A 72089-nucleotide genomic window follows, 5' to 3' on the forward strand; every position below is an offset into this window, starting at 1 on the left:
AGAAGGGATTTCTGCCGATGTCACATGACGTAAGTCTTTCGAAGACTCAGGGTCCCTCTTCTAGAGAGGAGAGAGACCGCATGGATAAGATCCCTTATGCTTCAGCCATAGGATCGATCATGTACGCCATGCTATATACTCGACCTGATGTCTCGTATGCTTTAAGCATGACGAGCAGATACCAGTCAGATCCAGGTGAAAGTCACTAGATAGCGGTCAAGAATATTCTTAAGTACTTAAGAAGGACTAAAGAATATTTCTTGATATATGGAGGCGATGATGAGCTAGCTGTAAAGGGTTACAGTGATGCTAGCTTCTGCACCCACCGTGATGATTATCGATCGCAATGTGGTTCGTGTTTAGCATAAATGGTGGTGCCGTGAGTCGGAAGAGTTCAAGCACGAGCTGATTCTGACAGAGGTCGAGTATATTCGCATCGAGGCAGCAAAGGATGCAGTTTGGATTCGCAAGTTCATCACTGAACTTGGGGTGGTTCCTAGCATTGCTGACCCTATTGAGCTCTATTGTGACAACAATGGAGCTATAGCACAGGCGAAGGAACCTCGCTCACACCAGCGGACCAAACATATACTACGACGCTTCCATCTCATTCGAGGGATCATCGAGAGAGGAGATGTGAAGATTTGCAGAGTACCTACAGAGGCTAACATCGCAGATCCCTTAACCAAGGCTTTGGCACAGAGTAAGCATGATGGTCACACTAGATCATTGGGGCTTAGAGCCTACACTGATTGGCACTAGTGCTAGTGGGAGATTATTAGCTAGAGCCCTACAACTAATCATTTGATGATTGTATTTTGGACTTGTTGTATCATATTCTATATAAATAAAAGGCATTTGTTTTGGTTATTATACTTACTTGTATTGGTGCCAAATAAACTAAGTATAATAGCATCCTTGAGTAGAAGGTTCTCACCTATATCAATCGGTTAGTTGAACCGATAGTGAGATGATATAGGGAACACTACTCTTAATCATTCCTAGTCGAGTATTAACATTCAGGGACAATGTTAATGCAATAAGACTAGCATGTAGGTCAACTCGATGACTTGATATCACAAGTCATGGATATAGAGATATCAAGTTGACACATGGGTATGCATTAGAGAATGTATACTGAATGACCCGCCATGAGAAAGTATCATGGATCGTTATATGAGTGTCATATACTTTCTCATGTGGCTATTAGTATGACTACTAGTCCTTAGACCTGAAGTCACCATGGATCCCTACATAAGGAGTTATGTACTTTGGTTTCGTCAAACGTCACCCGTAACTGGGTGGACTATAAAGGCGATTATTGGGTATGTAACGAATTATGTAGAGGGATGTGAGTGATGTAGATGGGATATATCCCTCCTATATGACGGGAGTGACATCGATATTCTTGATAGAGTGAGACCACGAAGTGTATGACCATACCCAAATGAGTCATTATGAGATATTGAGCTCATTTGATTGAGTGAGTCTACTTGGAGTTCAAGATTTAGATTGGTTAGAGGATGACACGGTCTATGCCTCACATTGATCAATCTAGATGTCTAGGATAGGAAGGACACTTGTTATATATTGTGAGGAGTCACAATTAGTAGTCACAAGGTGATGTTGGATCTCAACATTCTTGTAACTTGGGTAGCAATGATGTATTGCTAGATGCCGCTCATTGTTTATGTTTTTAAAGGAGTTTAGAAACATTGCCAACGTTACAAGAACCTATTGGGTCACACACAAAGAACAAGTGGATGGAGATTAGGTTCATATGATGAACAAATTGGATTAGGTTCATATGATGCACCAAAGATTGGATTCAAATTAGACTTATTGAGTTAGACTCAATTAGATTCAATTGTTGAATGAGTCTAATTTAAATTTGATTCATTAAGTCAATTTATATTAATGAATTGAGATTCATTAAATTGAAATTGACTTGAATCAAAGGTTGGATTTGACTCAACAAGGAAGAGAATTGGTCAATTTGACTTGACCAAATGGAAGTTGAAACATCAAGTTTGACTTAATGCATTGCCACATCATGAAGGTTGACTCATCCTACATGGCATGACTAACCTTGCCACATCATCTCCACCTCATGAGGTGTGCCACCTCATGGAGGTTACAACACCTCCCATTCCATTTAATGTGGCCGGCCACATTAAATGAGGGAGTTATGAGTGTGTGGTCGGCCACACTAAAGGGTGAGAATGTTTTCATTTAGTTGTATTGAAGTGTGGTAATTGTCTCATCTTCTTCCTTGCTTTTTCCTTCTCTTCTCTTGTGGTTGCCGAGAGCTTTTGATGAAAAGAGAAGGTGGTTGAGTGGGTTCCAACGCAAAGGAAGGGTGAAGGTCACAAAGGAGGATACTACTTCTTGAGTGTAAGAGATTCTTTTGCATCCTCTCTTTTTTTTTTCTTCCTTTCAAATCCTACCCGAGAGCCCTAGAAAGTGCTAGCACACTTGGGGTGCTCTCCTCTCCATCCTTGAGTGTTAGAGAACACATCTTGTTCGTGTGGATATCACTAGAGAGTTGTCTACATTGACAACTTCGAGATCCGGCGTACCTTGGACTTGCGGGATTGCGAGGGCACGCATCGAAGGTATATAACTCTTATCTACTGTAGATCTGGAGTGTGAAACTCGTATTTGTAGTTTTAGAAATTTTTCTTTGCATGGATCCGTTGGCTTTGGGGCTTTCGGGGTTTCCACGACGCGAAAACGCGGTTTTCACGGCCCGAAAAACCCAACAAACACATAGTTATGTGTTTTCCAATCATTGGAAAAGCTAATGTACAAGTCATGTGCATTGAGCCCAAAGAACATGGTTGGATATTAGTTTTGAAAATGATTTTAAATATATTTTGGAAAACCTTTATGAAAGCTATCTTTTGATAGTAATCATCATTGAATAGTTGAGCACAAACTTGAAAGAAAACACTAAAGTTTTTACAAGTTTGGAAGTTTTTGTCAATCTTGGAAAATAGGAAGTATTTTCATAGAAAACTATTTTTCCTTGACAATATATGCCCTAAGGAATGTCTACATAAATTTTCATGATTTTTCGATTTTTGTAGAATTTTAGGGGAGTTTCTGAAATTCACTGAAATAATTTTTCAGTTTTTCAGAGCTCCAATCGATCACCCGATCGATTGGAGTGCCTCAATCGATCGGGCAATCGATTGAGAGGAGTTTTCCTGCGAGCAGAAGCTCGCTGGATCGATCAGCCGATCGATCCACACAGTCTGAATCGATTAGTAGATCAATTCAGCAAGGTTCAATCGATTGGAACCCAACTCCAATCGATTGGGGATGCTGATTTTAGCTGGGAAAGCTTATTTTCATCATTTTGAACCATTTTTAGTCTATAAAACCATTCCTAATCCCTTGGAACACATTTTCACTCATTTAGGGGGAGTTTTATGATAAAAAATAGGATGGATTGGTTGAGGAAGACTAAGTAGAGGTTTAGGTTGAGGTTTGGTTTCAATATTGACTTTTTGAACCTCAAAACTTCTAAATTTGGGTTTCCTAAAGATTTAGGAGTTCCAAGTCATTGTTGGTGCAATGACAGAAGTTACATGCATGTCTTTAGGGGAAGTTACTCTTTAAGGGCATGAAAATCTATTTTTCATATACCTTGGAAGGTGGTTAACCTTCTTTAGCGAAAATACTAAAGGTTGGGCATTTGAATATAATAGAGAGTGGATATCTTCATTATTCAAGTAGTGTATGCTCACGGATGAGCATGTGATGACAATGAAGGGTATGAGACCTTCATTTGAATCATGTGTGAATATACCAAGTGGTATATGCTCAAGGATGTGCGTTAAGAATAATGAAGGGTATGGGACCTTCGTTATTATGTTGTGAACAATGAGTGAAGTTGTAAACAACGTTGGGTAACTCTTCAGGGGGAGAGTTTTTGATGTGTGCCAATAGGGAGAGAATGTGTGGTTTAAGTTAGGCCTTCATTACCTATAGAGGGAGTTTGCCCTCTAGGAAAGGGGGAGAATGAAGGAAACTCTCATTCATACATTGGCATGAAGGAAGTTTGAGGCTATGGGATTAGCCTAACTTAAAGGTATTGTCAAACATCAAAAAGGGGGAGATTGTTGGTGCAATATTCCCTAGGTCAAGGTTGACCTGGTTGACTAAGCTTGAATTGGGTCAAGCTTGAGTCTTGATGTTTGGATTTTGATGTTTGACAATACATAGAGACAAGACATGGAGATTGCAGGTGCAATTGTTCATGTGGGGAGATTATGAAGAAGAGTCAAGTAGGTCAAGGCTGACTGGATACTTGACTGGAAAGTCCTAGTGAGTGAAGCTAGGTGAAAGTCCTGGTGAGTGAAGCCATGCAGATGAGAAGTCCTAGTGAGTGAAGCTAGGCAGAAGGAAAGTCCTGGTGAGTGAAGCCAGGCAGATGAGAAGTCCTAATGAGTGAAGCTAGGCAGAAAGGAAGTCCTGGTGAGTGAAGCCAGGCACAGGAAATCCAGATGGATCAAGGTTGATCGGACATCTGGTGTTGGGAAGTCCAAGTAGGTCAAAGGGATTGACCGGATACTTGGCACGAGAAAATCCAAATGGGTCAAGGTTGACCAGACATTTGGTGGAAGTCCAAGTGGGTCAAAGGGATTGACCGGACACTTGATGAGGGAGTCCTAGCAGGTCAAAGGTGACCGGATGCTAGGCATGATGAACCAACAGGTCATGGTTGACCGGATGTTGATGTAGGGGATTTTGGATTTTTTTTGGGCAAAAACAGGAGCTGAATTGATCAGCCAATCGATTGGCTCATGCCCAATCAATCGGCTGATCGATTGAGTGAGTCCCCACGACAAGGCTCCTCCCAATCGATCAGTGGATCGATTGGGGAGAAGTGTCGCGCGAACAGAAAGCCCCCCAATCGATCGACCGATCGATTGGGAGCCTCCAATCGATCAGCCGATCGATTGGGAGCTATGATTTTGCGCGATGAGCCCTGGATCGATCCAGGTAATTCCCAGGAGCACAGAGGCGCTCTGGATCGTTCGACCGATTGATCCAAAGCATCCCCAATCGATTGGGAGCAATCCGATCGATTGGGATTTGACCGTTGGCACAAGATATAGCTATTGGCGAGTGTTTCCTACAGCATAGCTTCCTCGATTCTTCTCCACGCGACACTGCGATCCTCTCCAGCTCTCTTCGCCAGATCTTGAGGGTTCTTGGAGTTTAGTGATGGTGCACGCCCAAGTCAAGAGGCGAGCTTCAACAAGAAGAAGAAGCTAGGGTTAGGATTTTCTTGTGCATATTTTGTAAGATTTTGCTTGTATTGTATTTCTCTTCCCTTTCTTCTTGTACTGTGAGCTTGTAGGGATTCTCCGCCTTTGGTAGTTACCGTAAAGGAGTGTTTTATTAGTGGAGGGTGCGTGAGTGTGTGGATCCTTGGACTAGTCACCTCTTCTTGAGGTGGACACCAAGTAAATCTACGAGTTAGCGTTGCGTGGTTGTTTCTTTGTATTTTCCGCTGCACTTCATCAAAAGAAGCAAGCAATGACGAGCACGAGATCGCGCCGAGCTATTCACCCCCCTCTAGCTACTTTTCAGTCCCAACAATTTGTATCATGAGTATCTTTGTTTACATATATCAACCGGACGAATTTATATTTCTTGGCATGCTATTTTCATGAGTCCCTCTTCCCTTTTTCAGTAGCTTCCTCATCATCTCCTCCAGAGACGACGCATATTTAGTACTACTCACCCTTACAACAAGTATGCAACATTTATCTCCTTTACCGATAAATGATACTAATACACGATGTGATGGTATTTTGGGTCCAGCTCCATCTTTGCCAATCTTTGAGGCCTCCCCTTCTAGTTCTTCTAACACATTATCTAATGTTTCCGAGGTTATGGTACCACGGTAGGACATCCAGATTGTCACTTAGGCACTCGTTGTTCGATCTCCAGCTATGACATATTTATAGGAATTTTTCCTCCAAATGAGCCGCACAACCAAAGGATGTTAGGCTTTTGGGCTGGCCACTATGCGTACTTCTCGATTTACCTTAGTGGCTTATGGAAAATTTCTGGTGGGCCGACTGATCACCCTAAGGGATAGTTAATGAGGCTAATTGGGTTTATCATTTTTTTCTAACACATTATCTAATCACGAGAATAATATACTTCCTTGGATATGCCACATATTGCATCTTCACATTCATAACATAGACTCTTGCCTTTTTGACAAGTGATTCTAATGAAGATGCTCCTCGACGCACACTGTTGGGGAGCTTGATAGATGAGTGCATGGACACAATTCCTAAATGTACAGCAGAAGGAAAATAATAATTAAACTAATTATTACAACATATACATCACATACATATAGGATACAACCATGCTAGAGATAATCGTATAATAAAATTTTATGAAACATAGATATGTTGGTGCAATCGACCTCTAAAATTTTAATGTCTGACAAATATGTTTAAAAGCTTGATCATGGAAAGTCCTAGTTGTAGGCTAGGCAAGGAAAATATCGGTAGATGATTCGATAGGTCTGGAGGACCTGATCCTTGGGTAGCCAAATACTGAGTCTTGGTTATGCATGGAAAGTCCTAATTGTAGGCTAGGCAAGGGAAATCTCGGTAGATTATGGAAGCTAGGTGGATTCAATAGGTTTGGAGGACCTGATTCCTGGATAGCCGAATATTGAGTCCTGGTGAGTGAAGCCAGGTGGAAAAAACCCTAGGAGGTGGTAACTTTAGGTTATGGTGAGTGAAGTCAGATGATGAAAATCCTAGGGGGATAACCTTAGGTAACAAGAAGTCTTGGAGGAGTCAACTCTAAGCAACGTTGATAGGATGGTTTCTGGTTGACTGCACGTGGTCAACCGGACTAGCGAATATTGGTGATTCTAAGTTTAGTTTTACCATAGCATTCTGTATTACTATTATTGCTGCTGGCTAATTGCAGAAAAAGTCTTAATGGATTAGGTGATCAGAAACTAAGTAGAGAAAGTCTAAACAAGTCTGGAGGACCATGTTTGGTAGGTAGGTTGAGGTAAGCAACTGGAGAAGCGACAGTGAGGTTGTATTCCTAAAAGGAATAACCTAATATTGCTGATCCAACTAAAGAAATCGGGAAGGTTTCCAAATTGAGATCAAGATAATTTTACTATTTAATACTAATGCATCAACTATATTATTACTGTGCTAATATCTATTTTGCAATATTATATGTCTAACACTGTTTTACAGATTCAACCTGATCGGTCGAACGAATACAGGGATTGGTCGACCAAACCAGGTTGACTCAGACTAGATCAAAACTAAACAGGACACAACTTCCGATCCAAGCTTGATCGGTCGACCGAACCCTGATGACTCAACACAGATCAGATCGAACCGAAGCAAAGAAGGAAGGCTGCCTGATCTGTCGACTGAACTAGAGGATTGGTCAATAAAAAAATAAAGACATTAATGGCGCATTAATGAAGAATCTCGACGAACAAGGAAAGCTCACCGTTCGGTCGATCGAACAATGGAATCGGTCGACCGAACTATTAAACATCATTAATGCTCGAGGATCAGATCTCAGTAAAAAATGAAGGGAGCAGGTTCGGTCGATCGAATCCAAGGATCGGTCGACCGAACGTTGACCATTCTTATAAAAGTGAAGGTCGAGGTCCGAGGCTGAACAACAAATTTGTTTGAAGTTGATCTTTGTGCAAGCTGTTTGTTCATACTACAACTACTCGTCTTCATAAGCAAGTTACTGCTCCAAGAAGTGCAGGGAAGCTGCATATCTAATCTTCTGTCGGTATATTTTAATTAGCTTGCATTGTACTTATTTACTTGTAAGATAGTATGTTGTTACTATCTTACTCATCTATTTGTACGCACAGCTTCTTTTTGAGGATTTTGAAAAGAAGAGTTATAGTGAATTATCCAACGGTGCAATCAAGGATCGTGGGTCTTGGAGTAGGAGTTGACGTAGGCTCCGGATTAAATAACCACTCGAGTCTTTTGTATTACTTTCTACTACCACTTTGTTATTTGTTTTACAAGTCATTACGAAAAGAAAAGAGTTTTTAAAGAGCGATATTCACCCCCCCCCCCCCTATCGCACTCTATCGATCCTACAAGATATACCTACTGGATGACGTGGAGTGGAAATAACATAAACCAGTGATGATATGAAGCCTCGCCTCTATCTATATTCATGCCAAGCAATCATCAAGACGACTTCACAAAGCCACGAGTCTCGATTCTATTTTCAATTTTAGTCGATGAATGAAGACAACTTCGAGAGAGAGATTCCTCTGAAGGTTTGGTATCCGATAGTGTAAGCAACTTGACAATACCAAATTTAGAGGAAAATACAAAACGCTTAATGTTTGGCAGCGAATGCAACCCAACGACACTAAGTGAGGGAGGAGAATCAATGGAGGAGGGCTAGAGAAGGCGTCGTGTGGTCTGCTGCTTGCTGCTCATGGACTATGGTTAGCATGTGGTGGCTCACAGATGGAGGTGCCTTGAAGCTGCTCACGGATGGCGATGAGCGATGTGCAGTTGCTCACGAATGACTGGTGTTGTATGACTATTCACAGACGACAACAGGCGTCGTACAACTGCTCACGGCTGACGACGGCCCGACCCACGAGACAACAAATCATGTTGTTGTTTGGTGTTCAATCAATGGCTACCAAGGCGACGACCTTGGCTAGCTAACAACAAAGGAGGAGTGTCGACTCCTCTTTGATGGGCGATGACACCCTTTGGTTGGTGGCCAAGAGAAGGAGAGGGAGAGAGGGAGGAGTCTAGGGCTTTAGGAGAGAACAATTCTCTTCCAAATTATGGATTAATTAAAACCTAGCCCTTCCATCACTTTATATAGATCTCCATCTAGGTTTGGAAAACAAGTCCAAACTTGCATCCAATAACCCAATCCAATAGCTTCAAGTTTGGTTCAATTCCAAATCAAACAAACTTTGGTTTAAATTAAACCAAGCCGACTTTAGTTTACACTAAACCAAAATGAACTGAACAGGACCAAACCAATATCTCAATATTGTCCTTCTATTTAGTCCTACTAGACTTAATCTCTCTCTTGGTGTGAGAATCTAATTCTCAAACTCATTTTATATTTTTCTGATTTACTCATAGTACATATGACCCAATAAGTTTCTGATTATGTTGGTCATTCATAATTAACTATTAATTATGAATAGATCATAAATGGCATATAGTAGTACATCATGGCCCCTAATTGTCTGGAAAATCAACGATTGATCTCAGAACAACTTATGAATCCTTCAGTAGTTACAGTAAGTTGTGTCTCATTCCTTTTACTCATCTTATACCCACTTGGTTCAAGATATGTTCTATATATCAATCTCCTCTAGGTTGACTACGTCACAACTTGCCCAAGTTATACTTTCTTTTCCCGTGAATTCAAATTACTTAGACATATTGTTGGGACCGAAAAGTAGCTAGAGGGGGAAGGAGTGAATAGCTCGTCGCGTGCTAGGTGCTCGTCGTTGCTTGTTTCTTCAAAGATGCGCAGCGGAAATACAAGAAACAAACCACACAACGCTAACAAGGTTGGTTTACTTGGTATCCACCTCACAAGAGGTGACTAGTCCAAGGATCCACATCTACTCACTCACCCTCCACTAATAAAACCCTCCTTTTCGGTAACTACCGAAGGCGGAGAAGCCCTACAAATTCACACTACAAGAAGAAAGGGAAAGGATACACAAATACAAGCAAAAGCTTACAATGAGTATAGAAACCCTAACCCTAGCTTTCTTCTTCAGCTGTAGATCCGCCTCTTGACTTGGAAAACCTCCAAGAACCTTCAAGAACTGGTGATCTGATCTTTGTGGAGAAGCTGTGGAAGCGCTGAAGTGATATGAGATGAATCGGTGAAGTTGTGCCAAAGAAGACGTACGCCAACGGCCTTTATCTGCGCCAACGGTCGGATCCCAATCGATTGGATTGCTCCCAATCGATCGGGGAGGCTTTGGATCGATCCAGAGCGCCTCTGATCTCTGGAAATTCGCCTGGATCGATCGGCTGATCGATCCAGGGCTTATCGCGACATACAACACCTTCCCAATCGATCCACTGATCGATTGGGACCTCTGGATCGATCGGCTGTTCGATCTAGAGCATTCTGTGTGCTCGCGACTTCCTCCCAATCGATCCACTGATCGATTGAGACGAAGGCTTCTCGCAGGGACACCCCAATCGATCGACCGATCGATTGGGCTCCAGCCAATCGATCGACTGATCGATTCGGCTTCTGATTTTTGCCCAAAACCAAGTACCAAGCCTCCCAAACAAAACTCCGGTCAACCTTGACATGTTGGTTCATCATGCCTAGCATCCGGTCACCCTTGACCTGCTAGGACTCCCTCACCAAGTGTCCGGTCACTCCCTTTGACCCACTTGGACTTTTCTTCATCTTGCCAAGTATCCGGTCACTCCTTTGACCTACTTGGACTTTCACCATATGTCTGGTCAACCTTGACCCATCTGGATCTCTCCGTGCCAAGTATCCAGTCAATCCTTTGACCTACTTGGACTTTCACCAGATGTCTTGTCAACCTTGACCCATCTTGATTTCCCTGTCCCTGGTTTCACTCACCAGGACTTCCAATCTACCTAGCTTTACTCACTAGGACTTCTCTTCTGCCTGGCTTCACTCACCAGGACTTTCACCTAGCTTCACTCACTAGGTCTTTCCTTCTTCCTGGCTTCACTCACCAGGTCTTTCACCTGACTTTACTCACCAGGATTTCCTTACTGCCTAATATCCCAGTTAGGACTTCCCAGTCAAGTATCCGGTCAACCTTGACCTACCTGACTCTTTTTCATCCAACCTGATCAGACCCTGATTAGAGGGGAATTGCACAAGACAATCTCCCCAAATGCACAACTGCATTGTCAAACATCGAAACTCAAACCAAGACTCAAGCTTGGTCAACCAGGTCAGCCTTGACCTGAGGAATATTGCACCAACAATCTCCCCCTTTTTGATGTTTGACAATAACACATTTAAGTTAGGATAATCCCATAGCCTCAACCTCCTTCATGCCACTAGGTAATGAAGACATAAGTTAAACCCTTCATTCTCCTCCTAAGAGGGCAAACTCCCTCTAGGTAATGAAGTCCTAACTTAAACACTTCATTCTCCCCCTATTGACACACATCAACAAATGCCCCATCTTTGGGCGCACATCAACAAATTCACTTTTTAAAAAATCTCCCCTTTGAGACTCTCCCCCTGAAGAGTTGCTCATCGTTGTTCACAACTTCACTCGTTGTGAACAACACGATAATGAAAGTCCCATACCCTTCATTATCCTTAACCCTACATTCTCATTAATGTAGTCAAATGTCCATCCTTGAGCATTTTTAACTTAAACCACTTGAACAATGAGGATATACACTCCCCATTAAAGTTCAAACGCTCAACCTTGAGCATGTTCTGAAAAGAAGGTTAACCACCTTCCAAGGTTAATGAAAAATAATTTTCATGTTTTTAAAGAGTCCCTCCCCCTAAAGACATGGTAGTAACTTCTGTCATTACACCAACAATGACTTGGAATCCCTAAACCTTTAGGAAACCCAAATTACGAAGTTTTGAGGTTCAAATATTCAAAAATTTGAAGCAAACCTCAACCTAAACTTCAACTTAGTCTCCCTTAACCAATCCATCCTTGTTTTCAACATGAAAACACTCTTTTTATGTATACAAATATATTTTGAGGGGTTAGGAATGGTTACCTAGACTAAAATAAGTTCAAAATGCTGAAAATAAGCTTTCCCAGCCAAAATCAGCATCTTCGATCGATTGGAGTTGGGTTCCAATCGATTGAACCCTGCTGAATCGATCCATTGATCGATTCAGTCTTCTTGGATCGATCCACTAATCAATCCAGCGAGCTTCTGCTCGTGTGAAATGCCTTCTCAATTGATCGGCTGATCGATTGAGGTACTCCAATCGATCCACTGATCGATTGGAGTTATGATAGTTGCTGAAATTCCATTTCAGTCAACTTCAGAAACCCCTAGAAAGTTCTACAAAAATCCAAAAATCATGAAAATTTGTGTAGACATTATTTAGGGTATATACTATTAAGAAAAAAATAGTTTTCAATGAAAATACATCATATTTTCAAAGATTGACACAAACTTGAAAATTTGCATAAACTTTAGTGTTTTCTTCAAGTTTGTGTCTAACTATTCAATGGTGATTACTATCAAAAGATAGCCTTCACCAAGGTTTTTCAAAATCATTTTAAAAACCTTTTCAAAACCAATATCTCATCATGTTCCTTGGGCTTAATGCACATGACTTGTACATTAGCTTTCCCAATGATGGGAAAAACACATAACTATGTGTTTTGATGAACTTAAAACTCAAAAGAATGCACGAAATCAACATCTTGAGTTTTGTTCATCATCCTAACATCTCACTTGTATCTAATGTGCACTAAAACACATACAAGTCATCTTATTGGTCTTTGTGAGATGTAAAGTTTGGTTTTGCCTTAATCCAGGGATCATGCATATCTATCTAGGCATTTTGTGAATATTGAACATCCACTTAGGATGTTACTTGTTAATACCACTTGTTGACAACACTTGTTGATAAATGCCATTTGTCCTTGCTTTTAAGGAATTAAACATAATGCATGATAATGTTATGGCATACATCAAAATGAAATAGCTTTCAAAAGAAATATTCCTATAATTACATGATGTATGTATGACATGACATGGTATTTTTATATTTTTCATAATAAGTCATGAATGAAAAGTACAAAACTAAATATGGTGTCATGGCATGTGATGGGCAAACATAACATGGAAAGGTTTAGCATAAATAAAATTACCTAGATTACCTATCTAAGTATCCTTAATCTTAGCTAACTTAAAAATTAAACCTAGATTGCCTAAAAGTGCTTCAAGAAAATACCAAAACCTATATTGACATTTCTAATTCTCTTGATTAATTTTTGCCAATTGAAATTAAGTGTATTCCTCAAATATTGGCAAATTTCACTTTTCCACAAGAGTAGCACTTTAAATTAAGGCTTAGCTTACCTTTAATTTCCTAAGAACATACCAAAATCCCAACTTGGTAGTTCTTTTGTTTTCTCAAATTGTGCCAATTTAAAATAAAATCAATACTTCTCCAATTTGGCACATTTTACTCTTTCAAAGAGTAAATCATAAATCCATTTCATTTTCAAAGGTTAATAATAACCTTGAAAATGCTCCTTGAGTGTCAATTTCTTCAAAGTTGGGTTAACTACCCTTCTTCTTAAAGTTGACACTCTCTAGCCCATCTATGGGGTAGAGAAGATGCTCCTAGGAACCCAAAATCTATTGGTGCTCCTTGGATGCTCTAGGAATTCATTAGGGATAACTTCCCTAGATACCTTCCTAGTGACCTTGTTTGGCTTCTTAGAAGCCTTGGTCACTTTTTCTAGGTCAACTCTAGGGATTGCTTCCCTTGTGACCTTGTTTGTGACTTTCTTAGACTTCTTAGAAGCCTTAGTCACATTTATTGCAAAAATACTCTTAGGGATGACCTCCCTAGTGTTTTTGGCTTGACCACTAGACCTAGGGTTGGTTCCATAGCTATATGGAACCCTATGGTACGAAATTTCATCCTTCTTAGCCTTAGGTTTGTATCCCAAACCTCTATGGCCATTGGATGACTTTGATACTCCTAGACCTAGATTTTTTCTCTTGGACCCTTGTGTCATATTTGTGATTTTTCTAAGGGTCTTATCTAAATTATCAAGTCTTGACCTCAAGACTTGATTTTCCTTCCATAATTCTTCAACCTTAGGTTTTTCACTAAAACGTTGATTTTTCTTCTTCTTAGGCAAATACCTAGAATCCATAGGGTTCTTGCCTAAATTTCTATCTACCTTTCTAAACCTAGGTTGAGAGGTTTTAGCATGATAAGCTATATGTTTTTCCTTAATGCTATCATGCTTCCTATTTTCATGGTAAATAGCATTGAAGTGAAATAAATTTGACCTAGCATGTTTTTTACCATTATGCAAGGGAATAGGCTCAATAAAAGATACCTTCTTTTTTACCTTGGAGGCTCCCCCTTGAGTTGAGCTTCCTCCTTGAGCCTTGACCGTCTTCTTCCCCTTAGAGCATTGACTTCGGTAATGCCCCTTTTGATTGCAAGAGAAACATATAATATGCTCCTTGCTCTTCTTTGTTCCGGGGATGGTCTCCTTGAGCTTCTCCTTGCCCTTTTGTGCCACTTGGCCCTTTTTCTTGGCCAATTTAGGGCACTTGCTCTTGTAGTGCCCTTTTTCCCTACACTCAAAGCAAATAATATGATCTTTATTATTTATTGAAATGTTTATACCTTTTTGTGTAGGGTTGGCACTTTTTCCTTTGCATCCGGAGGTAGACGCTTCCTCTTGATCCAATAATGATTTTCCTCCCATTGATTTAGCTTGACTTGTGGAGGTGGAAGCTTCTTCCTCCACTTCTTCTCTTGACCCGGATGTAGAACCTTCTCCTTCTTCTTGATCCGGTGTCACCAAAGATTGCTCCCCCTCAATCCTAGAGGTGGAGGCTTCTTCATCTTCATCTTATATATGGAACAAGGAGTATGCTCCCTCCTTGCCCTCTTCATTGCATTCCTCTGAAGATGAAGCTTTTTCTTGGACTTCTTCTTCAGAAGTTGAGCATCTCTCAACTTCGGAGTCCTCCTCTTGGTCTTGCTCCATTGAGTCGCCCTCTTTGGATTCCTCTTGATTTTGTACAGTGGAGGGGATCTCATGAATTGATGCCAATTTGCTCCAAAGCTCCTTGGCATCCTTGAATTCTCCAATTTGAGCCAAGATGTTGCTCGGCAATAAATTGACCAAGAGCTTGGTCACTTTATCATTTGCCTCGCTCATTTGAATCTGCTCTTTGCTCCATTTGCTTTTCTTGAGGACTTTTCCTTTGGAGTTCTTTAGAGCTTCGAAACTTTCCATGAGAGCAAACCATTGCTCTATCTCCACCATTAAGAAATTCTCGATCCTTGATCTCCAAAGATCGAAGCTTGTAGATGCATATGGTGGAGGCACCCTTGTGTCAAATCCAAGTCCATCTTGGAATTGCATCTTGAAGTTGAGCTTGATAAAATCTTGAACTTAAAGAATTTTGCTTCAACTTCTTCACCCTCTAGCTCGACTTGTTTTGTTTGCCCCTTCCGGCGATGATTCCGGTGAAGAGAGGCCTCGCTCTGATACCACTTGTTGGGACCGAAAAGTAGCTAAAGGGGGGGTGAATAGCTCGTCGCGTGCTAGGTGCTCGTCGTTGCTTGTTTCTTCAAAGATGCGCAGCGGAAATACAAGAAACAAACTACACAACGCTAACAAGGTTGGTTTACTTGGTATCCACCTCACAAGAGGTGACTAGTCCAAGGATCCACATCTACTCACACACCCTCCACTAATAAAACTCTCCTTTTCGGTAACTACCGAAGGCGGAGAAGCCCTACAAATTCACACTACAAGAAGAAAGGGAAAGGATACACAAATACAAGCAAAAGCTTACAATGAGTATAGAAACCCTAACCCTAGCTTTCTTCTTCAGCTGTAGATCCGCCTCTTGACTTGGAAAACCTCCAAGAACCTTCAAGAACTGGCGATCTGATCTTTGTGGAGAAGCTTTGGAAGCGCTGAAGTGATCTGAGATGAATCGGTGAAGTTGTGCCAAAGAAGACGCACACCAACGGCCTTTATCTGCGCCAACGGTCGGATCCCAATCGATTGGATTGCTCCCAATCGATCGGGGAGGCTTTGGATCGATCCATGGATCGATCCAGAGCGCCTCTGATCTCTGGAAATTTGCCTGGATCGATCGGCTGATCGATCCAGGGCTTATCGCGACATACAACACCTTCCCAATCGATCCACTGATCGATTGGGACCTCTGGATCGATCAGCTGTTCGATCCAGAGGCATTCTATGCGCTCGCGACTTCCTCCCAATTGATCCACTGATCGATTGGGACGAAGGCTTCTCGCAGGGACACCCCAATCGATCGACCGATCGATTGGGCTCTAGCCAATCGATCGGTTGATCGATTCGGCTTATGGTTTTTGCCCAAAACCAAGTCCCAAGCCTCCCAAACAAAACTCCGGTCAACCTTGACATGTTGGTTCATCATGCCTAGCATCCGGTCACCCTTGACCTGCTAGGACTCCCTCACCAAGTGTCCGGTCACTCCCTTTGACCCACTTGGACTTTTCTTCATCTTGCCAAGTATCCGGTCACTCCTTTGACCTACTTGGATTTTCACCAGATGTCTGGTCAACCTTGACCCATCTGGATCTCTCCGTGCCAAGTATCCAGTCAATCCTTTGACCTACTTGGACTTTCACCAGATGTCTGGTCAACCTTGACCAATCTGGATTTCCCTGACCCTGGCTTCACTCACCAGGACTTCCAATCTGCCTAGCTTTACTCACTAGGACTTCTCTTCTGCCTGGCTTCACTCACCAGGACTTTCACCTAGCTTCACTCACTAGGTCTTTCCTTCTTCCTGGCTTCACTCACCAGGTCTTTCACCTGACTTCACTCACCAGGATTTCCTTACTGCCTAACATCCCAGTTAGGACTTCCTAGTCAAGTATCCGGTCAACCTTGACCTACTTGACTCTTTTTCATCCAACCTGATCAGACCCTGATTAGAGGGGAATTGCACCAGACAATCTCCCCAAATGCACAACTACACTGTCAAAAATCGAAACTCAAACCAAGACTCAAGCTTGGTCAACCAGGTCAGCCTTGACCTGAGGAATATTGCACCAACACATATGTCCAAGAGTATCATACTCTTTATATGTAATGATTTGGCTAAAGACTTCGAGTAATAATCCTAACAAGTAATCGTAGGGTATACATCTCCTTTTACAAGGAACAATGAATTCTTTATAGGTCATCCAAACACTTTCAGATATTTTGACTTATACTAAATAATGCCATACCCACATCTCTGTGGAGATGTATTGACAAAGATGTCAAAGTATAAGTCTACATGACTAAGGTGACTTAAACACCTCAAGTGTAAGGAAATTCGTATTTAAGCTATAATGAAATCTTCATTGACATATCCATATATGTACAAACCCATATGAAATCTTATGACAGGTCACTCCAATGAACTAGCTACCCTTAACTAGCATCCGTATTTAACTCTCGACATCCTAATGTCTCTAGCCAATGAGGAGCAACTGCTTGGTTAAATTAAGGAGTATGCGCGTGCTAGTCTCTTAGATCAATGATATCTGAACTCATCAATTCATTGACTAAGGAATCTTTCAATACATTCATAATTACACATATAGAGATGCTCACTAGTTGTGATCCAGTGACAAGTTCTCTTATGCTATGAATCGTATTGCGGACATTCAGTAAATAAATTTAAGATCTAATTATATACACAAAGTATGTACACTCAAATAGTGGATCTTTATTTATCTAATAAATAATACATACCATATGGTGATTGTCTTATAATATTTCTCAAATATAACACACACTTCCCTTAAGTGATATCTATGCACGATGTCCACCAAGTCATTCGATGTCATCTTTCATAGGCTTTAGTGGTCTCTTCAAAATCTATCGAACCAACATGCTTTATACAAGCTATTAAGGATCCAAATTGGTGTACTATGATGACTATAGAATTTGATGGACCCCTACACAATAGAACTTGGTACTTAGTTCCTCATACTATCTCTATGAATATTGTAGGTTCCAAATGAGTTTTTCATCTCAAGTATCGTGTTAATGACTCTCTTGAACAATATAAAATTCATCATGTTGAAAATGGATTCAATCAATAGTCAAGTATTAACTTTAATGATACATTCAATCTAGTTATTAAGATTACAATTGTAAGATTATTACTATTTATAACTATTAGCTCCAACTGGTCGATACGCTAAATAGACATTTCCAATGTCTTTGTTATGGCCATCTTGAGAAAATCGTGTATATGGAGCAACCGTCGGGGTCTATTCATTCACAACTTTCAACACATGTTTGTCAGTTGAAGAAATCCTTGTATACTCTTCGACAATTATTCATGCATGGTTTCATTGCCTCTATACTTGGCTACACATTCAAGGGGCTTTGACTCAAAGACTGACTCATCTTTATTTTATAAGTGCAATGTCAACTTTATGTTTTTTCTCCTTATTTATATGGATGATATTCTTCTAACTAGCAAAGATCAAGAAGACATCACTACTCTACTTCATTTTCTTAATCATGAATTTCTTATTAGATATCTCGGCATGACTCATTTCTTTCTTGGTATTGAGTTTTTCTCTAATTATGACGGTTGTCTCCTTTTACAAAGCAAATACATTATTGGAATTCTTTAGTGGACTAAAATAGATGGTGCATGCCCTATCTCCACACTGATTATTGTAGGCAACTTTTCTGAATCTTCATCATCTCCTACTTTAGCTGATCCTCAAATATATTAGAACATTGTTGGAGCTTTACAATATATCACTACTACACACCCTGATATTACTTTTGCTGTCAATCGAGCTTGTCAATTTATGTATTCTCCCACTGAACAACATTGGGAAGAAGTTAAGAGGATTCGTTGCCATCTCAAATGCACTATTCTTCATGGTCTCTTTTTATGTTGGCGTTCCTTAAGGAAGTTGAATGCATTTAGTGATACAGATTGGGCCGACTCACCTGAAGGCAGACGTTCTACTAGAGGATATGTAATATTTCTTAGACAAAATCTTATCTCATGGAATTCTAAAGAGCAGCCTACTATATCTTGATCAAGTACAGAAGATGAATATATAGTTGTTGTTAATGTAACATCTGAAATCATTTGACTTCAATCTCTTCTTTTAGAATTACATCTTTTTGTATGATAACATTGGAGCAACATATTTTACTGCAAATTTAATTTTTCATGCTCATAAAAACACATGTGGAGATAGATTTTTACTATGTACGAGAACATGTAGCAGCTAAACAATTGTCAATCTCCTAAATCTGTACAGAGGATCAAGTTACTGACATCTTCACTAAATTGTTATCCAAACAACAATTTTATAGATTGACAACCAAACTCAATGTATTGCACATTTTTCATTGAATTTGTTGTGGGTAATAACAACAAAGATAACACTCCAGGATAATAATCGGAAGACTTATCATGTTTCGGATAGAAATTAGAAACTAATTTCAATTATTGAAGACTTACCATATTTAGATAGTAATCATGACCATGTTTGTCATTGTTTCTATAATAGCTAAGATCGTATGTCATATTTATTATTACAATGTTTATGATGATATTTTCTATATATTATCTTAATAATTTGTAAAAATATGTTTGTTAGCATGCGACAATTAATCAATAAAAGAAAGTGATTACTTTCTCTTTACTCTTGTTTGTTCTTTCTCTTTGCATTCTCTCAAGAGGCAATATGTTATGGTTAATGTTACCGAAGCTAGATTAAAGGAGGCTTAGAGTGTTGATCTATCACATGGGCAGATAATGGAGGATTACAAGGAGTTACAACACTTTGTAGCTCGTCTAAATGTCACAAAACATTATTTCACCATGCAACATGCAAAAAATGACTACTTCAAACAAATGGACAGGAATACTACATTCTTTTAGTGAAATGGGACAATAAGTGCAACAAGATCATTGTGGTGGGGAATCCTGATGGAGCAATTCCACTATCAGCTTGGATTGGATGTAGGCCGCATGACACCTTTTCCCCATTCCTATATGACTTTCAGCCAATATGTCACTGAGGGTTAGCACAATTCTCTTGCGTGACACCGATTAAGCAGACATTGTTTGACATTGGAGATTAAAGGGATCCAAATTTGGATGGATATAACTCGAAGTTCTTTAAGCACTCTTAGGACATTATGGGGTTAGATTTTACTGCAATAGTTATGGAATTTTTCACCAATAGAAGATTATTGAGGAGATGGAATTACACTCTAATTGTGCTTGTGCCAAAATCTGCTTATGTTAGTAAGATGACATATCTTCGGCTATACTGTGTTCTACAAAGTTATTGCTAAGTTATTAGCTTCATACCTATTTGAGGTAGTAGGAGGTATTCTTCATATCAATCTCAAGCAATTTTTGTGTAGAGATGACTCATTATATATACACCGGAGCTCTTTCGAAAGTACCACATGAAGTGTATGTCTGCTAGATGTATCATGAAGATTGACCTGCATAAGACATTTGACTTAGTTTACTGAGATTTTCTACATGAGGTACTCATTGGTTTACAGTTCTCTAAGAAGTTTATATCTTAGATAATGGAGTGTGTAACTACCACATCTTTCTCAGTAACCATTAATGAGTCTTTTAGATTTTCAGAGGGTCGAGGGTTACGGTAGGGGGATCCACTATCCCCATACTTATTCAGTATATGTGTGGAGATCCTTGGACAACAGATACAATAGTGCATGATCAGAACGACCTTCAAATTTCACCCTAAGTGTAATTATCTCTTATTGACGCATTTGGCATATGTTGATGATTTGCTATTATTCAACTGAGGTGTGATATATGTGGGTGCATTATCTTCTTATTTGTAGGAGTTTGGTGCAACGATAGGACTTTAGGTTAACCACATGAAGCCGAATATCTATTTAGCTGGAGTGGATGATTCGACACACAGTAGACTAGTCTCTATTATGAGTTTCTAAGAGGGTACTATGCCTTTCCATTACTTGGGGATACCATTTGCTGTTGAGCATCTTTGGATTTCATACTATAGTCCCTTACTAGACTCCTTAGCCGGACAGATCAACTGCTGGATGAAACATACACTTTCTTATGTAGGAAAGACACAACTCATCACTTTAGTGCTCCAGGGAGTGGAATGCTTCTGACTCTCTATTTTATCTTTGCCACAGTGAATTATTGATTGTATTTATAGCATTGAAGGTCTTTTATGTGGACGTCTAAATACCCCTGGTGTCTTGGATGGATATGTGTAGGCCTAAGGATGAAAGATGATTCAGATTTCTTGACTTGAGAGCTTGGAACCTTGCATTACTAGCTAAGGTACTTTGGCAGATACAGGCGAAGGAGGATGCTCTTTGGATCAAGTGGGTGCATCATACCTACTTGCGGAGGGTGAATATATGGAAATGAAAGGTGGTACAATAAGATTCCCAATTTGATCAAGTAGCTACTACAAATCTGCGACTTGATTCTTATGGGCATTGGATCATCGGCAGGTGTTATGCAGAGGTTGATGGATTGATTCAAGCTAAGCAGGGTGCCCAGGTGGCTAGGGCTTATGACTTCTTCAGACATCCTAGTTCTAAGAAGCCCCGAGTACAGACAGTGTGGAAGCTTTACGTAAAGCTTAGCCAAGCAGTTAAATTTTGGATTATATTTTGGCTATAAGGAGGATAGACACTATGCCTTTTGTAGATATAAGATGGAGACATAGGAGCACCTGTTCTTTGGGTGCTCCTATAGTGATTCAATAAAGGACGATCATAGATTGATTGCATATGACATAGGAGATAGTTTATCTATAAGTGGATGCTACGAGTCTTCAAGCCTTACTTTAAGGAAGACCGAATATTGATCAAAGTAAGACACTTTGTTGTGTCTACTTTATACACTTAGTATGAAGGGCTAGGAACAATTATTGCTTTGAAGAGAGGCAGTTGGACAATGAGAAAATTTTATAGGAGTGTGCAAATCCATATTTACCTAATATGACACTTTGTCAACTGAGATGCTATTGGTTTCCCGTTATTGTACTCTTGACTTTTTGATATATACATTTTACTTATAAAAAAAACAAAATGATGTGAGCAATATTATCACATCAAATATTCCATCTACATGATATTTGACGCCCCAAATATGCCACATAAAACTTATATATCAACGCTCGATGTTTATAACATAATTAAGGCTAAACGTGATGGATCCAATCAATGTTTACCACATAATTAAGACTAAGAAAATAATTTATAGGACCATTTCTCTACAATTGTAAACAAAAGATTTGAACAAGATAATGTTTGTGATAATCCATCTATGATGATCTTTGTGTCACTAGACATGACATATTCTACAGCGATGTCGTAGTAACTATAGAGAATAAGTGACGACAAATTGGATGTTGGTACCATTGTTACTCCAACCTCAATTTTTTCACGAGATCATGATATTATCGTTATTGATTATATTGTAGCTAGTATCAACATCATTCTTGTTTGACCTTCAATTCATGAAATATATCTATAAATGATTAACAAGAAGTTATGTTGGAATACTACATAGTTGATATAATATGCATCGCAAATCACACTAGAAATAAAGGGTAAGCATAGGCATGATACGTAAACACATACATATACAAGCTAGTTATTTAGACGATAACCAAGAGCGATTCAAGCCCTCTCAATGCCATCGAGTGACTTGCCGGTTTGCCATGCGCTTCCCCAACCCAAATATATGATCAATCACGACCCACACACAATCAATTACCACGTATGCATGGACAAACTGAAGGAGATCAAGGAGAGGTTTAGCTAGTTAGGCAGTGCAAACTAATTCATGCATTCTCCTCCTTCCTCGTCTCCTCTTCCTTCTCCCTTCTCAACCTACACCGTCAAGAGTCGAAGGGAAGTCTCCTTCCATAGCTTTTCAAGGCAAAAAAGAGAAGCGAGGAAGAGGAGTAGAATGGAAATGAAAAACTTTTATGCTTTAGTTGATCATGTACAAATGGTGTCTTTAAATAGGTGCAAAGAACTACTTCGATAAAAGGAATTAACGAGAAATGGAAGGGCTAGTATAGTACTCATCATTATGTAATGAACCAAGGTGCCCCCTCCAACAAAGTAAGTGCCATTGCTTTTGGTGGTGCATATTATCCCTTTCAAGGTAAATTGGCAATCAAATCCTCCATCACACCCATGTGAAACATAATATTGCAACATCGATGTATGATACATACATGGACACTTGAAACAAAAGTTGATTTTAAAAGAAAGTTTGAGTGATTTTGTAAAATCTTCTCAATATTAGATCATGGAATTTAAAATGTCGACGCTAACTCGTGTTATATATAATGTTCATATAGTCACTGAGTAGGGAGGGGTGTTTGAGAAATTTCGAGGAGAAAGTTGTACGTAGGGTTCTCCTCTTAACATTTTTTTTCTTTTTGAAGGATAAAGTGGTGGTGCATGCACTTGTGTTCATCCACTAGCTTGATGCTTATCTGAAACTTTTGTTTCCCTTTTCTTATCCTCCACTAGCCACTTCTTTAGTTGATGCATGGCCTAACATAAAAAGTTGGCAATTGAAGCAAGTTTGAGAAAATTGCCTAAAGATGAAGAGGTTGCCCCTCATCATATCCCTTCACTAACAAGATTATAGCTTGAAATGGTGTAGCAGAAAGGTATAAGTACTCACGGTTCGAATTCTAACTACGGTGCACTATAGAATATTTTCCTCCAGTGAAATTAATAATCTAGGACATTAGTTGCTTGACGAGGAGCTACTTGTGCTTTTAGATTTACCTTGTAGGTAAACCAAGAAGAAAACTATCTACCTTTGAGATTGATTAAGTGAGTAAGAATTTGAATATTTAAATTATCAAAAAAAAAATTATAACTTGAAAGGCTCCCACGGGTGTAATATAATAGTAAAACATTTAGAAGTTGTATTTCAAATTTAATCAGTAGGTAAATAAAGAGAAAATCTATTTATCTTCAAAATTAATTAGTTGATATTCAGACATCTAAATTATCAAAAAGAAAAAGATTATAGCTCGAAACAAATTGGATAAGAGAAACAAAAAGAGGCATTTTTTCGAATATTGGAATTAATCGAGCACATCATCTGGTCTACAAAGCTTCCGATGTAGAGTCCGATTTTAGGTTCTTTGTGCCCTTCAGCAATAGTGAACCAAGAAATGTTGGAGAATTGAGAGAGATAGCTTTTGTATACAACATGGACACTGATTCGAACTAGGGGCGTATATAATTGATGATCATATGATAAATGCATAAGAATCTTGTTTTTATGAGATATTCTGAATATATGGTTTGTCATTTTGTGTTTATGAGTTTAGGGTTCGTTAAATGGTTGGCCCTAGACTTTGAACCTAGACTTTCAAGGACCCGTGTAAAAAAAAAAAAAAAACCTCTTTGTATTAATTAAAAAACAATAAAATTCATGTTATAAAAATATTTTCATTAACAGAATAAATTTATAATAATGAAAATATTATAATTCATATTGCTAATAATCATTATCATTACATCATAGAAAATAAAAAATAACTATTAAAATTATCTATGAAAAATTGATCTTCTTGTATTTTTTATCTGCAAAGTCATCAATTAATTTTTTATAATTAAATTTTTCTAAAAACTCACTCTTAATCGAAATCATAGCTAATGTCAATATTGTTTGGGTCATGGTTGATCTCAAACAAGATTTCATCAACTTTAATTTAAAAAAAGCTTTTTTATGTAGATGCAACAATCATTGGAATAGCCAATAATATCTTGTATGCAATGAATGAATTCGGGAAACAATTCATTCTTTGCAAAAAAAAATTAGTATTTCACTTGTTGTTTTTGTTTCCTTTAGTAGAATATATTGTATGATTTTTAGTTCTTGATATAAGTCATCTTCATTTAAATCTGAAACATTTTGTCCTATACTCTCTTTTCTTTGTAGTTACCATTGAAGATTCTTGCAACGAGCTTTCTAGTCTTCATCAATCAATGAACTTAACTTCTCGTTGTGAAAAGGAATCCAAAAAGATCTTCATATTCCTCATATTACTCAAACATTTTCTTCAATAATCCAATGATTTGATTTACTATATATACGAAATAATGAACTCTAAAAGCTTCCTCGGCATATTCTTGAGGTATTTTAGAAGATACACATGTAACCTCATCAAAATATATTTTTCTATATATTTGTCTCTTTTCAGGAAAAACATGATCAATCTCCATTGTTGAAGCGAGTTCTTTTGCTATATTGATGGCTTGTTCAAATCCAAATTCTCTATATTCTTCAAAAGAAGAAATTAGCCCTTTAATCTTGGTCATAGCAACGTCAATAAGCATATTTTCAGACTGTAAGCTTTAGCTAATAATGTTAACTTTACCGAATATGTCATACCAAATAATCATACCCACTAAAAACTCAAAATTTCCAAGTTCAAATGTTGTTAAACACTTCTTATTTTAGAGTCGGTGTCTTTTTATTCTACAACTTGAAGTAAAGCTTCTCTGATTTGTTAAGATTGAAATACCACTGCTTTCACACTTTCAATATGGCTTTCCCATCGAGTGATTGACAATGACTTGAGAGTTAAACCTTTTATCGTCACATGATCCATCAAAACCTTCCAACTCTTTGTAGAATGAGAAAATATTGTATAAATCCGTTATATTACTCCAAAAAAGTCTTTTACTTTCCCACAAGAATTTGCAATGTCACAAGGCGTTAAATTCAAACAATGACAACCACATGGAGTGTATAATGCTCTAAGATTTATATCCAATAGTTTTTTTTATACACCTTGGCGTCTCCCTTTTATATTTGCCTCCAATATCATATTCCTTCCCTCTCACATTATCAATATCAAGATTAAAACTTTTCAACACATTTTGTAATTTTTCAAACAACTTTTGTCTTGTAGTATCATCCACTTTCAAAAATTCCAAAAAGTATTATTCTACTTATAACCAAAGCCATTTTCATTAGGAGTGTAGTTAAGAATTACAGAAAAGAACTTAGCTTCTTTAATGTTTTGAAGAATAGAACTCTTGATTTCAGAAGCTAACAAACATATAAACTCATTCTGAATTTTTTGGATAAGATAGTGATGATGTGTATTTCTTTCAAGATGCTCCTTCATCACTAAGTCCCACTCGACAATCATCTCAATAACAGCCATAAAATTTCCATTGTTAGCCACGAAATGATATGTTTTGTTTAGCCAAAAATCTTACAAGTGAAATTTAATCGGTGTAATACATTCCTACAATGCTCTTTTGCTTTCTTGATTTGATCTTGAATAGCATGATCAATTGTTATACCCTTCACTAACCTGATATGCAACTCAAACCAGCTAGCATAATAATTGACATGTTCAATACTTATCTTATGTTCTTTAAGCCTGCTACTAAGATGTCCCCAATCACAATATCTCTCATTTGCTAGTTGACTTATTGAAGGCCACCTTTTAAACAATTTGTAACAAAAACAAAATATTTTATCAGGTGCTTTCGAATAGACCAACTAATCTCTATGGTGTTTTTTACCATTTGGAAAAATTCGAGTGCGGGAATCCAAAGAGAATTGTCTATTTGATTTATCTTTGGGACCTTTCCTTATTAATACATCTCTTGTAGGACCCTTTTCCACTAATTGATCTTTCTACTTAGGATCTAAATTCTCCCAGTTTCTAGGATTAAAAATATTAAATGGAATCGATAAACTTGGTTCTTCATTCACTGCATTAATAACATCATCATCATTTTCAAAATAATTATTTTCAAAGTCTAAGCCATCACCACTTTCATTACCTTCAATCTCATTCACATCTTCATTTACATCATTTTCGATCGCTAAGTCTTCATGTAATTCATTGTTTTTCCTCTTTATTACCCAAATCTTTAAGTGATGAATTTCTTAATTCTTTGACAACAAATATGTCGATCACCCCCCTTTGATACTTAAAAAATTCTTCAACTTTTTATCTTTTTTCCATTTATCATGTCCTAATAGATATTTCCTAATAGATGTCATTCCAATTTTCTACAAGGAAAATAAACAAATCAAACAACAATTTAGTATAGATATTAGACAAACACTTATTATAAAATGCTCATTTTAGCTTTAACAACACTAAACTAATTTTTTTTAAAAAATAATTGAATCAAAGGGTATGATACTAGTTGTCTCATATCAAAGGGGATGATACTAGTTGTCGCTTGTCAGCAATGGAGAAGTATGGATAGAGAAGAACTCTTTGTCATAAATTTCTAATTGTCCAATGTGAATTTTACGCTATCAGGTATCTCCACAACGACTATCTAATCTAATATCATAATGTAATTATAAATTCTCTATATCTTCATGACCAAGCTTTCCATGCATGATCATTGGATGAACAACCTTGGCTAATTCAGGAATTAGGACACTAACTAAGTGGTCAAAGACCCAAATTAAAACAATAGGAGTCAATTGCCAGATGAACAAAGTAAACTCCTTTCTGTCTTTCAGATCACAATGAACAAAAACCAAAGTGGGAGGATGACAACTAAGATCCCCAATTCGAATGGTCAAAGCGACAAAGACACATAGTGAACAATTAAGAAACAAAAGCGGAGAATCGCAGGAGGTTTTTGTTGGAATCCCAAGATTGTTTTGATATAATCAACAAGTTAAGTTAGGTCTTGTGGTGTTTTAACCTTGTGTCTAAGTATGCAGAAGCTTAGGAGCACAGGGAGTCGAGCAAAAGATACAGCTAGTGAGAAGGACGGCACGGGAGAGAGCCGACGGGCTTGGTGCATTTGAGGTACGAGGTGCTGCAGAAGAGTATGCAAGCGGACGAGAAGGAGGCACGCGGTGTTTTCGATGGACGAGAAGCCGGAGCGGAAGGTTGCTCGAGAAGGCCGAAATTGGGTTCGGGTGAGCCTTATTTCGATTGGCTGAAATCACCCAAGCGAGCGGAGCCGGAGCGGAAGACCCGGACCGAGGCGAGCAGCACCGGAGCAAAGGGTCAGGACCAAAAGTCAACCTTGTTGACTTTAGTGGTCCGGAAGCTCGGAACCATTCCGGGCGCCTGGAATCAAGTTTTGACCAGATCGCGGTCAAACACGATCCGTTACAAAGGGGATAAAATTGTATCCCCTCCCAGGCGCCCCGACCAAGGCTATAAATACAACCTTGGTCCAAAAGCTTTCAAAAAACTCAAGCAATTAGCATTTCCAACACTTGTACGTTTTCTTTAGAGTTTAGCTTCTATTTTCTGTGCGTCATTGCTATAAGAGGCTTCTCCACATGAAGGAGAATTTAGTGCGATCATCTTCCTTAGATTAACAACCTCTCCGGTTGTAACCAAGTCAAATCCAATGCCTCTTCTTCTTGTTATTTTCTGTTTATTTATTTTATACAAGTGTTCAATTAAAAGTCCATGAAGGGTAATTTGTTTTTACTTTTGCAGGGCTATTTAACCCCCCTTCTAGACGGCCAACGCGATCCAACAAGTGGTATCAAAGCGAGGACGCTTCAAGAGGACTAACTGTCGAACGAAGCACCGAATCAATGGTCGGACCAAGCATCTACCGCTGAAATTCGAAGAGAAATTTGCTAGCTGGAAAAAGTGAATACATGTATTTTTTAAAATCGATTTCGATTTATTATTAATAATGGAGTTCGGTTTTACAGCACTAGAAGGTAAAGAAAAGTACCAATGGACGAAAAAGGAGCGGGCCGACTATGTGGCAAACGGCAAGGCAGAATTCCATCTGCTGAGCGTTCTTCTGTCACAAGAAGTCAATTGGATCGGCAACTACAACTCAGCAAAGGAGCTGTGGGAAAAGTTCCTTGATCTGCACGAAGGAACATCCGAAGCCAAGCTTGCAAGACGGGATTTACTTCGCAACCAGCTCACCAACCTGCGACTTGAAGAAAATGAAACAGTCGCACATCTGCACTCAAAGATTAAAGAAATCATCACCGGGCTTTCGAATCTCGGAGAAAATGTAAGTAACCGAGATTCACTAAGGTACGCACTCAATTCATTTCCCAGAAATTCAAAATGGGCATCACTAGTAGATACCTTTTATATTTCGAAAGACTTAGAAAAAATTACATTAGAAAAATTATTTTCCACATTTGAAGTGCATGAATCAAGATGTGCAGGTACAAAGGAGCCCAAGCAAAACATCACCCTCAAAGTATCAAGAGATAAACCTGAGTCAGAGTCTTCCCTCGACGACGAGGAATTGGTTATGATGGTAAAGATGCTTTAAGAAGTTATTTAATATTAGAAAAACTAACAATCCGCAGGGTAGAGAGAAAAGGATGATCCGCTGCTACCACTGCAACGAAGAAGGGCACATCAAGGACAACTGCCCCAAGCTAAAGAATAAGGACAAAGACAAAGGTAAGAAGTTTGTCCAAACAAGCAAGCGCAAGGTCTTAAAGGCGACGTGGGATGATACGTCATTCGAATCGGAAGTCGAGGCCTTCTCCGGACTTGCATTAATGGCAAGTCATCAAGACGAGGACTACAATTCAAGCTCGCCCGAAATGAGCATTGAGAGCATCAATGAAGGGGGAGCTACTTCGAAAGAAAGCAGCAGTTCAGGGGGAGACACGGATAATGAGATCGACAAGGTAAGTCAGGTATGATCTCTTCCTCCCAATAATCTCTTTAAGTTTGTTAAATTGTTAATTAAAGACTGCTGCAAGTTAAAAAAGGAAATTAAAATTTTAAAAGTAATTCTAGCTAAGTCTTGCCCATTAGAAGAGTTAGACAAATTAAAGTTAGAAAATGAAATTTGAAAAGACAAATAGATTCTTTAAAAAATCATGCATGTTCCCATAATACAAATTTTAGAAAATACAACAATCTAAATTGGTATTTTAGATATCACCAGAGACAAATTATAAATATTTCAAAAATGTATGTCCCTAAGAAATTTTTAGTTAATCTAGTAAGCTGGAACCTATATTGGGTTCCAAAGTCTTGTTTAACTTGAACTATTAATTGGATTTAGCGCTTTCAGCGAGAAAATTAAACAGTTAATTTCTTTATGAGGCTTTGTCTAAGAAAGTGGTTGTTGCTTCAATAACCAAGAAGGCCTAGTGCATCTCCACTGCCTAGAAGTCAAAATATTGAAATGAAATGTTTAATTAACTTTCTGATAAAGTATTAAAGTTAAAATTAAATAATACTTTAGAAAGTCTTTCAAATATTTTTTTGGAAATTAAAAAAAATATTTTTTTTCTTAGAAAAAATTTCTTGCTTAAGTTTTCTACTTAAAAAATTCTAAAAAATAATTTTTGCAAAAACTTAGAAATTTTTCAAAATATTTTTTCATGCAAAATTGTCTAACTTAGATTTTTTTTCTAACTTAGAAATTTTATTTAAGATTTTCTTTTACTTAGAAATGTTTTCTAAAATTCATTGAAATAATTTTCAAAATTTTCTAAGTTTTAACCCTTTGATTTTTCTTGGAACCTCATTTTTTTATGTGATCAAAGGGGGAGAAGGAAAAATATAAGTTTAGAGGGAGGTAGACTAATATTTTCTAGATTTTTCTATCTTTTTGTACTTTATTACAATATTAGTTATTTCATTTTTATGTTTATTTACCCTAGCTTAACTTGGGTTGCTCACATCAAAAAGGGGGAGATTGTTAGAACCCCAAGGTTGTTTTGATGTGATCAACAAGTTAAGTTAGGTCCTATGGTGTTTTAACCTTGTGTCTAAGTGTGCAGGAGCTTAGGAGCACAGGGAGTCGAGCAAAAGACGCAGTTAGCGAGAAGGACGGCATGGGAGAGAGCCGACGGGCTCGGTGTGTCTGAGGTATGAGGTGCTGCGGAAGAGTATGCGGGCAGACGAGAAGGAGGTGCGCGACGTTTCCGAGGGATGAGAAGCTGGAGCGGAAGGTTGCTCGAGAAGGTCGTAATTGGGTTCGGGTGAGCCTTATTTCGGTTGGCTAAAATCACCCAAGCGAGCGGAGTCGGAGCGGAAGACCCGGACCGAGGTGAGCAACACCGGGGCAGAGGGCCAGGACCAAAAGTCAACCTTGTTGACTTTAGTCGTCCAGGCACCTGGAGCCATTCCGGGCGCCCGAAATCAAGTTTTAACCGGATCGTGGTCAAACGTGATCCGTTGCCAAGGGGATAAAAATTTATCCCCTCCCAGGCATCTGGACCCTTACCAGGCACCCCGACCAAGGCTATAAATACAGCCTTGGTCCAAAAGCTTTCAAAAAACTCAAGCAATTAGCATTTCCAACACTTGTACGCTTTCTTTAGAGTTTAGCTTCTATTTTTCTGTGCGTCATTGCTGTAAGAGACTTCTCTACCTGAAGGAGAATTTAGTGCGATCATCTTCCTTGGATTAACAACCTCCTCGGTTGTAACCAAGTCAAATCTGGTGCCTCTTCTTCTTGTTATTTTCTGTTTATTTATTTTATGTAAGTGTTCAATTAAAATTCTATGAAGGGTAGTTTGTTTTTACTTTTGCAGGGCTATTCAACCCCCCTTCTAACCGGCCAACGCGATCCAACAGTTTTCTTTCGGCATTACCTAAGATCAAAGCGGCCCAGACTATGGGAAATGAGAAGAGCATGGAGATCTCGTTGAAGATCAGCGTTGCGCTCTTGGTTTGCGACTTCTTCGGAGGCTCTGTTGCTGTGGCGCTAAGATTGAACGGAAGAGTTAAAGAGACACGAACAAAAAAAAGAACAAATAAGGTTGAGAAATAAGAAATGGAGGTTTAATTATGTTATTTTTTAAAAGAAATTATTGTTTTAAAAAATAAAATGGGCCCTGTCGAAGGTGGGACCTTGTGCAACAGCCCCACCATGACTGCCTTAGGGCCATCTCTGGTTGTTATATTATATATTCTTAGTTACCCACAAAATGTTGAAGGTGTTCTTTCTTAGTGTATGGAGGAGCAATTTACTTGCATGACATAGTTCATTCTAATATACCTCTTAGATCCAAAAGTGGTACTATCGAGAGGCGGGAGGGGGAGAGAGAGAGCGAGAGTGAATGAGTGCGGTGATTATATTGGTGACGAGAGGTTGATGCTCGAGGTCCTCGTAGATGATGCAATGCAACCATAGGTTGGGAGGAGGAGAGAGAGAGGCGGAAGGATTTTGGTAGCTAGTTATTTTTTATCATTGTCCTCACGGGATGTTCAATTAGTTAGAGAATGACAAATTTACTATAATGAGGGAGGGATTAATTCCACACGAGTGCATGTTCTTAGAGGAAAAAATCTTCCCACCCCCTAGCCATTTGGCGGTGGGCTACAAGTTGATCCCGTAATTTACCTCTCTTCACATAACTTAGGAACAAACTATGAGGGACATTAAAGATGAGCGTAATTACTTTTTGCTACAATGAACATGAATTGATCAATTTGCAAATAATATTCATAAATAAAATTTATAAATTATATTCATTAATAAAGTCTTTATTATGCTTATAAATAGATAAACAAAATTTTAAAAATAATTAAACAAATTTATAATTTATCAACCAAGTTTATAATAAACAAGTTTAATAGGATGTGAACCATCCATTTTAGCTAGTTGAAAATTGATGTGCGTAAATTATATATACTTTTATTCATGTTTTGACGCACATCTACTTGTATTTCATGAGCATAATCTATGTTTATTGTACTCTATTTCATTATAATATCATATCTCCCCTTCTTTGTCGGAGATTCACTTTTTATATGTTTTCTTATTGACATGACATGCTTTTGGATCAAAAATGACATTGATAGACAATTTGGAGAACAAACGAAGACAAAGGGGCTTGACCGTGTGGAATCCACACGTCCATGCCACTTACCAGAGGAGGAGATGACCCCAGTCATGTGGATTCCACACAGCCGTGCAATGAAGCAGAGAAGAAGATAGCCCTAGTCGTGTGGATTCACACAACCGTGTGGGTTTTAAGAGACAGAGAAGACTCTGGCCGTGTGAATTCACACAATCGTGCCACCTTACCAGAGGCCAAGTAGAAGGTGGTCGTGTGGATGCCACACGGTCGTGGCATGAGCTGTGCTAGGCCCGTGCTCAATACTATTTAAGGAATTTTTCTCCCCTTTTCACTGATCTTTAGCTTGGGGGCTCGCCCCCATTCCTTAGGGAAGGGTTCTCCCCCTTGGGAGAACCCTAGAAGCTTCATCTTTGTTGATTCGTCCACCTCTAGAGCAAGGATTGCAAGCAAGAAGACCAGCGACACATAGATAAGTATTCCTTTCTTCTCTATCTCTTATTTTGGATTATGGAATGCCTAATTTCTTGTCTCTTATTTGTAAATCCTTTGCAATGGAGTAGATCTCCATATTTAGGATGTAGAAAGTAGTTATGATGTGTTGTCGATGTATATGAACAATGTATTTGGACATTTTTTTTATTCTATGAAGTGTTTATGCCATGTTCTATGTGTGTCGTACCTTGTATGTGTTTGACAAAATGCGTGTGAGGTCAATTCATATAGATGTTAGATTTTATTCACCGTGTAGAGGGGATACTTTGGTTTGTTTAACTGGGGACCCTGTGATAGAGGGTATCCCCTACTCTCTAGGGTATCATCCTTGAAATAGAGGGTAATTTCCTACAAGGGAAATTAATTAGAGTTTAGAAGGTTCTCTCAAATTAATGTTAGGAAGTGATTTGTGTAATCTAGTGATTGTATGACCGGGGGGCCTATGATAGAGGGTATCCCTTTAACTGGACTTTCTTGCTTACCTCTTCTACTTAATTGCATTAATATACCGTTAGAAAGTAAATCGGTTAACTCTAGGATTGTATGACCGAGGGGCCCTAGTAACAGGGTATTCCATTACCGGACTTTCTAGAGCTATTTCTTTACGTAATGATGTTAGAACTTGGATAAACTCTCCGGTGTGACCTGCACAGGGGTTGTGACTGACTTAAGTTAGAATTCCTACACAAGTGTAAGCATGGAGTTAGGTAGATGAATAATGCATAGGGACATTAACTTGCATCATAACGAAACTGAAATCCTAGAATCTATCATCCTTCACTCACCTATGCTTATTCTCTCTCTACTCTCTACTCTCTCTCAATCTCTCTCTTCCTAACATTTGGGAACCAACACTCGATTGTCTTGATAATTCATTGTGCTAAATTAACTAGTGCTTAATTAACAGTCCTTGTGGGATCGATATTTTATTATTTGACGACACCAGTATACTTGCAGGCACACATCAAAAATTGACATCAGATAAGATAATGATTATCCTATGGGCTAGTAAGAAGGGAGAATTGAGAAGAAAACAAGAAGAGAAACTACCGAAAATAAGAGAAATCCGTTGTTCTCTAAGTTATACAAAAAAAAATAAAACTTTATTAACAATAGAGGATAATTCCTTAAACAGCTAAACATGACACTTATATAGACAAACCCTAAGTCATAAATACCCAACATACCAAAAATACCCTATATACCATTGTTCTTGTTTGAAACCCATATCAACCATAAAATAAAAATTACTAAAAATAGTTTAAAAAAACATATTCGATGACTTTAAAAAAGTATTAAATTATATTTTTCAGACCCGAAACTTGGTATTTATAGGTTTCACCCAGTAACAACTGTAGATCTCTGAAAGAGCTACGTGTGAGCATAGATAAATCCTCAATCTGATATCAAGTCAAAATTTATGACCCGTTGAAGATTGGGTACTCATAGGTGTTGGATTTTGAGGGATGTCCTAAGACAATCACCTTATGATTTTTACTATTTATTTGATAAATATAAATTCACTATTTGGTGCACATTCTCTATGTGTATGATTGGATCTTAAATTTATGTACTGAATGTCCACGATATAATTCATAGTATGAGAGAACTTATGACTAGATCATAACTTGTGAGTATCTCTACATGTGTAATTATGAATGTATTGGAATATTCCCTAGTCGATGAATTGATGAGTTCGGACATCATCGATTCTGATAGACTAGCATGAGTTATACTTCTTACTTTGGCCAAGCATCTATTTTCTCACAGGTTGGAGACATTGGGATGTCGAGAGTTAAACGTAGATGCTAGTTATGGTAACTAGTTCATTGGAGTGACCTGCTGTCAGACTTCATATGATTCTCTACATATATAGATATGTCAATGAAGCTCTTACTGCAGCTCGAGTGCAAGTTTCCTTCGACTTGAGGTATACAAGTCACCTTGGTCATGGAGGCTTATACTTTGACATCTTAAGCAAACATCTCATTGAGGTATAGACCCGAGATGATTGGGTATAAGTCAAAATGCCTGAAGGTGTTTGGATAGCCCATAGAGGATTCACTGCTCCTTGCGAGGAGACATATACCCTATGGCCACTCGTTAGGATTATTACTTAAAGTCTTTGGTCAAAGCATCACATGTTAAGAGTACGAGACTCATAGACACATGGCAGAGTAATTTGAATCCGCAGAACGAGGAAGTATTACTTGGGATAGGTGTGACGTAATCATCCTAGTGAGGACTGACACATAGACCATGTCTTGAATCAAGTGGGTATAAGACGAGTGAAAGGAACATGACACAACTTACTATAGCTACTGAAAGGTTTAGAAGTGGTTTCGAGATCAACCTATGATTTTTCGGTTAATTGGAGGATCATGATGCTCTACTAGATGTCACTCATGATCGTTCCATAATTAATGATTAATTATGGACGACCAACATAACCGGGAACCTATAAGGTCACGCGCACTACGAGTTATCTAAGAGACATAAACGAGTTTGAGAATTGGATTCTCATATCGAGAGAGATTGAGTTTAATTGGACCAAACGAAAAATAAATATGGAATCAGAATGGTGTAATGATAGCATAGATGGATCATATCTTTTGAAGACGAGTTGGACTATCTTTATTTTAATTATAAATCAAATTAGTTTGGTTTAATTAAAAGGGGTTGTTGATTTTAAAGACTCAGGAAGTTCAAACCTAGTTTGGTGAACCAAACTTAAAATTAAGTTTGCATGTTTTATATATATACACACACATACACATTGTCAATGTAGGAAGAAAAAAAAATGAACTAAGCATTTTTTTCCTTTCTCCTCTTTCTCTCTCGTTCTCATGCTGTCGACGAAAGAAAATTTTTTTTTTTGCCCTTTTCTGATCGCCATCGCCACCGCCGCCTAGCGTCTGATGTTGCCCAGTGGATTTGTCACTGTCACTCACCCACGCGTGCTGCCACAACTCAGTCGCGCGCCACCGCACGACAACCCCTTCAGAAGGGTTGTCCGACCATCAAGCGGCCTCTTCCAGTTGTTCGACGACTTCTAGCCGTCCAACAACTACAGTAGCCACCGGACAGAAAGGAGAACCTTCTCCTTGCTTGCTACCATGATTTCTAGCCACCGGTAAAAGGTTTCCAGCCGCTACAAGCTTGCCGGAAGATTCCTGTGGTCAGCAGAGCTCTTGCTGATGACTGCCCCTTCATTTGGAACCTCTTGGCGCCAGTAGTGTTTCTGACAGCAATGAGAAGTTGATGTGGATAGCCGTAGGACTGTCGTTCATCTCCCTTTGTCATCGTTAGATGTCCTGTTCCGGTCAACAATGGTTGATGTCGGAACAGTACGGGCGCCAAATCTACTATCCCTTGATGGCACTAGGGTTTTGCCTCCAAACAGCAGCTACAAAGGTTGTAGTCGCCGGTTGATTTGTACCGTTTGGTTGCAATTATTGCCGAGTACAAATCAGACCCCTGATCCCTCTCTTGGATCGAACCATCTCTCATCTTTGACTAGTACCGAAGCGGAGACACGACTTGGACTTATTGAAGTCATCTCAAAGATAGCTCGGCATGGATACAAGTAGAGGTGAGGTTCGTGCGTTGCTTGGTTGATCTCCTTCCCATTCTGGATCATCGGATTGAATCTCCTACACATCATCTATTAGGTATACCTAGCGTAAATTTACTTTCCAAAAATTTTTATTATGCGATCATATCTGGCATGTTGTATCCTTGTATGTTTGTGGTCTGTGTGATATAATAATTAGGAATTATTATAATTTTTATTTTTCGCCGCGCATGTTTACGAAACATATTTTAGCACGCACCCGCATCGGGTTACCCAATAATAGGTTGGTCCAACTAAATCAGAAATTTTGTGATCGTTGATGTCGCGAGGGGATAAATAGCATTTTCTGATGTCACATCTATTCTCAATCACCGTGCTAATCTACAATGTTTTAGTACACAACAAAAAAAAAAGAAACAAAACACATGCACAACACACCAATATAATGTGGTTTGGAACCCCTGCTCCTACTACATAGTTTACCATCCTAGTGAAATCACAACTAGCTCCCTCCTTATCGGATACCTTTCGAAAATGGAGAAACCTCTTATAACACCTATTGTTATACAAGTAATAAAAAAACAAAATGAATATACAAATTAACAATATAAATGAAACAATTTATATGAAAGAGATTAACTTTGCTTTGAGTGCTTTGTAATGTCTCCTGAGTTTTGAAAATATAGTAGCACTATCCTCCAAAACCCCTAAGAACCAGCTACAAAAATCTCATCGAACCCCTTTTCTTATAACCTTCAAGTCGGTGTTAATTTCCACTAATCAATTGCACTACTGAATTTGATCCTTGCACTTATAGAATGACTGAAAATTTCCCTAAGCTATCTTAAATGAGTCATGTTTTTTTTTTACCCGAACATAGAACACTTGAATCCATACATAAATTTCAAGTTTATCGAAAGTACTCAAATAGTTTTCAAAAATAGTGTCCACTTGTGAACATTAAGTACTGGTCACCAAGTTCCATAATTGATATTTCCTAAAGAAAACATCTAAATAATGGGGAACATAAGCTGAAAGGTCTTCAAGTTGTACTGCCTCTGTCCCGAGCTTGCTCACTTGTCAATGCCTCATGTCTCATGCATCTCATCTCCTGCAACAATCAGTACTATGAGTCTAAAGACTCAGTATGTTCAAACCATAAAATGAATTAATTAATTCTTATAACCATATGTTCTAACAGGAAAACCTACACTAACTAATTTTACCCTTAGCTACTTACATTGCATATCATAACTAGAGCATGAATGCAAACATACATTTTACAGATCATAAATGATTTCATAATTAATGCATAACCTGAGCATACCAGAATATAATCTTAAGCATAACTAAAACATAATTCTTAAACCTAACTAGAGCATACACATAAGCATAACTAAAGTGCAAACATGTGCATAACTAAAGTGTAATCGTGAGCATAATACATACAAAGCATGACCATGAATATACTACTTGCGAAACATAAACATGAACATGAACATAGTTATCCTAGGGCTTAGTTTCATGTTATTGCCCCCTAACAAAGATGGCAGAGATCCGAACCTTGGAGCGGAAACCCCTACCCATACATACTATAACTAATATCTTCGGTAAGCTTCCCAGATTAGGTCCCCGAGACATGTCTTACCTATAATGTAAGCTCCCCAGGCGTAAGTCCTCGAATGGAGGATTCATGGATATGCCAATTTCCTATCTATATGACATTAACATGCCTTGTATCTATTTGATCTTATATGCTTGTATTGTGTTTGAGCTTAATTCTCATGTTTGATTGAATGATTGTGTAGAATTGTTGATCCCATATGGGGATGCCCTAGATTATATGATCAAGGGGCCCTAGTGACAAGGGTAACCTATTTTCGAATGTCTAGGGCATTATCTTAAAAGGAGAAATAATTTTCCACAAGAAAGTAGGGAATTGAACGTAATTATTATCTCTATTCCTATTATTATTAAGTATAAGTATGTTCTTGTGATTTATAATCAAGGGGCCCTAGTAATAGGGGTGACCCATTACTAGACTTCATAGGCATCATTTCTATTTAATAGCATGGGATATTGATCTAAATAGCATTCCGATTTAACCACTACAAGGAAGAGCTTGTAATGAATCTAGCTTTCTACAAGTGCATGGGAATTGAGGATGGGCAATTAGTGAACCATGATACCTTGATAAACATCACAATGAAATCAAACCCCTAGAACATCTTTCAAATTAAATCTCTCTCTCTCTCTCTCTCTCTCTTTCCTTTACTCAATTTTAATTCTCTTTACTTAGCACATGAGTTTCAACCATCAATTGTTTAGCTAATTCTCCGTGAGAAATTATTAGTGCCTATAATCAGTCTCTGTGGGTTTGACAATCTTTTATATTACTAACGACGTAGCCGTGTACTTGTGGCTTCGTAACAAGGAGTCATGCCATGTGGCTTTTAAGGCCTTCTTCTTCATAAGTTTATCCTCTTGCTTCTTCAATTTTGGGCATTCAGTTCTGATGTGTCATTTCCTATTATACTCATAACAAATCATATCAGTTTTAGACTTTGAATTCACCAGAGATTTACCTCTTCTTTTGTTGTCATTAAAGATCTTCTTGACATCCTTCTTGTTGAACCTCCTAGAGAGTCTCATCATTTAAAAAAAAAGGTTTCCATCTCACTTGATGATAGCTCCTCGTCGCTATCATTCTCTTGTTTAGATTCGGAGGAGGACTCTTCCTTGTTCTGCTTCTTCTTTTCTTTGTTTTTCTTCTTTTTCTTTTCACCTGCAACCAAAGCAATACTTTTCTCCTTATGTCTTGCATTATCTTATTCATGCAATTCTATTTCACAAAATAACTCATCTAGTTTAACAATTGATAAATCCCTTGAAACCTTATAGTTTAACCAAGTGAGTTTCTTGAGAAGGATTTTAGCGCATATCTTATGAGATCTCAGTTCTCCACACTTTCTCCAACTGAATGGAGACCATTTAAAAGTTCCTTGAACCTCTCATGTAGTTGACTTATTGTTTCTCCTTCCTTCATGATGAAATTCTACATTTGATTTATGGGAAGGTCATTTTTTGAGATTTTCAAGTCCTTTGTGTCTTCATTTAGCTCAATGAACTCGTCCCACAATCTCTTGGCACTCTTGAATGGACCAACCTTGTTTAGTTGCTCCGAACTCAGTCAGCATTGAAGGGTTAGGGTCACCTTAGCATTCACTTGTGCCTTCCACTTTTGTTCAGCCAACCATTTTGAAGATTCCATAATTTTACCATCTTAAGTTGGCACAATGAAATCCTTGGTCACAGAGAACCAATTATCGATTTTAGTCATGAGGAAGTTCTCCATGCGGCTCTTCCAATAGGCAAAGTTGTTTCCTTCATAGTAGGGTGGTGGAGTAGTGTTATGACCCTCTTTCAAAGACATCTTTGTAGCTCAAAACTTTTGCCCCTTTGGATGTAAGTCCTCTGTTATGAGTTAACACCAATGGTCAGACTCAGGGTGAGGATTATAAATAGGTTAAAGTTAATATCTTATCTTTATCTAATCTCTTGAACGAGAACATGCCAACAACTTGATTTACTTGGTCTCCACATTCTTGAGGTGATTAATCCAAGGGTCCATACCAGCAGTCATAGATTCCACTATGAGCTCTCCTTCTCAAAACAAACTAAAGGTGGAGAAACCTTTCACAACAAACTTTCAAAGCTCTCAAAAGAATATAGCAATAAAGGAGAAGAAGAAATGAAATATTACAAGTTTTTGGCTTACTTCTCTTTCTCTTGATTGCTTGAAGATTGGAGATGAGAGCTTAGCACTAGGATAAGCCGAAGAATAGCAATAGAATAGTGTTTTAGTTTCCTGCCCAAATATCTTTTTAAACGCTTTAAAATTGATTCATTTCTCTGCCTTTTTGTCGCCATCAATTGATTGAAAAATGCCTCAATTGATTAAGAACTATCTGTTGAGCGCTATTGACTCTAAATCGATAGTTGAGATTATTTCATTTTGAATCAAAATTGATTAATATTTAGCACTAATTGATTAGCCACCTTAATTGATCAGCCAATCGATTAGAGAACCTTCTTTTCTCGCGAAGAAGGCATCCCAATTGATCACCCAATCAATTAGTAGTTTCTCAATCAATTGGTCAATCGATCACGGAGCTTTCTGTTCTCACGATGAAATCCTCTTAATCGATCAGCTAATCGATTGGAAGTTTCCTAATTGATTAGTTAATTGATCTGAAACCCTTATATTCTCGTAAAGAAAGCTTCCCAATCAATCAATCAATCGATCATGGAGCTTTATGTTCTCGAGATGAAATCCTCTCAATCGATCAGCTAATCGATTGATAGTTTCCCAATCGATTAGTCAATTGATCTTGGACCTTTCTGTTTTCGTAAAGAAAGTTTCTCAATCGATTAGCCAATCGATCACAGAGCTTTCTATTCTCGCGATGAAATCCTCTCAATCGATCAGCTAATCAATTGGTAGTTGCCCAATCGATCAGCTAATAGATTTCAGAGCTCTCTATATTCTTGAATTTGATTATCAATTGATTGACAATTGTAGCCAATTGATTAATACACTCTTTTCCTTTCGGCTTTTAGGTTTTAGCTCACCAATGGATTTGTAAACTTACCAATCGATTGGTGAACCCTAAAATAGAATTTTCACCCTAAACCCTTTGGCACATGCTCCCTTCTATCCCAAATATCTCATGCCAAATGAACCTCCGATCCCCTGGACTTTATGCCTGGAGTTTCCTCATCTCTGGGTCTTCATGCTAAGAATCCGGTCTCTGATCTTTCTTGGTCTTCTCTAGCCTTGCCCATCTAGTCTTCCAACCTACAAGGACTTCTTCTTGCTAAGAATCTGGTCTTCGACCTTCTTGGACTTCTTTTTTCTTGCATCCGATCTTCCAACCTACAAGGACTTATTCTTGTCAAGAATTCAGTCCTCGACCTTCTTGGACTTCTCTTACCCTACAAACTTGTAACTCAAGTTAGATCCAGTGTATTAACTTAAACTTAAATAATTATCAATCATTGAAACTTTCAAGGTATGATTGTACCAACAAAGGTCATGCTACTGTTGGTGCAATTTTCCTAGGTCAAGATTGACTAATTTGACTAACCTTGAGTTGGCTCAAGCTAGCTTGAGTCTGGATGTTTGAGTTTTGATATTTGACAATATATAGAAATTGCAGGTGAAATTAGGGGTGGTAATTTTTGACCCAACACGAAAACACGACCCGAACCGAACACAAAAGAATCAGGTTAAGGTTGGGTAGTTTCGAGTTCGGGTCAAAATCGAGTCAACTCAATTGACCCAATTAATAAACAGGTTTGGTTCGGGTCAACCTGAAATGACCCAATTATAACCTGTGAACCTGTTTATAAATAATTATAAATTTAAACTAAAATTACAAATTTAAAAAAGTTAAACAGTAAAACCCTAAATATAGAGATATGCTATTGATTGCAATGTTGTTATTGCTTATCATTTATGATATGGATTTTCAATTTGTGTAGATAATGTTATTTTTAAATTTTAATTTAATATACAAAATTTCTTTAATGAATTCAGGTCATGTTCGGGTCGGGTTCGGGTCAAGTGCAAATAAATAGATCAGGTTCAGGTTGAATAGTTTGACCCGAATTAATAATCAGATCGGGTTCAGGTTGTCATTTGCTAACCCGCCAACCTGTCAACCTGAACCCGTCAACCCGAATCTAAACCGAATTGCCACCCCTAGGTGAAATTGTCCGTTTGGGAAGATTGGTCAAGGCTTGATCAGTTTGATGTGAAGAAGAGTCAAGCAGATCAATGTTGACCAAATACTTGATAGGGAAGTCATAACTGGAAGTTGGGTAAGGGCAATGTTGGGTAAGGGCAATCTAATGGTAAGGTTGGCAGAAGAAGAAAATCTAAGTTGGGTGTGGGAAGTCCTGGTGAGTGAAGCCAGACAGTTGAAAAGCCCTAGTGAGTGAAGCTAGGCAATTGAAAAATCCTAGTGAGTGAAGCTAGGTGAAAAGTCCTAGTGAGTGAAGTTAGGTAGAAGAAAAGTCCTAGTGAGTGAAGCTAGGCAAATGAGAAGTTCTGGTGAGTGAAGCTAGACAATTGAAAAGCCCTAGTGAGTAAAACTAGGTAGAAGGAAAATCCTAGTAAGTGAAGCCGGGTGAAAAGTCCTAGTAAGTGAAGTTAGGTAGTGAGGAAGTCCTAGTGAGTAAAACCATGCTTATGGAAATCCAGGTGGGTCGAGTTTGACTGGACATCTGGTGTTAAGAAGTCCTAGTAGTCAAGGTTGACCAGATGCTAGGTAAAGAGGAGTTCCAACAGGTCAAGGTTGACCGGATGTTGGGTAAAGAAACCCTAGACTTTGGTTGGAAAGTTAGTGTTTGGTGATTGACTAGGTTAGTCGATTACCATAGCTTAAGTGACTAAGGTAATCACTTAAGTTCGGAATCACGAGAAAGGCCTCCTAATCGATTAGAACAACGTAACCGATTAGGGTAATCACTTACGGTGCCTTCTGCATCAAATAAAAGGATCTGTTCTAAGCTTAAGCGATCAGGGTGATCGCTTAAGCTGGATTTCGCAAAAGGCACAGAGAGTTTGGTAAGAGATTAAGCAGGAAGGCTTAATTACTTACGGGGTTTCTCGTGATTGAATAGAGGGTAGCTGAATCGATCTGGCTAATTGATTCAACAATGCCTAATCGACTAGGGTAGTCGATTAAGGTTGAAAATATAGTTGTTTATGTAGGTTATTGATGTGGTAATCGATTAAGGGGATGCTTAATCGATTAAGGCACCAACGGTAACCCTAGAAAAGGGTTTTTCGAGCGTTGTTCTCTGTAGCACTTACACGATTCTTCTTCACACATTTCGTCATATCTTGAGCTTTGGAAGACAAGTGTTGTAGCACTTTCCAACTGGTCCAGAGGAATCCACAAGCAACAAGAGATTAAGTAAGAAGAGGTTTTGAGTTGTATTCTTGTTCTTGTGTTGTACGAGGCTTCTCCACCTCCAATTGTTCCGAGAAGGAGTTGTTTTCATAGTGAATAGTACGTCATGTGTGGATCCTTGGATTAATCACCTCTTCTTGAGGTGGATATCAAGTAAATCTACTTGTTATATTCTATCTGTTGCAAATCATCATCATCGAAGCGCGACAAGATATTCACCCCCCCCCCTTCTAAAGTGTCCCAACAGCTACAACGTGCTCAGGAAGAAGAAAATAAAACACCACAGAACAACAAGGAGAAAGATATTGTACAGGTGGAGCTAGAGACTCATGACTCCAATGATTCTAGCTTAGAGCATATAGAGCATCACACTATAGCTAGTGGCAAAACGAGATGAGTCATAAAACCACCCACCATATACAGATTCAAAGACTTGGTATCTTATGTGTTTATCACTAATAGTAGAGACTGTACATCTTTTCAGGAGGTGGTACACAACTCTGAAAAGAACAAGTGGATGGATGCTATGATAGCAAAGATGGAGTCACTGCATGAGAATCAAACATGGGATTTATTAGAACTTCCTAAGGGAAAACAAGCTATAGAGTTCAAGTGGGTTGTTATGAAGAAGATTAAAGAGGTTGACAAATTGAGAAGGCTACTAAGTAAGGAATTTAACATGAAAGATTTGGGAGAGACCAAATAAATTCTTGAGATGGAGTTTCATAGGGCTAGAGTTGTAGGAAGATTATGGTTGTGTCAAAGTAGCTATGTGGAGGTGTTGGATAGGTTCAACATGAAGAATGCAAAGTCAGCGGCACACCCTTGGCGCATCACTTCAAGTTATCAATACACAGTGCCCAAAGATGATAAGGAGATCCAAGAGATATCAAGTTCATTATGTCAGTGCAGTTGGTTGTTTGATGTATATCATGATTTTCATGAGACTAGATTTGATGTAAGTAGTTAATATGGTGAGTAAATTTCTCTCAAATCCTGGTCAACCGCATTGGGATGCAGTGAAGTGGTTTTTTATATACTTGATAAATATAACTGATTATAGCATCATATTCAGTAGACAACCAGAAGATCCTTCAGTTGCTAGATACATAGATACAAACTATGCAGAAGAATTAGATAATAGGAGGTCTACTATAGGATACGTGTTCACTGTAGCGGGGGACCTATATGTTAGAAGTCTATGATTCAAGCTATTATTGCATTGTCTACTATAGAGTCGGAGTACATGGCAACAACTGAAGCAATGAAGGAAGCTTTATAACTTTCAGGGTTAGTCAGAGAACTGGGCATTCAACAAGATGAAGTCAAGTTGTTATGCGGTAGTCATAGTTGTATCTATTTGATGAAAAATCAGGTGTATAATACAAGAACCAAGCATATTGATGTAAGGTTTCATAAGATCAGAGAGCTGATTGTTTCCAAAAAATTTCAACTTGAGAAGATTCACACTACAGACAATGTTGCAGACATATTGACACAACTAGTAACTACAGAGAAGTTCAAGCATTGCTTGAACTTGATCCATATCTCTAGATGCTAGAGGAAGGAAGCCTAGACCCAGAGATCCAGGTGGAGGTTTGCTCAGATACTTATATTCTTCGAATGGGTGAATATTTTCCAAAGTGAAAATTGTTGAAGGGTGACTCATCTGAATGAAGGCCAATAAGAGGGATGTCATGGAAGAAAAATCTGCTAATATTTTTTCATAATAGAATTCTGTTATGATTTTTCATAATAGAATTTAGTTACAATTTTTCGTAACAGAATTTTATTACAGTTTTATTGGGTCTGAAGTTTAGGCACTATTTATAGGGATCATTGTAAACCTATTGTATCATGAGAATCATTAAATGTGATTCTCTTGTACAGAGAGAATTTTAATAAAGTTTCGATCGTTTTTGTGGAGTAGGCACGTCGCCGAACTACAGTAACTCTTCTCCTTCTTCTTCCTCGATTTGCTCTTTTTTGTACGTCTTTATTTCGTTACTCTGTGCGATCTCTTTCTCTCTTCCTTTTCTTCCGCATTAGGGATTGAGAGGTATTGCCCTCTCTTTACGCAACAACTAGGAACCTCCTAAACTGCCTACTTAAGTTCCCTCTTGCTCCTACACCCTGTGATCTTGTAGGTGATCCCCTTCGAGGTTTTTCTTCTTCACCAATAGTCCAGATCTTCTTGTGATCAACTTCAAAGTCATTTCACCAGCGGTCCAACTTTTGCCGATTTTAAACGGGGTCACATGACATGAAATAAGATGAGTCAACTCTCTTTTTTGTAGTGTGCAGTTCTGGTTCACTAGGTTAGCACATAAGTTAGTTTTGATGTAAGAGGGGTCAACCCTATCACCTCGAAAGTGTCCTCTCTTCTTCATTTGGAGGCAATTTAAATGATGTAGAGGTAAAAAATTATTAGAATAATAATTTATAATATATACATATATATATATGATGCGGTGATGATGAAGGGTCCCATCCCGCTGCCACAGTAGAGGTCAAAGTCAAGGTGGTCAACGAGTACGATGACATCGGTCGGTCGGGTGAAGCATACCCCGATTGAGGATAAGGATATGACCCATTGTCGTCTTCGACACGGGGAACAATCAAACAACTGACGCTCAAGGGAGAACGACGTGCAGAAGTCTAGCATAGCGGCTACCCCGCTCGGCCAGACAGCAGAGCCCGACATCGATAGAGCTTAATTTCGGCCGAGCGGCTACCTTGCTTGGCCTGACAGCATGTCTCAACAGTGGCAAAGGGGAACTTCGGCCAAGCAGACAAAGGAATATCGAGGTTCTTGCCGATAGGACGAGGCACCAGAGTGACGAATAGCCGGCCGAGCGACCAACCCGTTTGGCCTAGCGGTACAGTACATTGATATCCATCAACATCCTTTTGAGAGTTGGTCTCGCCGACACTGGGTATGGACTGCCAGAAGATCGTACGGCAGAAGTTTCCACTGCCACTTTAGAGATATGCTCGACCCGTTAAGGTATTGTGTCAGGGACACTTTACTGACAAGTCTTTTCAAGAAAAGCTTTGAGAAGTGTGCTCACTTTGAGAAGCGTGCACGTGCGCTACCTGAGCCCTATATAAAGGAGGGTCCAAGCATCGACGGAGGTATGCTATATTCACTGTTTGCATTGCAGTCTTCTTGTTGCTCCTCTTCATTCCTCATCATCGGTGACTGACATAAGCGTCGGAGGGCCAACGTCGGAGACCCCTTCCTTGACTCGGCACTAATGTATTTTGTGTTGCAAGTCCATGTAAAATTTATAGGAAATTAACATGAACATCACATCTCCAACTTTCCATCTCTTCAATTTTCAGATATCCAATTAAGACCATAAATATTTACGGTAATTTACCAAAAGGCGTACTAGGTTTCATGTATTTACCAAAAGGCGTGTCACCGTTTTGTATTTACCAAAAGGCGCAGTTTACCCAAATCTATTCCCAGATTACCCCTTTGGCTAACCTGGTAACCGCCTTTTTCAAACACATTTTTCCAAGCATCCAAGCCGAAAATAGAATTGAAAAATAATTTATGGTTCGGATGCACGTCTTGTCACCCTCTCTCTCCCTCCATCCCTCTGCGTGGTGTTATAAACTTGAAAGTAATATGAACCCTGCGCTTGCCATTACTGCTCGTTCTAGTTGGCGGGATTGCAATAGACCAATTAGGTTTATGGCATAATGGCATAAGAGTTGCTAGAGGAGACCAAGGACAAATTAAGTTAAGAACGTCAGCCGAGAAGGACAAACTTCTTGCAAGAGGGAAATTAGTAGAAGCACACATTTAAAGATTTAGACATGTATGTATTGATTTTTTTACTATAAATTAGGGTAGTGATGGTAAATAAAAATGACAATATTGGTGGGAAGGGTGGCGGGAAAAAGTGTTGTTATGGTTTATTTTAGTTGTGTGGGGGGAATAATATTCAACAACACCTGAATTATGATGTAATAGAAGACTTAATCGATTTAAGTATTGTTAGTTTCTGACGTTGATAGTTAAGTTAGGCTAAAAATTCTTTATTTTTGGTTTAGGGTTTAGTCAGTGGTGGTTCTAGTTTACAAGAAGTATATGCTTCAAAAGGGGTCTGATATCATCGATATCAGGCCCACCTTGGGCCTGATATCGATAAAGTGTTATGTGGTTAAAACTTTGCTTTTACATCAGACCCTTCCTAGTTTGAGCAAAATTACAATTTAACTACAGCAATAGATTATGTAGTTGCAAATTTACTAAAATAGTTTGTAATTTATTTATCAGGGATGATCATATAAGTGAAGAAATTCTCTCTGAGATATGGAATACTCTTGATGCAAATTCTAGCATTGGACATGCAGCTAATATAGGAGAAGTAGCCAGAACAAATATTCCATCATCTTCGCAGTATAGTTGTGTGCCTAACACAAATAGAAATACAAGTAGTAATTTCACATTTGATCTAAATGAAGAAGCTAGTATTCAAGAAGATGAGGTTCTGAACCCATGTGCAACACTTGTTGATTACTATGAGTCTACTTGGAGTGAGGAGGAAGGGTATTATAACCGAAATGGAGAGGAGATACAATGCAATACAGAGGTACAAGAATTCTTTGCTGATGATATGCAGATTGAACAATATGAAATATCTCAAGAATAGTACAGTGACTTAGAGGAGGAGTTCCCAATAGCTGATGATCCATATATTCTAAATTCTTGATTGCTCCAAAGGCCAATTGAAGAGGCAACAGATCAGCATGAATTTTTTGTAGGACAGATATTTCCGTCTCGACAAGAGTTCAAGAATGAACTTGTGAAGCATGTCATGGTTAAACATATGAGATATAACCCAGTTGACACTCGGAACAATAAAGTAAAAGTTGTCTGCTTCAATCAACTGTGTAAGTGGAGAGTAGTTGCCCGGGGGGATGTAGAGTTCATTGTTATGAAATATATAAAGGAACACCAATGTGGCACCATTAGGGAAAGTGATGATCATCAAGCATGCTCTTCATCCTTTGTAGCTTCTTTTGTTGAAGAGCAATTTCTTGCTAATGAACAATACAAGCCAAGTATGATTATAGCAGATATAAAAGCCAGGTTCGGAGTGACCATATCCTACAGAAAAGCATACATAGCACGAGAGAAAGTGATGAAGAAGGTTGTTGGAGATTATGACCAAGCATATAGAGATCTTCCACTATATCTGCGTGAGTTAAGAGTCAGGGATCCTGAAACCTATGTGGCACTACACAGGAATGGGGTTAATCAGTTCCAACGCTGTTTTTGGGGTTTTGGAGCTTATAGAAGAGTATTCAGGTCTTATCTTCGTAAAGTAATTGGAATTGATGCGACACACCTAAAAGGCAAATATCCGAGTGTGTTGTTGATGGCTACATCAATATATGCTAATGACAATGTCCTCCCAGTAGCCTTTGGAATCGCTGAAGTTGAATATGGGTCTGCATGGGAGTGATTTCTGGATCATACGAAGAGATTCTTTAATGTTGATCCAGAGTCAATGAGTATAGTATCAGATAGGCATCGTGGCATTATAGCAGCAGTTAGGATAGTCTACCCTACTGCTCATCATGCTTTTTGTTGCCACCACATGTCTTGCAATATGGTAACAGATACTGGCAGTAGGTCAGGTTTAGGGTTGTTTTGGGCAGCAGCTCGAGCAAACACAACACTACAATATGATCTCATAATGCAGTCCATGCTTGAAAAACATCCAGATGCTCATAAGTGGCTTCAGAACATTGACCCTAAAAGATGGGCTAATGCACACTTTAGTGGCAGAAGGTACACAATGCTAACGACCAATTGTGTAGAGAGTTTAAATGCTTTGTTCAAGGAGACACGTGAACTTCCGATAAATAGGTTAATTGATAATACCAGAAGAAAGGTAGCTCAATGGTTCTTTAACCGTAAGGAGGAAGCGTCGAAATGGTATGTTGCGTTGACACCTCATGCTACCAAAGAAATGGAATCAAGGAGGGAGAAAGCTAGACGATATAAAGTCCACCCCTACTCTCAATCCGAAATGAAAGTAGAGACATGGGGTGCTTCATACATTGTTGATTTGGAGAGAAAATATTGTAACTATGGGGAGTTTCAAATTTCAGGATTGCCTTGCTCACATGCAATTGCCGTCATAATTCACCGGAACATGGATACACTCCCATATTGTGAGCATTATTTTCATTCACAAAATTAGAAAACGACATACATGGATCGTATTTACCCCTATCGAAGCAAGGAATTTTGGCCTAGGAGAGCCAACAACATTATAGTGCTATGTCCCCGTAGCCTTGTGCAGCCTGGTAGGCGAAAGAAGGCAAGGATCGAGTCGAAACATAATGGGAAGGTAAAAATCAAATGCAACAGGTGCAAACAACTGGGTCATAATCGGAGGACATGTAGAATGCCGCCAGCCCCTGGTTTTTGAGTGAATTGTAAATTGGAGGAGTTGAGCCATATGTTTTGTATGAAGTACATATATAGGATTGTAAGAAAAATAGTTATGAAAAGTGATGTTTCTGTTATATAGGTTTATGGAGTATTTATTTTGTGTTACAGTGTTATTGTAGGTATGAGAAGTGTAAACCATCACCTGCAAGGCAGAAATAATACTTCACACCATATCTCCATTGTGTAAAATAAAAATGCGATACATTTCAATTCAACAGGAAGGGGTTCATAATTTCAAATTCACATAAATATGTGGTGAAATATAAATGAGATAAAACTTGCACAAAGGGATTGTAGTAATCCTTGCAAAATAAGATAGGACAACATTTCTCAGTCATTGAAAAATAAAAGAGGTGCACTGTTCCGTGGCAAATGGCACGGAGCTATACCTTCTTAGACTGGGTATAAATACGTTTTGACACCATATATACCATATCCCCAGTAAGAAATTCAAAGGGAACGTTATTTCAGGTAAATCCAAGTAGGGGAGGGTCATCAGTGGATTTTGGACAAAACCCACTGATGAACCTAGACACCTCTGATTGGACCCATTTTAGTTCGAGTGGTAATCTGGAGTTGCAAGGACTCCAAATCTGTTGGCAAATCCTTATTTAAACCTCTATAGGTGCTGGGAAAAAAATAAAATATAATCAGCCTCCGTTGGGCCTGATATGCATCAATATCAGGCCTAACGTGGGCCTGATATGAGTGCATATCAGGCCCAACGTGGGCCTGGTATGAGTGCATATCAGGCCCAACGTGGGTCTGGTATCGTATCGTTTCATAAAGCTTGATTCTAACTCCCCCTAATATAAACTCCAAACATTCTAATAGTGTCCTGATAAAAAAAAAAATAAGATCAATTTTAAAAGTCCCCTTCCATAGGGTTGAAAAGAAAAGTTATGCACTGTTTCGTACCAACTGGCACGGAGCAATACCTTCTTATAAATGGGGTATAAATACGTTTTGACACCAGATATACCTTCTCCCCAGTCATACCTTCACAGGGAACGTGATTTCAGGTAAATCCAAGTAGGGGATGACCATCAGTTGGTTTTGGTCAAAACCCATTGACGGACCTAGACACCTCTGATTCGATCCATTTCAGTTCTAGTGGTATTCCGGAGTTGCAAGGACTCCAAATCTGCTGGCAAATCCTTATTTAAACCTCTATAGGTGCAGGGAAAAAAAAAGAAAATATAATCAGCCTCCGTTGGGCCTGATATGCTTCAATATCAGGCCCAACGTGGACCTGGTATCGTATCGTTTCATAAAACATTAAATCTAACTCCCCCTAATATAAACTCCAAACATTCTAACAGTGTCCTGATGAAAAAAATAAATAACATCAATTATAAAAGTCCCCTTCAGAAAAGCTGTGCACTGTTCCGTGCCAACTGGCACGGAGCAATACCTTCTTATAAATGGGGTATAAATACGTTTTGACACCAGATATACCTTCTCCCCAGTCAGACCTTCACAGGGAACGTGATTTCAGGTAAATCCAAGTAGGGGATGACCATCAGTGGGTTTTGGTCAAAACTCACTGATGGACCTAGACACCTCTGATTCGACCCATTTCAGTTCGAGTGGTATTCCGGAGTTGCAAGGACTCCAAATCTGCTGGCAAATCCTTATTTAAACCTCTATAGGTGCAGGGAAAAAAATAAAATATAATCATCCTCCATTGGGCCTGATATGCTTCAATATTAGGCCCAACGTGGGCCTGGTATCGTATCGGTTCATAAAACATTAAATCTAACTCCCGCTAATATAAACTCCAAACACTCTAACAGTGTCCTGATGAAAAAAATAAATAACATCAATTATAAAGGTCCCCTTCAGAAAAACTGTGCGTTGTTCCGTGCCAACTGGCACGGAGCAATACCTTCTTATAAATGGGGTATAAATACGTTTTGACACCAGATACACCTTCTCCCCAGTCAGACCTTTACAGGGAACGTGATTTCAGGTAAATCCAAGTAGGGGATGGCCATCAGTGGGTTTTGGTCAAAACCCACTGATGGACCTAGACACCTCTAATTCGACCCATTTCAGTTCGAGTGGTATTCTGGAGTTCCAAGGACTCCAAATCTGCTGGAAAATTATTATTTAAAGCTCTATAGGTGCAAGGAAAAAAATAAAATATAATCAACCTCCGTTGGGCCTGATATGCTTCAATATCAGGCCCAACGTGGGCTTGATATGCTTTAATATCAGGCCCAACTTGGGCCTAGTATCATATCGGTTTATAAAACATTAAATCTAACTCCCCCTAATATAAACTCCAAATATTCTAATAGTGTCCTGATGAAAAAAATAAATAACATCAATTTTAAAAGTCTCCTTCAGAAAAGCTGTGCACTGTTCCGTTCCAACTGGCACGGAGCAATACCTTCTTATAATTGGGGTATAAATACGTTTTGACACCAGATATACCTTCTCCCCAGTCAGACCTTCACAGGGAACATGATTTTAAATAAATCCAAGTAGGGGAGGGCCATCAGTGGGTTGTGGTCAAAACCCACTTATGGACATATACACCTCTGATTCGACCCATTTCAATTCGAGTGGTATTCTGGAGTTCCAAGGACTCCAAATCTGCTGGAAAATCGTTATTTAAAGCTCTATAGGTGCAGGGAAAAAAATAAAATATAATCAGCCTCACGTGGGCCTGATATACTTCAATATCAGGCCCAACGTGGGCCTGATATGCATCAATATCAGGCCCAACGTGGGTCTGGTATCGTATCGGTTTACAAAATATTAAATCTAACTCCCCCTAATATAAACTCCAAACATTCTAACAATGTCCTGATGAAAAAAATAAATAACATCAATTTTAAAAGTCCCCTTCAGAAAAGCTCTGCACTGTTCCGTGCCAACTAGCACGGAGCAATACCTTCTTATAATTGGGGTATAAATACGTTTTGACACCAGATATACTTTCTCCCCAGTCAGACCTTCACAGGGAACGTGATTTCAGGTAAATCCAAGTAGGGGAGGGCCATCAGTGGGTTTTGGTCAAAACCCACTGATGGACCTAGACACCTCTGATTCGACCCATTTCAGTTCGAGTGGTATTCTGGAGTTCCAAGGACTCCAAATCTGCTAGAAAATCATTATTTAAAGCTCTATAGGTGCAGGGAAAAAAAATAAAATATAATCATCCTCACGTGGGCCTGATATGCTTCAATATCTGGCCCTACGTGGGTCTGATATGCTTCAATAAAATAAATTGATTCACCATAAATTTAATTTACACAAACAGTAAATCATTACAAGAATAGTATATTACAATTGTTCAGTATCTACAGTTTAAAGTTCTTGTCAGACATGATTTTATGTCCAAGTCTAAATCTATAAGCTCTCATATCAGCTTGTACAAAGTCTGTAGATCTCTGGAACATCAAACTCTCTGCATAGCACATTATAAAAAAAGCACAATCCAACCTACAAAACAAAAGCAGAATGCATCATAAAAAAGTCAAATCCAATTATTATGGAAGATACACAAATACTTACGATTTGCTTTGTGTGGGGCCAATAACTTGAATCGTTTTATACTCTCTCCCGAAGAAAGGTGCTAAACCTTTATGCCATCTGGTATAGTATGACTAGTTTAGCTCCTTAAAAAATAACACCTACAAATATCAAACCATAGTAATTAATACATAACCAATGATTATTTGATATACGAAATTTGTTACTTACAGTTTGATTAAAAATAGAAGTGTAATTTTCTGTGCTGCCAAGAGAGTTATAATGAATTATTTGTCCTTCCTCCATGTCCATGACCATTAGATGCCAATGATCATCTTGGTTATTTAGAGGACAGAAAATATATCTAATGTCCTTGTCGTCATCAGTTTTTGCAATTTGTTTCAATGCATCCACGTGCATCATTCCGAACAATTCCTATGCAAATAATAGAGGTATTTAGGTGACTGCATCCAATATATATTATAAACACTTTACAATGAGATAAGGGACATACTCAGAATCCAACCCCACAAAATATAGATGGGTGGTATGATGAGTTAGAGTTTTTGGCTTCATTAGCAAGAATATTCCAATAAACATTTATGCAATCCCCATTGGTGTATTGCGTCCAATCAAATATTGTCATAAAAGATTGCATATCTAAAGAGAAATTATCATTTATCCATATTGGTTGCACCGTCACCCTACACACAAGGATACAGTCAATGGTATTTAATAAATTTAAAGTAAAAAAAATATCATTAAAGTCCAATAATAATAATCCTTCGTTGACATGTGGTTTAAGTACTTAGGCTGGCTACTACGTTACCTTAACTGACTGAGCTTCAATAATGCATCGGCTATCACACCATCTTGACTCTTTTTAAAAAATGTCTTCACTTGCTGAGATAATTAAAATTATACTATGTCATTAAGGAATATAAAATAACAACTTACCTACTCTCGACCGTACCTTCAATATTTTGGTTTTGACCTTGTTAAGTTCATCACATTTTGTTGCTAGCTGCGATGAACTTGTATCTTCGGTCTTTGATGGTGCAGGAGCATCTGGTTCGACAATAAGAATAAGCTATTTGCCTTCTTTTTTTTTGGTACATTCGGCTATCAAACTTCTCTGGGTTCTCTTTCTTTTGGGGGCTACCCAAAAATTAGTTGGAATTATAGGCAGATGAGGGTCTATGCCTTCTGATGCTCTTGGCTCCCCTGATATGCTTTGTATGACTTGTTGGAGTTCTTTAATCTTATTTTCTACATCGGCTATGATTTTGTCTTTAACATTTAAAATTCTGTTATCCACGTCAGAATTTATAGTGTTAGCCTTGGTGCCACTCGTATCCCGTTCCTTACGCAGTTCACTTATTTGTTGATTCTTTTCTTTAAGCATAGATTCCATATCAGCAATCACAATATCCTTTGCTGCTACTAGACTATCCTTTTCTTCTATCATCATTGCCAGGTTTTTATTAGCTTCCTCCAAACTTTGAGTAGTTTTATGTAAATCTCGCTTTAAACTATCAATTTTGTTATCCTTTTCCTTGCACAAAATACAATCTACCGTATCGTCACACTGCAGTAGACCTTCTTCGGCTTTCTATAAAGATTCTTGGCCAACTAACTCAAGAGACTCAGTTGGCTGAGGTCGGTTTGGTAGTAAATCCAACTCTGATTCTGCCGGAATTAAATCTACTAAAATGTTATCTGCAGTTACACGGGCTATCATTTTTTTGACTGTGTCAACATGATAGTTAGGCCACCTCCGTAGTATTCTTGGCAATATTTCTGGATGGTCTGGATCAATAATGTTGATGTGCTCACACACCCATACCTACAATATGATTATAAAAACAATTCATAATCTTTACAAATATCGTGATATATATGTGTAATCGGACTTACAGCAAAATATTTGGAAATCCCTTGAGCAATGGGGCCTTGGGCGTTGCATCAGCAACCTATGGTTTTGGTCTTAATGTAAGCTCCAATCCAATAGAGTCTAATTGTTGAGCCATGAAACTGTATACTGCATTGCACCAGTTAAACCTAGCTAAGTTGTCAAAATCATCTACACAGTCAATTAGGGAGAGCACAGGTATTCTGAGAACACTGCTACTCCCACAAAACAAAACAGTTGCAAAAAATACAGGATATACAGCTGACAGTACAGCTTGTCATTTGATCTCGACTTCCTAATCAGTTTCTCCAAATGTCTGGCAGAACAATCCGAATCTTGGAAAAACTCCATGTACAGTGTGCTTAAAGCCTCATTTAAATCGAGTCGAACTATCTCTCCATTGTCGGGTAGGCCAAGAATCAGTCCCACATCTACCTTTGTAAATTTGAGATTCTTCCCATGGAAGATAAAGTTTTTTTCCTCATGATCCCAATTATCAAACATATTTTGTACCTGAGCTCTTACAAAAGAACTATCAGGGAGGTCGAGGATCCACGAAAAAGGTGTGCCTCGAATCTTCTGTTCTTGTTCTGCAGTCGGGGTAACAGAAGAGATAAACTTTCTGAAGTGGCAAATGGTACTTTTCCAGTTCATTCTTTTAGTTCTTCCTTTGTTGACATAACTGGGATAATTTGGTCGATCAACACTCACACTTGTCGACACTTCTTTTGTTGCCATTGCGAACCTAGCTACTGTATAACCACACCCAGCAAAACAACTCTTAGATCCCGTAATAACGACTACGCTCTTATTCTAACACTCCCACACAAACCCTAGGTTAAACGGTTATAGAAAGCATAACTAAATGAGCAACCGATCTACGTACGAAACTGATTCTCGAACGTCGGTGAAGGTAGAGTCACGCCTCGAACGGAGCTGCGTAGAATGGCTTCGAGAAGAAGATGACGACCGAAGTAGGAGAGTGTGCGCTTTTGCAGATTGAAACTTGGGCCTGATATCCCATTATTTATTTTATTTTAAATTTAATCGATTCAATTTATGTGTAAGATTAATTAATTATTATTATTTTAAAATAATATTCTTTAATATCATGCCCCACGTTGGGCCTGATATGGTAGAATATCAGACCCACGTTAGGCCTGATATTCAAGCATATCAGGCCCAACGGTGCCTGAATTTGTATTTATTTCCATCACTTGCCAGCACACCTATGGAGCTTTAAACCATGATTGTCTAGCACCTATGGATTCCTTCGAATTCCATAATACCACTCGAACTGAAATGGGTCGAATCAGAGATGTGCAGGTCCATCAGTGGGTTTTGACCAAAACCCACTGACGACCCTCCCCTACTTGGATTTACATGAAATCAAGTCCCCTATGAATGTCTTGGTGGGGAGATGGTATATATGGTGTCAAAAAGAATTCATACACCATGGATTAGAAGGTATGGCTCCGTGCTAGTTGCCACATATTCCACTTATGGCCATGATATACACTTAAACCCTATGGTAGCACCTTCTAATTTTATTTATTTTTGATTTTTTTCATAAGGATCATGGTAGCACATTTTGAGTTTATAGAAAGGGGGAGATAGTATAAATTTATAAGAAAGGATACCATACCAGGCCCACTTTGGGCCTGATATGCTGTCATATCAGGCCCACATTGGGCCTGATATGCACTCATATCAGGCACACGTTGGGCCTGATATGCACTCATATCAGGCACACGTTGGGCCTGATATTCAAGCATATCAGGCCCAATGGTGCCTATTTTTTTTTCCATCACGTGCCACCACAGCTATGGAGATTTAAACCATGATTTGCTAGCACCAATGGAGTCCTTACAATTCCAGAATCCCACTCAAACTTAAATGGTCGAATCAGAGGTGCCTAGGTACATAAGTGGGTTTTGAACAAAACCCACTGATGGCCCTCCCCTACTTGGATTTACATGAAATCAAGTCCCATGTGAAGGTCTTGGGAGGGAGATGGTATATATGGTGTCAAACAGAATTTATACACCATAGATTAGAAGGTATGGCTCCGTACCATTTGCCACAGAACAGTCCCTCTTGCAGTTTCAGGACTAAGTACCATTTTTTTTTCCCTGTAACTTAGTTACTTTGGTGTTCCATATTTACATGCCTAATTCAAATTTCAAAGCCTACCTTGTGCTCTTTAAACCAAGTGTTTGTCCGATCCTATTTGATTTTCTAAACAATCCCAACCGTTACCATGTTTTTAGTTTTGAGAAGATAGATATGGTGTGCAGTACAACTTATATACCTTATCTCTATTTTCACTAATAAGCACCAGCATCGCAATTTGGATGCCACATGATATTGTGACTTATATTGGACAAATCACTATGCAATATAATTAATATTCCAATTCCAGTTTATCCTCTTCTCATATAATACATAATACTGTATTAAACAACAAAGACTACATACAAACATATAAAACTACCTACACTACGTAACTTAATTTACATTCTCTACAAGTTTTTGCCATAAAATACTATGGATATTTAATGTTTTATGAAACAATACGATACCAGGCCCACGTTGGGCCTGATATTGAAGCATATCAGGCCCACGTGAGGCTGATTATATTTTTTTTTTCCCTGCACCTATAGAGCTTTAAATAATGATTTTCCAGCAAATTTGGACTCCTTGGAACTCCAGAATACTACTCAAACTGAAATGGGTCGAATCAGAGGTGTCTAGGTCCATCAGTGGGTTTTGACCAAAACCCACTGATGGCCCTCCCCTACTTGAATTTACCTGAAATCACGTTCCCTGTGAAGGTCTGACTGGAGAGAAGGTATATCTGGTGTCAAAACGTATTTATACCCCAATTATAAGAAGGTATTGCTCCGTGCCAGTTGGCACGGAACAGTGCACAACTTTTCTGAAGGAGACTTTTAAAATTGATGTTATTTATTTTTTTCATCAGGACACTGTTAGAATGTTTGGAGTTTATATTAGGGGGAGTTAGATTTAATGTTTTATGAAATGAAACGATACCAGGCCCACGTTGGGCCTGATATTGAAGCATATCAGGCCCAACAAAAGATGATTATATTTTATTTTTTTCCCTGCACCTATAGAGGTTTAAATAAGGATTTGCTAGCAGATTTGGAGTCCTTGCAACTCCGAAATACCACTCGAACTGAAATGGGTCGAATAAGAGATGTCTAGGTCCATCAGTGGGTTTTGACCAAATCCACTGATGGCCCTCCCCTATGTAGGTGCAGCGGAGGCCGACAAGAGAAGGGGTGAATAGCTGTAAATAAAAATAAAACTACCCCCCTCGGATTTCAACTCAGAATAAATGCAATAGTAAAATAATAGAGGCAGAAAATAAAAAGCAGAAACAGAATTTAACCTGGTTACAACCAAGAGGATTGTTAATCCAGTGCAGTGAAAAACGCACTAAGAAAATTCTCCTTTGCTGAAGGCGGAGAAGCCTTTTACACTCTAATAGCTCATAACTACTGCTAGGAAATGCTTACAGAGTTGAATGTAGAAGTTGTTATGAATTCCTAGCTCCAGGGGCCTTTAAATAGCCTCTAGAAATCTGATCTCGAGGGTCCAAGGCGCCTCCAATAGGAGTCCAAGGCGCCTCCAAGAGGTGATCGGATAAAACTTTATCCGTAGCTTGAAACGGTCACTTTGACCTGTTGAAGGCGCCTTCAAGCTGGAGGCGCCTTCAAGCCTGATGGAGGCGCCTCCAAGCTGGCAACTCCAATTCCAGCTTGCTTTCTCCAGCTTCCGACGCTCCGTTCTTTTGGGTGATTGCGGCCAACCGGAATAGGGCTCACCCGAACCCAATTCCCGGCCTTCTCCTTGAGCATCCTTCCGTCCCGGCTTAACGTCCCTCGAACGCGGCGCACGCTCTTCATGCTCACCGGAGTACTCTTCCGCAGCTCTCTCGTCCTTCGGACGTACCGAGCCCATCGGCTCCCTTCCCGTGTCGTCCTTCTCGCTAGCTGCGTCTTCCGCTCGACTTCCTGTGCTCTTAAGCTCCTGCACACTTAGACACAGGCATCAAACACAGCAGGACCTAACCAACTTGGTTGATCACATCAAAACTACCATGGGGTCCAACAATCTCCCTCTTTTTGATGTGCATCAACCCAAGTTCAAGTTAGGGTTTACAAATAGACATAAATAGTAATTTTAAAGGAAATTACTAAACTACATATTTAAGCATAAATTTGTAATAAATAAAATTACAGTACATTTTCAAAAAAATAGGTAAAATTTTAATTTTCCTAACTCCCCCTAAACTCCCCCTAAACTTGTACCTTTCTCTCCCCCTTTGATCACTACAAAAATGGGGTACCAATAAGAGAATATTAAGCAAATTAATAAGGTAGGAAAAAAAATTCTGAGCAAAAATAAATTTTTTAAAAAATTTCTAAGTTAAATTGAACTTTCAGAAAAATTTTCTAAGCAAAAATGAATTTTTAGAAATTTAAAAAAATTCTAAGTTAAACTGAATTTTCCAAAAAAAATTTCTAAGTCAATTAATTAAAAAAAAATCCTAAGTAAACTAAATTTTTGAATGTTTCAAAAAAAATTTCTAAGGTAAATGAGGTTATTTAGAATTTCTCTAGGAAAAAATTTCTAAAAAAAAAAAATTCTAAGTTAGAATTTTCAAGAAAAATTTCTAAAAGAAAAAATGTTTGATAAACTTTCAAAGCATTATTTAATTCTTGTTTTAATGCTTTTTCAAAAAGTTAATTAAACATTTTCTTTTAATATTTTAGCTTCCAGGTCGTGGCGAAGCACTAGGCCTTCTTGGTTATTGGAGCAACAACCACTTCCTTAGACAAAGCTTTCATAAAGAATTTCAATGTTTAATTTTCTCACTGTAAAGCTTTTAACTTAAAAGTAATTAATTTAGCACAGATTTTGAAACCCAATAAAGGTTCCTTCCTACTGGATTAATCAGATATTTAGGGGTACATAAATTTTGGGCACTTTTCTAAGTTGACCCTGATGGTTTCTAATATACCAGTTCAATTTTCCATAAATTCTTAATTTTGAGTTTGGAAATTGATTTAAGCATGCAGCATATTTCAGTTTTTCAATTTCTACTTTTAAACTTTCATTTTCTTATTTCAAATTTTCATTTTCATTTTCTAATTTATCTAATTCTTTAGAAAGAACTTTGATAAATTTAAAAGATTGATTCGGGGTTAGATTGCGTACCTTACTTACCTGATCTGGTGACGCTCCCCCTTCACTGCTGCTTTCTTCTTCTGATGTTCCTCCCTCTTTATCCATGCTCATGTCTGAGCTTGAGTCTTCTTCCGGCTGATGGTTCGCCATTAGCGCTAACCCCGAGAATTCTTCGATGTCTGACTCAGAGGATGATGAATCTGACTAAGTAGCCTTCAGGTTCTTGTGCTTGGAGGGTTCTGGTTTCTTGTATTTTGACTTTTCCCTTTCTTTCTCCTTTCTCTTTAGCTTTGGCCAGTCATCCTTGATGTGCCCTTCTTCGTTGCAGTTGTAGCAACGAACCGTCCTCTTCTTTCGATGATGCCTCTGCGATTTAAATTTATTAGTACTGAAAAACTTATTGAAGCGTCTTACCAGTAGTGCCGCTTCGGATTCGTCGACTGAGGCTTCAGAGTCAGAACTGTTCATCTTTGCCTTTAAGGCAATGTTTTAGACTGGTCTTCTCTATTCCATTGGGCTCTGAAACTCGAGATTCGTGAAGTTCAAAAGTGAAAAACAATTGTTCTAAAGTACTTACCTTGAGGCCCTTAGAGATGTAGTACGCATCTATTAAGGAGGCCCACTCTGGAGTTCTCGGGAAGGCATTGAGCGCGTATCGGATAGAATCCAAGTTGGTTACCTCTTCTCCAAGGTTCGTTAGTTGCGTTATCAGCTCCTTGATTCTCGCTTGGAGTTGCGCTACCTTCTCGCCTTGGTTCATCCGGAGGTTCGTCAACTGGTTCCGGAGGATGTCGCGCTTCGCTAGCTTCGCTTTGGAGGTACCTTCGTGAAGCTCCAGGAATTTTTCCCAGAGATCTTTCGCGGAGTCGTAGCTTCCGATCCGATTTACCTCCTGTGGCGGTAGAACGCTGAGTAGGTGGAACTCAGCCTTTCCGTTGGCGACGAAATCTTCTTGCTCCTTTTTCGTCCAGGTATTTTCCTCCTTATCTTTCGGAACTGCATAGCCATATTTCATTATTAAAAGAATGTCAAATTCGGTTTTAAAAAATACCTCCATTTTGCGCTTCCATGTGGCGAAGTCTCCGTCGAACTTCGGGGGATGAATGTTCGCTCCGGCCATTATTAGTTAGTCCTAAGAAAATCGTACCGGTTCCACTGTACAAAAATTTTGTACTAGTGTCAAACCTTTCCTTAAATAACCTATTGTGTTCTTTAGAAGTTAAATTAGGAATCGCAGATGGAACTTAACATCATTGATTCCGAATTTAACTTATCTGTTCTCAATGATTTAGATTTGAATCGCAAGCGGAACTTAACACTATTGATTCAAATCCACCTAAGTTATTAATTCCATAAATATTAATTTCCAAAATTGGCTTCCAGGACTACATGGCGAGGCACATGGCCTTCTTGAATATGGGAGCAACCACCACCGCCCAGGCAAAGCCTTTTAAGGAAAGCTAATATTTATTTCCTTAAATAACTCTAGGTTAACCAAAAAGAACAATCGAATCACAAATTCGAAAAAGAAGAAAACACAAACTCGAAAAAAAAAACTATTTCGAAAACTCTAGAATCATATGCCTCTTGTGTTTGGTATTTCCAAAAATAACAATACAAAGAAAACTAGTATGATGCGGAAAATAATTACTAGTTATACCTTTCTTTGTATGCAAAAATAACCTCTTAATCTTCTACCGTATTCCTCTTCTAACCTCGGACGTTGTGTGGGTAACGATCTTCCGAGACGAGAACCACCAAGCACCTTCTTCTTCTTTACAAGGTTCGGCCACCACAAGACTCCAAGAGAGGATGAGGTTCGGCCATCACCACCAAGCTCCAAGGGATGCAAGAACGAAACCTCTTTTCTCTCCTTTTCTCCAAGCTAGATCCGGCCACCACAAGGACTCCAAGAGAACAAGATAGTTCGGCCACAAGAAGGAGAAGAGAGAAGAGGAAGAGGCCGGCCACCACACCAAGGAAGAGAGGGAGAGAAAAAGAATAGAGTCGTTCACCATTAAGGCACCTCTACCCCCTCTTTTATAATCCTTGGTCTTGGCAAATAAGGAAATTTTAATAAAAACTTCTTTAATTCTTTTGTCATGAAAAGGAAAATTTATTTAATTAAAAAACTATTTTCTTTTCATTATTTCAATGGTCGGCCACAATAAAATCTCCAAGCAAATAGAATTTTAAACACAAATTAAAACTTCTTTATTTGCTTCCGAAAATTTATAAAAAATTTCTCCAATAATTTTTATCCCCTTCATGATTGGTTAGTAAAAATAAAATTTTATAAATTAAAATCTTTCTTTTAAACATGTGGATAATTTTCAAAAAGGAAAGTTATCTCTAAAAATTAAAATCTCTTTTCAATCTACAAATAAGGAAAGATATTAAATCTTCTCTTAATCTTTGTAGAAACTTATAAAAAGAAATATTTAATTTTTAAACTCTCTCTTTTTTTTAAAATCATGAACATGGTTACAAAAAAGGAAAGTTTTCTTAAAAATTAAAATCCTCCTTTCAATCTACAAATAAGGAAAGATTTTAAATCTTTTCTTAATCTTTTGTAGAAAACTATAAAAGAAAAAATTTTAAATTTTAAACTCTCTTTTAAAATCATGTTATCCACATAAGAAAAGATTTTAAATAAATAAATTCCCTTTTAATATGGCCGGCCAATCAAGCTTGGGCTCCAAGCCATGGCCGGCTAATTAACTTGGCTCAATCCTTGGGTCTTGGTCGGCCCTAGCTTGGGTTCTAAGCTAGCTTGGCCGGCCACCAAAGAGTGGGTAAGAAGGTGGGTATGTGGTGGGTATAAATCTCTATATACAAGAGGCTACGATAGGAACCGAGAGGAGGAATTGGTTTTGGTCTCCCGATGAAATTAAGCATCCCGTGTTCGCCCCGAACACATAACTTAATTTCATCAATAATAATTCATTCCACTAAAAACTATTATTGAACTACCGCACCAATCCCAAATTATATTTTGGGCTCCTTCTTATTATGAGTGTGTTAGTCTCCCTGTGTTTAAGATGTTGAATGCCCACTAATTAAGTGAGTTACTGACAACTCATTTAATTAATAGCTTAGTCCAAGAGTAGTACCACTCAACCATATCGTCATGTCAGACTAAGTCCACCTGCAGGGTTTAACATGACAATCCTTATGAGCTCCTCTTGGGGACATTATCAACCTAGATCACTAGGCCACAATTTCCTTCTATAATCAACAACACACACTATAAGTGATATCATTTCCCAACTTATCGGGCTTATTGATTTATCGAACTAAATCTCACCCATTGATAAATTAAATAAATGAATATCAAATATATGTGCTTGTTATTATATTAGGATTAAGAGCACACACTTCCATAATAACAGAGGTCTTTGTTCCTTTATAAAGTCAATATAAAAAGTAACGACCTCTAATGGTCCTACTCAATACACTCTAAGTGTACTAATATAATTATATAGTTAAGATAAACTAATACATAATTACACTACGACCTTCCAATGGTTTGTTCCTTTCAATCTTGGTCGTGAGCTACTGTTTATAATTTATAAAGAACCGATAACATGATCTTCTGTGTGTGACACCACACACCATGTTATCTACAATATAAATTAATTGAACATCTACATTTGGTATATATAAATGTAGACACTTGACCAATGTGATTCTTATAAATGTATATACAAAAGCTAGACTTTTAGTATACACTCCAACAATCTCCCACTTATACTAAAAGACTATGCTGCCATAAATGCTGCCATACATCTGATTCCCAACCCTTCAACATGTCTATCAAAAGCTCTTGCCTTAAGGACCTTAGTGAAAGAATCTATAGATCATCACCTGATGCAATCTAGGTGGCAACAACTTCTCCTCGTTTATACGATTTCTAGTATTGGGTGGTACTCGCGCTCTATTATGTTTACTTGCCTTATGGACTTATGGCTTCTTCGAGTTTGCTACTGCATCATTATTATTATAATAAATTGTAATAATTTTGGGCAAACCAGAAAATATGTCTAAGTCCATCATGAAGTATGTGAGCCATACAGCTTCTATGACTGCCTCAGAGGCTGCCACTTACTCAGCTTCTTATGGTAGAGTCTGAAAAAGTACCTTTGCTTATCACTCTTCCATAGTTATGACTTCACCTCTTAAAGTAAACACAAAACCCCGAGGTCAACTTACTACTGTCCCTATCCGATTGGAAGTCAAAATCCATGCAACCCATAGGGACCAAATTAACTGCCTTATAAACTAGCATATAATCTCAAGTGCCTCTAAGGTACTTCAATATATGCTTTACCACAGTCCGTTGTCCTTATTCAGGGTTACTTTGATATCTGCTAACTATTCCCTTGGCAAAACAGATTCCTGATCTCGTGCATAGCATACATTAGGCTTCCGACAGCCGAAGCATAAGGAACTGCCTGTTGGTGCAACCTTAGGTCAAGGTTGACCTGGTTGACCTGACTCGAGTTGACCTGACTCGAGTTGTATTTTGATGTTTGACTTAGGAAGATTGTTGGTGCAACCTTAGGTCAAGGTTGACCTAGTTGAGTTGTATTTTGATGTTTGACACTCGTGGAAGAGTTGTATTCTTGATATGGGACAAGAATAGATGTTTGGGAGATTATTGGTGCAACCGTAGGTCAAGGTTGACCTGGTTGACGAAGTGAAAGAGTCAAGTATGGAGACTTGGCAACGAAAAAGTCAAGCAGGAACTTGGCATCGAAAAGTCAAGCAGGAGCTTAGCGCGAAAAGTCTAAGTGTGGAGACTTGGCACGGAAAAGTCCAAGTATGGAGACTTGGCGGGTCCAAGTAGGGAGCTCGAGACGAGGGAAAGTCCTAACGGGATGTTAGGCGTGGAAAGTCCCGTGAGTGAAGCCAAGTGGGAAAGTCCTAACTGGATGTTAGGCGGTGTGGAAAGTCTGAGTGAAGCCAGGCGGTGGGAAAGTCCTAACTGGATGTTAGGCGTTGAAAGTCCCGTGAGTGAAGCCGGGCAGTGAAAGTCCTAACTGGGATGTTAGGCGGTTGGAAAGTCCTGGTGAGTGAAGCTAGAAAGTCCTAACTGGGATGTTAGGCAGAATGGAAGTGAGGCAGTGTGAAAGTCCGGTGAGTGAAGCCGGGCAAGGAAAATCCAGATGGATCGGGATGATCGGACATCCGGTGTTGAGGAAAGTCCAAGTAGGTCAAAGGATTGACCGGACACTTGGGGAAATCTAGCAGTCAAGGGTGACCGGATGCTAGGAATGAAGTACCAATAGGTCGAGGTTGACCGAATGTTGGTTTGAAGGCTTGGGACTTGGTTTGGGCAAAACCAAGTCACTAGTTATCCGATCGGTCCGTGACCGATCAAGAATCGATGTGTTATCGACGATGGAGACCGATCGGGTGATCGAGTCGCGAAAGACGCCTGATCGGCCGCGGACCGATCAGAGCTTCCTCGACGGTCGTGGCGACCGATCGGAGACGATGTCGCGGAAGGAAGAGCTTCAGCCAAGAGTTGGGATCGGTCCGTGGACCGATCTAGCTGTGGCCTGATCGGTCCTTGCAACGTAACGGCTAGTTTCTTCACTGTTTCTTCTTCGCGGTATAAAGGAAACGAGGGCATCTTCCGTGCTAGAGCTTCTTCCTCTTCTCTTCTGCTACAGAGCTGCTGTTCTGGTGCTTGAGCTTTGTTGGAACTCCGACTGAGCTGCTGCTGTGGTTGGCGTCTGAGAAGCTGTTGCTTCTTCAACAGTCGACAAGAAGGTAAGGGTTGCTTACATTTGCTGTGTATTTACTTCTTGTTTCTCTTGTATTTGTACTCCTTATCTTGCTGTTGCAAGAAGTAGTTGTGGCGAGGTTTCTCCACCCATAAGGAGCTCATATTTAGCCGGTTCTCCGGGGACTCATCCACCGACGGATTGGTAGGCTTCGTCCACCTTACGGACACGCCGAGGAGTAGGAGTTCATCTCCGAACCTCGTTACATCGGTTTGTTTTTCTTCTCCTTAGTTTCTTCCTTGTATTTCCGCTGCAACTAACCATAACTGTAGGAAGAACGCGATAATTTGGGGCGGCTATTCACACCCCCCGCTCTAGCCGAGTACAAACGATCCTAACAAGTGGTATCAGAGCGAGGCCGCTCTTCGACGGATCAACACCCGGGGGAGCACGGGCTAGAGATGGATCTCTATGGAGAAGATGTCACGATTCAACCCTTCTACGAGTCTCACGACAACTTCACATATTGGAAGGTAAGGATGATGTATTTTCTTAGGACTAATATGTTAAATTGGTTTTATGTACAAGAAGGGTTTTCCCCTCCGATGGATGAGGAAGGAAAACCTATCAAGAAGAAGGAGTGGACGAAAGAGCAAATCCGACAATCCGAAATCAATGACGAGGTAACAAAAATTATTGAATTTGCTTTACCTAATAATGTTTTGTGCAAGATAGATAGGTACAACAACGCCAAGGAATTGTGGAACAATTTGGCAAAATTCCATGAAGAGAAGCCTAGTGAGCCAAGTAGCTCACATCATGGAGGAAGCGAATTGGGAGTTGAGGGCTACTCAACATTCAAGGAAGAAGAGGAGGAGAGCTCTTGTTCAAGATCGGAGCAAGAAGAGGCATCTACCTCCGGAAGGGATGAAGAAGAAAGCTCATCTACATCCACAACCCTAGGTAACTCAAACACTGTGATTTCAAGCAAATTACACATAATGTGTTTTGAGTGTAGGAAGTTTGGGCACTACAAGAGTAAGTGTCCAAAGAGGGTTAGAAAGACTCCACCGGCACCAAAGGTCAAGGAAGCCGGAGTCCCGACATGCAAGAGCAAGAAGCACGTGGTGTGCTTCCAATGCAAGCAACGGGGACACTATAGGAGTCAATGTCCAAGGGGAGGCAACCTCACAAGGACAAGAGGCCAAACACGTGTAAAGGGGAGCTAAGGCAAACCCTAAGGTAACATTTAAAGCTCATTCTTGCAATTCTAGTAGGATGCATGCTAGTAGTCTTATTGCCATTGTCAATAATGATAAGCATGTTAACACTAGAAATCGATACATGTGCTTAGGAGTCAAGCATGTTAGCCTAGATAAGAACAATTCTAGAAATGCTAACCCTAGAATTAACTCATCTAAGGCTAAGGAAAATCTAGATAGAAATCCCAAATCATCTAGACACATGCCTAGGAATACCTCAAAGAAAATGATAAATCAAAACTTGAGGTATTAGAGAAAGAAAATCAAGTCTTGAGGTCAAGACTTGACTCTCTAGAAAAGGCTCTTAAGGATTTGACTCTAGGGTCTAGGGGTCAAAAACCCAAGTCCAAGGACAAGAAAGGTTTGGGTCACAAACCTAAGTCCCAATTGGTCAAGCCCACTTATCATAATGTTTCATTCGATTATGGAACAAAACCTAGGGCTAGGAAGACCGTTACCAAGGTCACAAGGAGTCACCCCTATAGTTGACCTTGATGAGACCCAAATGACCAAGGCTTTAAAGCCTAAGAGGGTCATTAGGAGGGTTGCTAGGGAAGTTATCCCTAGTGAATATTTAGTGAACCCAATGAGCTCTAATAGGTATTGGGTTCCTAGGAGCATCTTCTCTACCCCATAGATGGGTTAGAGAGTGTCAACTCCGATTAGAAGGATAGTTAACCCAACTTTGAGGAAATTGACACTCAAGGAGCATTTTCAAGGTTTTGAGAACTTTTGAAAATGAAATGGAATTATCATTTACTCCTTTGAAGAGTTAAATGTGCCTAAAGATTGGAAATTTCATTTTTAATCTCAATTGGCACAATTTGGGAAAATCTAGAGAACTCTCGAGGAAAAATGAAACATGCCAAGTTTTGAGGATAAATTTGATCTTTAAGTGGCATGAATTAATCTAGAGTTCAAGAAGTGTCAAAATTAGGATTTTGGCATTTTGGGGCAATCTAGGATTAAATTTGAAGTTAGCCAAGTGGTTAAGGATACTTAGATAGGTAATCTAGGTATATTTATTTATGCTAAATCTTGCCATGATTGTTTGCCCTCACATGTCATGACATCATGTTTAGTTTTATTATCATTTGAAATGTCATGATAATGCTTAGGCTAGTTTTTATGTCATGTTTATTTAAGTTTCAAACTTTATGCCATGACATCATGACATTGGCACATGTTTTCATTTATGATACCATTTTATGCCATGTCATCATCTCTTGCATTAATAATCAATTGAATTGATTTAAGGATGAAAAACACATTTTGATATTGAGATCAAATTTGTGTTTAGAAAATGCATGAGACCTTAGTCTAAGATACCTAAACCCATATCTCACATCAAAATTGCCATGGATGTGTTTGATACACTTTAGATGTGTGTGAGATATTAGGATCATAAATTAGGATCAAGGTGCATAGTTCTTGTACCTAGATGAGCCTAATTCAAGAAATGGAGGATCATAGGGAAAGCTTGTGTACAAGTCATGTACATTTAGCCCTAAGATTATGGTCCTAAATTAAAAGGTTTAAAATCATTTTGAAATTAATTTGGAAAACCTTGATGAAGCCATCTTAGTGATTGCATTCATCATTGAACATTGTGATACAAAGTTGAGTTAAACTTGAACTATTTCAAAGTTTTTGAACTTTGTATCAATATTGAAAAATGGAAGTTATTTTTATAGAAAACTATTTTTCCTTGATAGTATATGTTATGAGGAATATATCCTCAAAATTTCATAATTTTTGAAATTTTCTGGAATTTGTTGTGAGTTTCTGAATTTCGGGAGAAGGAAATCAGAACTCGAATCTGTCCAAGGCTGGATCGGTCACTGGACCGATCCAGGGAAGGCTGGATCGGTCTGGGGACCAATCCAGAGGGGTCCTGATCGGTCCGGTGACCGATCAGGCGTGCTGAATTTGCTGAATTTCGACTGGTTGTCTGAAATTTCAGTTCGGGAAGGTAGTGTTTTGGATTTCTAAAGGTTTGAAACTCTCCAAGACATTGTTGGTGCAATGGTCAAGGGGGAGTTGACCTTTAGGGGGAGTTTTTACCTAATTGTCAAGGGGAGTTGACTCTTAGGGGGAGTTTTTACTCATTAAGACTTTTGAGGATTAGTGACATAGGATTGTCACTAAGTTGATTGTTGAGTTTAATATCAAGGGGGAAATTAAGAGTTTCAATGAAAGGTATGGGACTTTCATTAGGAGGAAACTCTTGACCTTGATTCTCTCTTTTTGATGTGTGTCAAAAAGGGGGAGAGTGTTGGAGAATGGGAGAATGTTCTAGATAATGTTCAAGGAAGAACATTGAAGAACATTGGGAAACCTAAGTTAAGTTATCGGATTAACCTAACTTGATTATGGTTTTGTCAAACATCAAAAAGGGGGAGATTGTTGGTGCAACCTTAGGTCAAGGTTGAACTGGTTGAACTTGACTGAGTCACTGACCATGGGAGCTTTGATTTTGACTTAGTGTTGGTACAACCTTAGGTCAAGGTTGACCTAGTTGAGTTGTATTTTGATGTTTGACACTCGTGGAAGAGTTGTATTCTTGATATGGGACAAGAATAGATGTTTGGGAGATTATTGGTGCAACCGTAGGTCAAGGTTGACCTGGTTGACCTGATTCGGGAAAGAGTCCAAGTATGGAGACTTGGCAACGGAAAAAGTCCAAGCAGGGAACCAAGCAGGGAGCTTGGCACGCAAAAGTCCAAGTGTGGAGACTTGGCAGGAAAAGTCCAAGTATGGAGACTTGGCTGGAAAAGTCCAAGTATGGAGACTTGAGAAGTCCAAGCGGGGAGCTTGGCACGAGGGAAAGTCCTAACGGGATGTTAGGCGGTGGAAAGTCCCGTGAGTGAAGCCGGGCAGTGGGACTGGATGTTAGTGTGGAAAGTCCCGATGAGTGAAGCTGGGAAAGTACTGGGATGTTAGGCGGTTGGAAAGTCCTGGTGAGTGAGTGAAAATCCTTGAGGATGTTAGGCAGTTGGAAAGTCCCGTGAGTGAAGCCGGTGAAAGTCCTAACGGGATGTTAGGCTGGAAATCTGGTGAGTGAAGCGGTGAAAGTCCGTGAGTGAAGCAGGCAGGAAAATCCAGATGGATCGGATGATCGGACATCCGGTGTTGAGAAAGTCCAAGTAGGTCAAAGGATTGACCGGACACTTACGGGAATTCTAGCGAGTCAAGGAGTGACCGGATGCTAGCAATGAAGTACCACAGTCGAGGTTGACCAATGTTGGTTTGAAGGCTTGGGACTTGGTTTGGGCAAAACCAAGTCACTAGTTATCTGATCGGTATGGTGATCGGTGTGCTACTGATCGGTATTTGATCGGTCCGAGACCGATCGAAGGTGATCGAGTCGCGAGAGACGCCCGACGGCGTGGACCGATCGGCGATCGATCGTGAGACGGCGTCGCGGAAGGAAGAGCTTCAAAAGAGTTGGGATCGGTGGACCGATCCTTGATCGGTCCACGCATCGATCGAGTACGGATCGACCGATCGGGGGACCGATCGATGATCGATCAGAGTTCTAGCTGCTGTAACGCAACGCCTAGTTTCTTCACTGCTTCTTCTTCGCAGGTATAAAGGAAACGAGGGCATCTTCCGTGCTAGAGCTTCTTCCTCTTCTCTTCTGCTATAGAGCTGCTGTTCTGGTGCTTGAGCTTTGTTGAGCTCTGACTGAGCTGCTGCTGTGGTTGGCGTCTGAGAAGCTGTTGCTTCTTCAACAGTCGACAAGAAGGCAAGGGTTGCTTACATTTGCTGTGTATTTACTTCTTGCTTCTCTTGTATTTGTACTCCTTATCTTGCTGTTGCAAGAAGTAGTTGTGGCGAGGTTTCTCCACCCATAAGGAGCTCATATTTAGCCGGTTCTCTGGGGACTCATCCACCGACGGATTGGTAGGCTTCGTCCACCTTACGGACACGCCGAGGAGTAGGAGTTCATCTCCGAACCTCGTTACATCGGTTTGTTTTTCTTCTCCTTAGTTTCTTCCTTGTATTTCCGCTGCAACTAACCATAACTATAGGAAGAACGCGATAATTTGGGGCGGCTATTCACACCCCTCGCTCTAGCCGAGTACAAACGATCCTAACACTGCCTTCATTTACTTTATCTTCTTTGATGTTTTCGGAGACATCTCTTTAGATAAAGCTACTCCATGCTGAAAAGGTAAGAAACCTTTCTTGGAGTTTTGCATGCTTAAAATAAGCAAGAATTGTATGAAGCTCGGGATAGGCACAACATTCTTTTCTTGCGATCTTTGATCCCAAGAATGTTTGCACATTCTCCCAAGTTCTTCATATCGAATTGTTTGGACAATCATACCCTTACTTCCGATAACACCT

Source organism: Zingiber officinale, chromosome 1B (assembly GCF_018446385.1).
Source record: "Zingiber officinale cultivar Zhangliang chromosome 1B, Zo_v1.1, whole genome shotgun sequence".
Taxonomy (NCBI): Eukaryota; Viridiplantae; Streptophyta; class Magnoliopsida; order Zingiberales; family Zingiberaceae; genus Zingiber; species Zingiber officinale.